The 71,749-nt window shown below is 39.6% G+C and overlaps 2 protein-coding genes across 10 annotated transcripts in view; both read left to right on the top strand.

Annotated features, from left to right (window-relative positions):
* Positions 1–6,886, top strand: part of RALA (RAS like proto-oncogene A) — a 24,816-nt gene extending 17,930 nt beyond the window's left edge. For all 3 annotated transcript variants that reach the window (XM_027675854.1, XM_027675856.1, XM_027675855.1), the window contains 2 exons: positions 1,455–1,629; positions 4,948–6,886. In XM_027675854.1, coding sequence (XP_027531655.1) covers positions 1,455–1,629; positions 4,948–5,070 — 298 coding nt within the window. In that variant the 3' untranslated portion in view covers positions 5,071–6,886. The remainder of the gene's footprint in view (positions 1–1,454; positions 1,630–4,947) is intronic.
* A 12,509-nt stretch (positions 6,887–19,395) lies between these two features.
* CDK13 (cyclin dependent kinase 13) lies at positions 19,396–67,969 on the top strand. Of its 7 annotated transcripts, none has more exons than XM_027675852.1 (14): positions 19,399–20,661; positions 30,410–31,015; positions 34,669–34,836; positions 35,106–35,245; positions 37,144–37,314; positions 47,087–47,276; positions 49,688–49,744; positions 52,391–52,492; positions 52,611–52,688; positions 54,708–54,824; positions 55,761–55,892; positions 58,271–58,422; positions 61,397–61,780; positions 62,893–67,969. In XM_027675852.1, the coding sequence occupies exons 1-14, from the start codon at positions 19,466–19,468 to the stop codon at positions 63,747–63,749; spliced, it is 4,350 nt and encodes a 1,449-aa protein (XP_027531653.1). In that variant the 5' UTR covers positions 19,399–19,465; the 3' UTR covers positions 63,750–67,969. The 7 variants fall into 7 exon arrangements, with proteins under 7 accessions (XP_027531649.1, XP_027531653.1, XP_027531652.1 ...); XM_027675851.1 differs by having other exon boundaries at positions 61,394–61,780; XM_027675847.1 differs by having other exon boundaries at positions 61,217–61,780.
* Positions 67,970–71,749: the final 3,780 nt, after the last annotated feature.

Here is a 71,749-nt window from a genome sequence, read left to right as displayed (position 1 = left end):
ACACTTATTGGTGTGCCTGTCCTGGAGCCAGCTGGCATTGGCTCTGTTGGACACCGGGGAAGCTTCCAGCAGCTTCTCAGAGAAGCCACCCTTGTAGTCCCCTGGCTACCAAAACCTTGTCACTCAAACTCCATATAGAATCACCTAGATAATTAGTGTTGAAAGCTACTAGTTTTTACAAGTAATCTGATTTACAAAGATACTGCAGTGATGCACTGAGTTTTCTTCTGGCCACCTTCCTAATCCACTGACTATTCAAACTACTTGTGGATAGCTGCACACCCTGTTAAAACATTTGCACTGGTGTTTTTGGGGAAGAGGAGAAATGTTGCTTTTTGATTATACCTCAGACATAAATGTAGTGTTACAAACTGCCTCCAATGCATAGCTGTTGATTGAAAAAAAAAAAAAAAGGGCTATCTGCAGTTTCTCAACCCTGTGAATAGACTTCCCCCACAAGACTACATGCTATTCAGAGCTTTTTGTAACAGTGGGAGAATCCCACCATATACCAAATGAAAGCCCTTTAGAATATCAATTACTTAATTGTCTTCAGCTTCTCTCCCTTCAACTTTAAATTTTGTTTCACCTCAGCCAGCAAAAGGAATTTTTTTCTCCATGCTTTTTGTCGATCTTTCAGAAATTGCTCCATGATCGGGGCTAAATTTCACTGCTAACTTTATGCTCTTTTCTTAGACAAAATACAGAGTATCCTTCCGAGAAAACTGTTCTTCCTGATACTTCTAATGCATTTCCAAGTAGAAGAAAACTTTCATTATTTTTTAAGTGTTGAAGACTTATTTACCAAACAATTTGTAGTATTGAGATTTACAACTTTATACCTTACATTCTAGCAGTTAAAACAGTAGAAGCATCTGTCCTTAAAAATCTGATGCATATACAACTTGTATCTCTACATTGGCTTATAACTGAATGAAGTTCTCTGCAGAGACTGAATATAATTGACTTGAGGAAGATTCCTGAAAGGAAAAGATTTTCTCTTAATATGCTGTAGATCATTTTATCAGCTTTAAAAATGGCACATGCATTTTGTTAGGAAAAAAATCAGCAGTAAAACTGAAGCTTGGATAGCTTAAAAATGGCAATCAAAAGTAATAATATAAAGACAATGGAAAATGCTCTCAAATAACACTGTTAAAGGGAATGAATTATTAATATAAATTCTCATCTAAACCAATCCTGTTCTATTTTTTTTTCATTTCTTACTGACTCACCTCCTTCCTTCCTGGAGGACTAGTTGTCTGTCCCTGTCTTCATTCTGTATAATGTCATAATGAAGTTTAAGACTTTCCTGTTACATAAGCTTCATAGAGGAATATGTGGCTTTTCACTGTAAAGATGGAAAAGTATTTAGTCTGAGTTCTTCTTTTTGTGTTCTAAGAATAGTACTCCATGCAAAGCTTAATTTTCTTTTCCTTTCCTTTTTTCTCCAGGGAGCAGATCTTAAGAGTAAAAGAAGATGAGAATGTTCCTTTTTTGCTAGTTGGTAATAAATCAGATTTGGAAGATAAAAGGCAAGTTTCTGTAGAGGAAGCAAAAAACAGAGCTGATCAGTGGAATGTTAATTATGTGGAAACTTCTGCAAAAACACGAGCTAATGTTGACAAGGTAATAACTGCCCTCTTAAAACAAAGGATCTGTCCATCAGTTTTTACATTATCCCTCTTTTCCATGGGTTTCTCTATATGTTCATTATTTTAGCAATTATTTTTGTGAAATTTTATTCAAATACTTTCCTCCCTTAGCTTGCAGGGAGTGAATGACTAGGTGACTTCATGTAGAATAGTGAAAATGTTGGCCTAGACTTCTTACTGCATTTTCTGTAACTAGAAGACAGTCTACTTCTGAACAGTGAGGAGTACTGTCTGATCCTCAAAGTAAAACACCTTGTAAAAGTAGGTAAGGGAGGGATTTGAGCCCTCCCTACCCTCATTTAACCGTCTGCCTATTTGTATGTTGCTTCGATGAAGAATGGGTGAACCCAAAAAGCTTTGAAAAGCCTAGAAGTACCTCATGAGTTTTCAGGGATTAAACCTGGTTCAGAAGGTTGTGAAATAAGAGAGAATATTTGTCTCCAAAAAACTAAAATATTGATTAGTTGTAAATATTTCACTATAACTGTAAAAGACAGGAGTTCTACAGCCTTGTAGACTGTAAGAGTAACAGATGTGTGGCAAAATAAATAAGTAGTTCAGTGCAATGGGCCAATCTTTCCTTTCAGAGCTGTTGACAAATTTGACCACACATTGAATCACAGTATGGTTTGGGTTGAAAGAGACCTTTAAAGATCTCTAGTTCCAACACCCCCGCCATGGTCAGGGATGCAACCCACTAGATCATGTTGTTCAGGGCTCCATCCAACCAGACCTTGAACATTACCAGGGATGGGGCATCCACAACTTCTCTGGGCAGCCTGCTCTAGTGCCTCACCACCCCCACAATAGAAATTTTTCCTAATTTAATATTTAAATCTGTCCCCTTTTAGTTCAAAACTGTTCCCCCAAGGGTCTTATCACAAGCTACCACTGTAAAAAGTTGTTCTCCCTCTTTTTTATAAGCCTCTTTAAGAACTGAAAGGCTGAAATGAGGTCTCCCTGGAGCCTTCTCTTCTCCAGGATGAACAACCCCAGCTTTCTTAGCTTGTCTTCATAAGAGAAGTGCTCCAGTCCTCAGATCATCTTTGTGGCCTCATCTGGACTTGCTCCAACAGCTCTGCATCTTTCTTGTGCTGGGGGACCCTAGAGCTGGACCAAACACTGCAGGTGGAGTGTCACCAGGGCAGAGTAGAGGGGGTCAATCACCTCCCTGATCTGCTGGCCAGTCCTGTTTCGATGCAGCCCAGGATACCATTGGCCTTCTGGTCTGGAAGCACACTGTTGGCTCACATCCAGCTTTTCATCCATGAAAACCCCCAAGTCCTTCTCCACGAGGCTGCTCTCAATGAGTTCTTCTGCCAGTCTGGACTCATGTCTGAGATTACCACGACCCAGGTGCAGGACCTTGCACTTGGTGAAAAATTTTCTAACATGAATCCTTACGTATGAGCTGTCAACTGAATATGAGAGCTGTAATGTGAGTTCTCTTTTGCAATAACTTAAACTCAGCTGTTTTCTCCTGCCAGTTATCTTCCTGAAGAAACTGATTGTTCAATACTACATTAAGAACTGTGTGCTGTTCTGTAGAGTAAATTAAGTCAATTAAACACAGCAGAACTCATTTTCATTGATGAATACAGCTCTGATTTTTTTTTATTGTTGTTGTAAAAGCTAATACATCTTTTAGTTTTGATGTATAATTGCAGTTAACAGCCATCTATTACTGTTGTAGAAATTCCCTGCTCTTCAAATCCACTTTACTATCTTTTAGTAGGTAGGAAAAAAAGTGTGTGTATATATATTTTTTCAGTAGCTCTCTGATCAATAGCATACACATGATAGGCTACCACAGAGCTCCAGGTTTCTTTTTGGAGCTGGTGGCATAATGGATCCAGATTAGCATGTGTCATATAGATTTAGGGTTTGACAGGTCATAAATGAGGCTCTGTTGGCACAAGTGAATACCACATATTCTTAGTTACTTGGAGCATACGAAGTTTTGTGGTTTGTTACACAAACCTGGGTTACTATTTTATAAGAAATCTGACCTCTCTGAATTCCAGAATAGTGGGTTTGCTCATTTGGGAAAAATACAGACAGCTGACACTTACTTTGGCAAAGGTGACCCACTAAGCATTTTCTCAGAAGGTTATGTATCCCAGACAGCTAAATATTGTAGTGTGATATCAGTGCTTAAGCAAGTTGACAGTTGCATCTTGCCATTAGCACAGATTTAACTTCAAGCAAGTAACTTAGTGCACATCTGAAAATCTAAAGGCAATCTCATTTCTTGATGGAAAGGTTTAATTCCATTGATTTTCTTCAGATTGCATGTAATGAAGATTGATGCTCTTGCTGCAGTCAATATGAGATTAGTGTCATTGCAAATAAAAACCTACTGAGCTCTGTAGAGGAGCTTTTCAGCCCCTGCACTGTCCATGTTTCACAGAAATTAATCAAGTCCCTTGACATAGATCTAGAAAATGTCTCCTGAGAAAGAAAAGTTTTAGAATTGCTCGGATGATTCCCTACAATAAAATTATGAAGATGAAATTATTATTTGCTGTAGCCTCCTGTGAGTCAGGTAAAAATCTGCTTTTCAGATTAGTAAAGTAGTTTTAAGCAGTCCAATCCTAAAGCCTTAACTGTCAGTAGGATCTCTCTTAAATAAGTCAGGAGTGTATCTCCAACTTTGTCGCATGTTTCCTACTAAACCATTTGAGGAAAACAAACTTCATATGTACTTTAAGGCTGTAATATGGTAGCTGAGATTACCTGACATAAGAAATTGTTTATGTAGTCAAATGATTGATAACTTTGCTTTAAGAGAAATGCTATTTTTTTTCCCTAGTCACTTTGTGTTTAGACTTGCATCATGGAACATAGCATGAAATGTTCAGTGTATGTCACTGCTCCATTAGTATGTTTCTAGGATTTGGATGTTCACTTTTTTAGCCTTTGCACTTCATCACTGAAAATACTCAAAACATGAACTGATTTCCTTGAGTCTCCTCAGTAGGATATTCATACAACATTTGAAAATCTTGACTGGTGATGAGACCCTTGTTTCAATCCTTGTTTAAAATTGTCTGACAGGACTCATAAGCAAATGTCAGAAGACAGGGGAACATTATGGTACCATGAAAGAAGAAGGATTGCATCATATCAACTTGGCCTTCTGAACCAATGAAAGATTTGTTGGGTTAATATTTGTTTGCTCAAACTGGTTGCATATAATTGACTGTACTCTAAGCAACTGAAGTGAATATCAGTGATAAATTAACTCATGTCTGTGACTCTTTTTGCATTTATATTCTTACATCTTTTTTAGGTGTTTTTTGATTTAATGAGAGAAATTAGAGCCAGAAAAATGGAAGACAGCAAAGAAAAGAATGGAAAGAAGAAAAGAAAAAGCCTAGCTAAGAGGATCAGAGAAAGATGTTGCATTTTATAATCAAAAACCTGGATTCCTTTCCTACCCTGACCATACTAATAAAAAACATAATTTATAAGCATGCCATTGAAGGCTGAAGTGACTGAAATTACCCTAACATGTTGGAAAATGTAATGTACCACTAAAAACATGAATTGGAGCTGCACTGAAAGTCAAATTCACTGAAAAAAAATTATGTGGCTTCAAGAGAAGCAAAGTTCAGTCCATTTCATAATTGCCTACCTTCTCACATTTCTTCTGAATGTAGTGTCTCATAGGCAGTCTTTTCTTTAATAGTGAACAGAGGGGCAAAGTATTACTTTGTGGGTTCTTATAAAGCATACTTTTTTATCACTGGTAATTGTCAATTCATCTTGTCTTTGTTGCCTTGAAAATTGCAATTGTGAACATGATACCTAACAAAGCAGCATGCAGCTGTTTTGCCATGGAGTTATGCAAATTAGAAAAGAATAATGTATATGCGAACAGTTATTTTGAGGAAAACTATATGTGGTTCTGCATTACCTGATTAATTTAGAAGAGTGATATAAACTTTTACATTGAAATATTTGAATATGCCTTAATTTTAAAACCCAAACATAGCAGGTTGCTTAATCAAGGGTGTATTTTCAACTTTGTTGCATGGAGACTGTTCCTGCACATCAGTGCGAGACTGCCCTCTCTGTGGAGTGCAGTTACATGAATGATTTTGCTAACTAGCTGTCTGCTAGCAGTGTCTGTTCTTTAAATATGTGCCATACTCTGGTATTGTGAATAATACAGAGCATATTCTGTCATCCATAATTTGGTTAACAGTATGGTATCTTAACTAAAAGGTCAGAATACATATAAGACTGATGTCATAAGCCTATGGCACATCTAAGCCTGGAATGGTTGTTTAAAATTTAACGTGCTGATACCTTGAAACTTCCCTTTTGCGCATAGATTTTTGTCTAGATGTTCCTTGGGTTATAACTCCCTGGAATTGGGTGGAGTGGGGCTAATCTAGTAGCGCTAATGTGTTTTAAGATGTTGTCTGGCAAATTTTGGTTAATTTCTTTTGTGTTCCTAATACTCAGCTGTGGGAACATGGTGTGTTATGCTGAAGCTCTTTGCAGGTTTTGTACCATTTAGTCTATGTTGATTTTCAAATGGGGAACAGTGTAGCTACTTTTTCTAGTAGATGTTGATATCAAACAATCAAACATGCTTTGCAATACAGAAACATTTAACATGTACATCCAAAATCCCCAAACAAAACATACTGCCTCAGTTGCTTCGGAACAGCAAGAATACTAGCACACGGTTAGTATGCTACATCTTAACTAAGAAAATACCAGAATGTTTGAGGGTTTTGGACTCCTTTGTGGTGAGACAGGCTAGATCAATTCCACAAACTGTTATACTTTTTATACATGTGTAAACCTATAACTGACAGTTTAAAATGTGCTCAAGCAAACTAGGTAACAAATATTTAACTTTCATGCTAACAGACGTTTTAGGGACTCAAGTCTTAGAAGTTATATATGTCATGTTAAATATTTATCAATAGGAATTTTGTATGTGCATTTAGTAGACTGCCAAGTGCACAATTAAAGTTACTCGTGTAACTGGCAAATAAGCCAGTCTTCATCTTACTGTGTACTCATTTGGGTCTATTTAGCCAGGGAGTCTAACCACTAACATTGTGACTTTGCTTTGGAACCTGTATACTGGGAACTGAGGTGTTATGAAGCCACTGGACACGTCAAAGCTGTCTTGGCTGATGCCTTATCCTGTCCTTTTATTTGCTATTTGAGCCATTCAAAGATGAATAAACTTCCATTTTTCTAAAATACTTGTGTGGTGTTAATTAATAACTGTTATTCATAAATGTTGCTATAGCTGATGCTGGTTGTCAAGCAGTTAAACCTTAATATTCCAGAAGACTGGTCTGTGTGCGTGAACAAAATTGTACATTAAATCTCATTAGAATTATAAAAAGCCAGTTTATAATAGTGAGACTATGTATGTGCTACCTTTTTATCCAGAGGTAATTTACTTAAGTTGTTATAAAAAACAATATCAGAAAACAGGCAAACAAACTGAGGTAGCCTTGATTTAAAAACAAAAAACAAGTGGACAAAAACCAACCAACCAAAAACAGACTACCCACAACCTACGTAAGTTTTAATAAAATAAAAATGAATTCTAAGTCATTTTCTTTTGGCACAGTGAAAGAGAACATAAGTGTTCTTCTCAACTTGCAGAGAATATAGCTTGCATTGTTAATTATAGGATTTGGGTATATGTTGAGAGAGTCATCCAAACTGAGTGTTATATTTGGATCATAGAGGAGTGTTTGGTTTAGCCTACTTCTGTGTCTGAAACTCCTAGGTCTACCTGCTCAGAGTGCTTCTGTGCCTGAGGGCATGTTTCATCCCCTATTTCTCCAAGAAGTTGAAGATACTTTCATCACTGGCCGGATCAAAGCCTTCCGTAGTAGTTCTCTCCAAGTTAGCCTAATGCTGGCAAAATGCATGGCTTGGTAAAACTGCAGACCAGAGAGATGCCTTACTTTGCACAAAGCTATAAAGTTCAGTTTTCTGTTACATATTCATATGAAACTAACATTGACTTTTTATGCTAACTCCATTTTTTCTGTAGCTTTTCATAGCTTTAAAAACTCGATTAACTTTTGAAAATATTGGCTAAGAAATCTGTGGTCTATTTTGTACTTTCTGTAGCCTCCTGATGAGTATACAGTAGCTTAATAGCAGTGTCTAGCAGGTTTTTTTGTTCTGCGGCAGCATCACGATGTGCAGGAGGTGCTTTCCCATTAATACTGACCTTGTTAACATCACATTAGCATGCAGAATGACCCCTTTGGCAATTCCAGTGGCAATCATAATGCAATAAAATATGCTTCGTATCTGAGCCTTATGCTCACTATATTCATCTGTAGGAGCAAAATACTTTGTCTATATATATGTATAATGGGCTTGCTGAAAATCTTGGGTTCTCTTTTGGGACACCAAGCTTCACAGTGCCTCTGTAGTTTCAGAGACAGAGGGTAGGTGTTCTCTGCTTGATTATAGTCCAATGCAAAATGTGGAGCAGCAGAGTGACGGCTGGTGTCATGTGAGTGCATATAATCCATTTAGCTGTGCCAGAACTGGATCAGAAGGTAAGACTGAGCACATGACAACTGGGAATTGAAGAGGGAATTGAAGAGCACACCTTAATTTCTAAACTTTCTCATTGCTGTCAGACGTGTTGGCTCTTCTAGCCATGTGGATGCATAATCATGTGCATTTCCAAATTCACTCCTGCCAGTTTTTGGCTGTGACTTAAATAAGTGACTGTGTTTTTAAGAGGTGACTCAAAGAAACATCTTGCATATTTTTGTGGCAGCTTCAGCTTGTTACTAAAATTGAATGGTAGGAAATGTGCCAGTGTTCCTAAAACTGGAGTGTAAGTTAATCTTTGATCTAAATACATTGACCAGACTGGAATATTTTTGGTTGAAGCTTCATTGTCAAAGAAATGCTGAAATGCATACTGCTTGAGATCTGCCCAGGATCAGACACAAATCAAGACTCTTCTCATTTACAGAAGGTCCTGAATAGATCTAACCAGCTATCTAACTGGTACAATCAATTTTAGGAAAATATTCAGAAAATATAATTTGGGTTGTGTGTGCTAGGGTATTTTATTTTTTTCACCTCTTTTCCTGATGTGCAGACTGTTGAGAAATACATATCTATTCATTTAATGAGCTTCGTAACAATCAAATTTTTTCTAGTTGTCCATTTCTATTTGGATTTGACCATATTTATGTCAGGAAAGCGAGGAGAGGGGAAGCTTATTTCTGTACCACCTGATGGCAGGCAGCCATCATCCGTGGGCAACTGTGGAAGCACATGGCCAAAAGGGAGAAATTAGGAAGTGGCCAGAACCCAGATGAAAACTCAGGGAGTCTTTGCAATGCTTTAGGAGCTAAGACGAGAAATGGGAACCAAAACTCTGCACATCAGGGATAGGCACAAAGTACTGGCATGCTTCTGCTGCCAAAAGCAAGGTGGGACAAACTGCAAACCAGATACAGGCCTTTGTTTCCTCTTCCTGGCAGCATCAGTACTGATTTTCAGGTATTTTCTCATTGTCTGAGTAACACGTGAGGTAGTACCTGCAGTAGTGTTGGACCTATGTTTTCTCTAGTCCTCTGCCTTCCTCCTCACAGAGCTCACGCTCATTCATCCCTGAAAGAGAGTAGGCAATAAATGGTTACAGACTTGTTAATGCTGTTTCCTGTGCTTGTGCTGTGTGAGCACAGAGTAAGAAGAGGCTGGAGGAAGGTTGGAAGAAGCCTCACCCACAGACCACAGCAGCAATGACAGCAGTCTTGTACTCTTTCAGTGGAAGCTCTGGAGGAGGATCTGGGATTTTGAAGTAGCGCAGTTATTCTTCTCTCTGTGCTTCTTATGGATGGAGAAGGCTAGAGTTGTCCATTTTCTACCTTCTTGTTCTTGATTAATGCTGTGAAAGCTTATTGTTTGTCGGTATCCCAGGCACAAAGGAGAGGATCTGATATGACAGAGCTGTGTGACAGAGCTGTCCTGGCTAAGAGTGAAGGCATGATGATAACCAGCAGTTTGTTATATTTTAGACACTGGATGAGGTCCTGAAAGTAATGAATTGGTGTTTGTATTCAGCTGAGCTCAGCACACTTAGTATGCTTCTGTTACAGTTATTTTTGCTTTTTACTTCTTTTGTGAAGAAAAACGTATGAGATAGAGTTGGGGTTTTTTCAGGGCAACAAATCAGACCTGTTGGCTGAAATGCTGCCAGACTAATGTGTTAAATACTAGTCATCTCTAAAGAATGAGTCTAAAACAGTAATCTTTCTGTTTTATCTGATAACTGCCAAAATGCCTACTGAAATAGCCTGTGGAAGTGTTAAAGGAGTGGTTAAAAATAATGTACTGTGCGACTCCTGGAACACTTCCATCAACACTATCTCCGTACAATCCTAAACATCCACTGGTCAGATTATGTAACGAATACATCTGTTCTAGAACGAGCAGCAGTCACAAGTATTGAGGCCATGTTGCTGAGAACACAGCTGCGTTGGGCAGGACACATCTCAAGGATGAAGGACCACCGCCTCCCTAAGATCCAGGTTTATGGTGAACTTGCCACCGGCTGCCACAAGAGAGGAGCCGCGAAGAAGAGATAAAAGGACTCCTAGAAACAACATCTCAGCCTTGGCCACATTGATCAACATAATTGGTCTACTCTGTTTCCACAACAGATGCCGCATCTGTAACAACTTTCTCTGGTGTTACCACGTCACAAGCAACTCTAGTAAAAGCTGATTTCTCAGCTTTCACAGCTCTTGTCCCGTTACCAACAAAACTATCTGCTCCTCCCGCGCTCACCCCTGCTGTTACCGCGGTAACCCTATCTACTCCGGCAAGGCTGCCAGCAGCAGCTGTAAAGTTACAGGCTGCCTGCACACTTGCCGGGACAGGCGGGGGAGACTCCGCTCCGATCGCTCTGCTGGGGCCAGGAGTTTCTCCTGATGTTACTCCTTTTTCAACCAAACTAGATGTTACCTCTGAGCTTAACCCCGCAGCATAACTTTCGCTCCGCTCTGCCACGCTAGAAGCAGTTTCCACAAAAGCTGATCTTGTCTGCACCGCCGTGCCTACTTCAGCCAAACTAACAGTTCCCATTCTTTCAGCCACACCGGCGGGACTCAGTCCCGCCAGCCCCGAGCTAACTCCTCCGGGGGCCTCAATTTGTCTAATCCCTCCCGGTGCAGCCAGACCTACACCCGGGAGTCCTCCAACGACCCGTGCCTGCCCCGCTCCTGCTCGTTCAGCAGGAGCCAGTTCAGGCACCGCCATTCTTACAGCTCTGACCCACAATTTAGGGCGTCTTAATAAAATCAAAAACAACCTTACATATGGAATTTCCTGCCACCTCTGTTCTACATGAAGAAGCTTAATTAACTGAAGCACCGTATCCAACTCAAACGAACCAAATTCCGGCCAAGCCAATCCTCTCAACTGCCCAAACATCGGCCAGATATCCACAGACAGTTTACACAGCTCCTCTTTCTCTAAATTTGTCTGAGGAGTAGTTAAAGTTCTCCAGTGTTTCAAAACCAGGCCTAAGGGGGATTCTTTAGGGATCTCAAACTTTGAATCCACACAACCCATGTTTGTAAAACGAAAATGAACCACGATCACACACCGGGATTTGAACTTGCTACCTTGGGGTTACAAGCTGTTCCAGTAACCTCTCTGCTATTGTTTTGAGTCACACCAACTCCCAGAGCCTACCGGCTCCCCCACGGCGTCAGAGCACACAGAAGGCGTCCCTTCTAACAAAACCAGTCCGAGACTGAACCCCACTCTGACCCGGGTGGGCGGACTACCCCGTCCGCCTCCTGGAAAGCGACTCTCTGAGACTATATGGGCCCAAGTCTTAAATTTAACTTTCCAGGAACCCGTGTTCCCCACCTCCCGGGAACACAAACTTTCCCGCAGCTGCCAACTTCCCGCAGCTGCTAATTAAACCAGGTACCTTTTCCCTTATTTTGCCTTTTCTTATCTCACCTCTATGCTCCGGCTTGCTTCCGTGGGTTCTTTGGAGTTGGCCTTCTCAGACCGGGGCGGGAATTATCTCAGATAAAAGCCGGCTTGATGAGAAATTCCTGCGTGATGAAAGTTTCCAGTCTGAAGAAGATCCAGTCCAGGTTTTCCCCGTACGGGCCACCAAACTGATGCCTGCTGAGCTGGTGCTACGAAAAAAAATCTAGGAGCCGTTTAGCTGGGGTGAGATAAGAAAGGGATTTAATTATGCCAAGGCAATAGATGTTACGATGCGCGCGCCGAGCTGTGCCCAAGATGTCACATTTATAGCAATATCTGCCCAATCCCAAGTGTGTCCATCCTCTAATTTTTGGCCTGGTCCACCCTCTGGCCCGCCTCTCGAAATTGGGTCTGGGGTGCTTTTTGGGACCCCCTCTTCATCATCTTCTTCATCTTCAGCGTACAGAGAGCAGGGTGACCCAGTTCTTTGACTCTGTCCTTTCTGACTTGCTACTTTGTTTTTACATTGACTGGTGCAGTAAACAATTGGTAATTAGCCGCTCTGGCGATTCAGGAGTGGTGTTAAGGGGTAATTAAGTGCCTTGGGCAAGGCTTCTTCGAAGCGTTAAAATTGCACAAGGGACAATTAACCACTTCACACTGAGGAAGCTATTTCCATCACCTGAGGTACGTGCCAAGTGTAAGTTTTGCAGGCTACCAGCAGCCTCCCCCGGAGCCCAGTGACTTAACAAAATGGTGAACACTGACTTTAGCTTTTGGCAGGGGTGTCTTCATCGACCTACAGCGATATTTTCGACTGCTTGCTGGCCCCCCTGGAGAGTCTGCAACAGAGAGTTGTTACATTTTCCTGGCTTGGCAGAGCCAGCCTGCCTGGATACCAGCAGTTTAACCAATCGACATTGTGGAAAGTTCTGCCCCGAGCCAACATGGCTAGTGAGCGCCCAGCGAGGGGTGTTTTAGGCAGTGCCCAGCGTTGTTGTGCGTCCAGTCCAGCCGGTGTTGTCCAGGGTCCCGTGCTGGCTGCTGGCCCCACTCCTCGCTCCGTCCTGCTCATGTCTCACCTGCCTGTGTCTCCTGTTTGTCTTGGATCCAATCTGCTCACCACCTCTATTCACAATGCTGCTTGTCTACACCACTGGGAGAGGCAAACACATCGTGACATTTCAGGTCAGCCTCTGCACAAAGTTCTTGCCAGGAGGAAAAGGTTAAAAAACCAACCAATCATTTATCTCCTTGGATCAGAGCCTTACTTGAGCATCCTTAGAGCCATCTCCTGTGCCTTAGAGCCAACTGGGAGTTGGCCTGCCTGACCCTGCATTTTTCTGTCCAGCCTTCTCTTGTTAATAAGCAGGATGGGATGCCTTTCTTTAAACAGATTTGTATTTCCACTGGGTCCATTAATTACAGAGCCCTGTAAGCCTTGGTTCTACTACGTGTCACTGTCAGGTTTAAGTCTCTGTAGGATGAGGCTACTCCTTTGCAACTGTGCATTTCTCTTTCCTACCTGATTCTTCACAAATTTGGAGACTCAGTATGTAGAGAGACTAGAACCATTGAATCACAGAATCAGGTTGGAATAGAATTATATTGGAAGACCTCTAAGGCTATGGAGTCCAAATGCAAACTTAGCACTGCCAAGGCCACCTCTAAGGGATGGGCCTAAGTGTGTCATCTGCAGGTCTGAAATACCTCCAGGGATGCTGACTCTACCACTACCCTGGGCAGCCTGTTCAAGTGCTTGTCAACCGTTTCAGTGAAGATACTTTCCTGCTTTTTGCTCTGGCATTTGGAGGACACTGTACCGCCAGGTGTCCAGAAAGTATCTCAGTAGGGACAGACAAGAAGTGGGAAAGAGAGGTAGAATTGTTTGTGTGGGCATTTCTGGAGTGTACTTCTCTGTTATTAACACTGTTTATTAGACAAATCTTATTAAGCAAAAGAAAATTTAAAATGGAAAAAAAAAATTTGACTTTGTAAAATTAAATAATATTCACAGCTTAATATTCTTTGAAGTATTTTGCTGTTGCCAAAACTTATCTGTTTCTCCCACTCCCCTCTTACTCGAAATACAAAGCTTGACAATTTAGACAATTTAAGTAATTTTATATGTGGTTTACATAAATTTCCCATTAATTCGGGCACCACTTAGGAGGTTACAGAGAGAAAAGAGTGTCTGTGTATGTCAGTATTGTAGCGCAATATTCTTGGGTAGACTTCCCTAAGTTTAACATGTACTTATACAGTGATATTGCAACAGATACTTTGGGAAAAAAGGGAAGAGGAAGGGAGGGAAGGGAATTATGCTGCATTTATTATTGGAAAACAGAGATAAACCAGTGAGACTTGTCAGTATCAAGCTGATAAAAATGTTAGCTTTCATTCCACAGTTTGAGCGGCGAATGGCATGAATGGTTTTAATTTATTTGTAGAATTAGGAGCTGCCCCAAGAGCAGCAGTTCAGAAGCGAGGGCTCTTGGAGGATGATAGACTTCTTGCAGCAGAAGTACTCCTGTGAATTCAGTTTCTGATTTCATGTTCTTTGCTATGCTGACCTCTAGGGAAACTTTTCTACAAAATTGTTTGCCAGAACATTTGTTTGGGGTGCTATTGTGGCTTCAAACCAGTCACAGACCTTCTTATTCTAGGGACCAGGCTTTTGGTGTCAAATTTAAAGTAGGCCCTCACATGAAGCTGCAAGCTGTTTGCTGCTCCCTCAGGTGGTTGCAACATGCTTGAGTGACTAAAGGTCTTGGTACATTTAAGCAGGGCTCAGTCAGCAGAGGAAATGCATCCTGAGTTAAGAAATGGAGTGATTGTTCTGAATATTTGTGAACTTGGTAGTTAAAAATCTGAAAAGACATCTGTGCTCGGAGTTTGTGGAGGGCAGCATATACTTTTCCAGCCATTGTTAAGACTACTTCAGCAATGGATGAAGCTGGTATCAACCACTTAAGTTCTAGCCTAACGGCTTTGGGAAGTATTAATAGTTTGCTTTCCCAAAGGAGTCAGGGTGAGTGGCAACTGTGCAAGTGTCTCCCAGCAGCAAGCAATAAGCCTGCTTCAGAAGAGAATGGGCTTTAAAGCCATGACATTTTGTTTATAACTGACTGCACTAACTCTGTCTCTTAGTGCAAATAGTTCTTTTCTCTTCTATCTTCTTTCCTAGAATCACAGAATGGTTCAGGTTGGAAGGGACCCTAAAGATCATCTAATTCCAACCCCCCCGTCATGGGCAGGGACACCTTCTCTACCCTCAAGCTAAATTTACAGAACACTGTGACTTCCTCTTCTTTGTTATGCTAGACTAACCATGCTCTGCCAGTCTCCCCTGAAATTAAGATCTTGGTTCACTGATGATCTTCATAGTGTTTTCTGCTCCTGTTGTGAATTTGCCTTTCTCTAAATAAAAATGACCAGAACAGAAACTCAGTGATGTAACAGTGACTTAAAGACAGCATTAATCTCTCTCAACCCTTCTGTGTATGGTCTGCATTTGACATTTCACTGTTAAGTCCACTTGTGTCCTGATGAACCAATACACAGGTCTTTATCCTTCTCTGTTTTTTCCAACACTTGAGTTCCCAGATCATAGCAACATTTTTCAACAGGGCCTTGGAAAACATGAATTATTGCACTTCAGGAAATAGACAATCTTAGGGCAAGATGCAAATAAATTGCATCTTGAATTAGCAAAAGTAGTAATAAAAAATACTCCCGGACTAAATAGGACAGTATATGTAGACACCAGACTATGTTTTGTAAAATAGTTGGAACACATGTGAAAGCATACAGTACTTCAGAGAGTAAAAATAAGATGCCTTCTAAGACTTCCACAATTATCTAAAAAAAGACCCCCCAAACCCAAACTCAACCAACCAAAAAAACCCTCAAGCTACAAATTTTAATTTCTAGCTCTCTCTATGTTTGGGGAAAACTGTACTTGTAGGACAAAAAGCAGGTTGATACTGGAAGACTGGAAAAAAAAATTCAAAGAACTCTAGATACGTTGCCACTCAGGAGAAAGTGAAAACTAGACAACTTTTCCCACCACCACCACCCAACCCCCCCCACCAAATAAAAATCATCCTTAAGGAAAAACGCCTTCCAAGTCAACAAACAAGCCCTGAGGAATTCTGCTGAAAAATAAAAATCCTTAAACTACTGAAAACTTTTCCCATTTCTTTTTATCTTAATGTATTGACAGTTATGCTGCACTAGAAGGATGTCGCTAAGAACTTTTTACACATGGTGGCAAAGACAGGACACAGAAACTTTAAAAGACAGAAGGAAGAAAGCACAACAAAAACCTTAACAAGAAAAAGAAGTGGTAACATTGCCCATGACATGTAGGAACAGTCTCCTCCTTAGTGTATGACCAGCTCAGCATCTATTTGTACCAACTGTATTATACTAACGATGGTGAACAGTTGCTCAGAACAGACTCCTGGGAGCCTTAATGTGCTTTTCCAGATACAAAAAGTATTTGAGTAAAGAATCAGCATATAAGTTGAGCTTTAAAAAAAAAAAAAGTTACCTAAATGTTAGCCCAAGTTTCCTCCACAGGATGGCTGTTAGGGAAGTGCTCTTCTAAGGGCCCCATTTCTAGAGCTGGCATCCAAATACTTTTGGAGCTGATAGTATTTTGGCTAAAACTTTCCAGCTGTTTTTTCTCTAGTGTTTACCACTGTTTTCATGTGCTGACCATACAACAATACCTTGCAAGATATGAGATATCTGCAACCAACATTCCTATGACACAAGATTTCAGCTTGTTGTGGAACAACCATCTCTTCAGAGTTCTGGTTCTCACACCACTGCAGGTGCCACTGCCAAAGTCTGATCTGGCTCTGCTTTCTCTACTATTTGCTCTTCCCCACTGAGCCTTGTGGAAACAAGTTGTAATGCATCTTGAATTTTCTGGCCCTTTGCGAAGCCAAAAATTGGCACTATGCCATCAAAGACTTCAATGCTTCTGAAGGATTTCATTCTCTGCAAGGGATCTGTTTCAGGTCTGCTTTGTTATGTCAGGCAGGAATCTACGGGTTTCTATAGGTTTCCACTGTCAAATCCTATGCTGCCATCGCCTGTTGGCTGACAGCTGCCAACACTGCCATGATTGTTGTTGGCAAATCCCCCTACAACCTGGTGTAGCTAATTTCCAGGCAGAGTAAACTCCCTGTCATTAGCAGCTTAGCTTCTAGTTAAGCTTCTCCGACAATTCACGGGCTTGCTCCACATAGAAAACGCCATCAGTCCACTGCTAATGACACAAGTCCTTCAAATAACATATTCCTGGTCCAGAAGTGCCAGTTCAGGAGTAAATTAGAAATTGCAGCCTGTGTTGCATTGTCCAGATCTGCTCTGTATAATTATCCACAGTCTCCACAGCTGCCTCTGTTGTTGGCTTTCTGGGTTCTGTTTTGGGGATTTTTTTTTAACATGCCAGAAGCCTGATGGTGCACTAGGTTTGCTGAGCGTGTTGTCACACACCCTGGAGAACCTCTTAGGAGTCGCTGAACATTCACGTACACAGTGAGCAGTACAGGACCCCATCAAAGCTGAGAGCAGCCTCCAGGCCACCATGGAAAGATAAGCTATTCCACAACAGCCACAGATGGAATCTGTGAGGCATGGCACATAACACAGCTCCTGGGAAGATGTGAGGCATGTTGCTACTGACCCCTACATCTTGCAGTAGTCTCACGAGGTGCAGCATATTGATAAAGAAACATGATTTGGCAAAGTATAAACATGTCACTGCCTAGGTCGGAGCAATCCTCCTTGGACAGGGACCTTCTCTCCTTCACCATCCAATGGGACACTATCAGAGAATGGAAAAAAAAAAGGCGTGGCTGTTCTGGACATGACACTTGCCTTAAGAGAAAGCCTGAAGGAAAGTGCATGTGTGTGTGTGCATAACTACAGAAATACGTAATGAATGCTTTGATGGCAACATTTGTAAGAAATGTGAATTGGAACAGAGAGGTGATGGGTGAAGTAAAGTAACAAACTTGTGAAAGGAGGTTTGCTGGAAGCAGATGATGCACAGGACCTAGATAGGAAGAGAGCTTTTCCTTGGGTTTAGAAATGGAGAGGAAATGATTAAGAGGGATTCAGGAAGCTGAAGTACAACAGTGAAAAACAGGTGGGTTTCTTTGGTTTGGTTCTTTATTTTTGCACAGTGTTTTACAAAGACAAATAACCAGTATGTATGTAAGCTAACTAACAACAATTAGATAGCAAGGTGGCTGGAAGACTTTTAACTCCCTAGGGAAAGACAGATTCTGCTTTCAGGGCACTCACAACGACATTTAAGATGGTATGGCAGATGCTACCAATGGAAGAAAGTCAGCCCCAGAAGGTGAGTGGAGGAACAGGCAGCAGAGTCTCAGATCCAGTCAGGAAATTCAGTAAAACCATGAGAAAGCAAAAGGATAAAGAGGGCAGAAAAAGGGAAAAAAAAGAGCTCGAGACTTCATTACAGTATGAAATCAGAAATCAAGAAGTTGGGAAGGAAACTTAAAATGTTCTAAGTTTGTTTCAGTACTGTAAGACAGAAAAAAAAAATCAAAAAACTTTTCAGGAAGCAATGAAGTGGCTTCACTGTTCAGAGGTACACATGTCTTCTAAATGGAGCGATTTTCTTCAACGCTGTAATTCAGTAGGAGCTCTCACTCCTCCCTTCTCCCCAAATCAATAAGCAGGGCCTACGCAAAATAAAAGCAAGGAAAACCACCTGGAAAGCGGGGGGTTTCCTACACTGCCTCCTGCAGCGCCCGCCCCGCTACAGCCCACAGGATGAGTCAGGAAAGGACCACGCAGCGGGTCATCTGGTCCAACCCCCCTGCCCAAACAGGGTCATCCTAGAGCACATTGCTCAGAGTTGTGTCCAGACAGTTCTTGAGTATCTCCAGTGAGGGAGACTCCACAACCTCTCTGGACAACCTGTTCCAGTGCGCCGTCAGCCGCACAGTAAAGAATTTCTTCCTCATGTTCAGGTGGCCCTCTCCCCCCCCGCGTCCGCCGCCATCCTCATCCCCTCCTACCGCTCGCAGGGCGGGCACGGCGCAGTTCCCGCGAGAGCCGCGGTATCGCGAGAGCCGCACGGGACGGACGGGGGAGGAGGAGTGGTGAGATCTCGCGAGAGCGGGCGGTTCTCGGGCATGCGGGCGAAGGCGGTGGCGCCGCGCGCGATTGGCGGGCCGCGCTCCCCCTCCCCCGCGCGCCGCCGGCTCCGCGCATGCGCCGCGCGGCGCCGGCCCGTGTCCGTGTTCCCCCGGTGCGGGTGTCACCGCGCGACACCGTCGAGCCCGCGTCAGCATCCCAGGCACCGCCACCGCCACCTGCGGGCCCCGTCGGGCACGATCCGCGGGAGCGGAGCCGCGCAGCGCCCCGGACGCCCTGCCCGGGGGCGGCCCGGCCCAGCCTGACCCCGCTGCCCTGCCGGGGAGTGCCTGAGGGAGGAGGCGGCGGCCCCGCGACCCGCGCCCGGTGTCCGTGTCCCCGGCCGCGGCCGAGGATGGAGTAAGGAGGAGCTGCCGCCGCCGGGAGACACTTCCGCGTTGCGGGAGAGGCCGCGCCGGCCTGCGGGGCGCTCCCGGTGCCGCTCCGCCGTTGCCGACTCGGGCAGCGCCCCCAGCCCCGGCCCGACTCCGTATGTACTGGCGCGGCCCCATGTGAGGCGGGCGGGCGGTGCGGGAGCGAGCGAGGCCCCGGCGCGGCCGCAGGGGTCGGTCCCGGTGCGGGTCCCCATGGCGCCCTGAGCGCGGCGGCGGCGGGTTCCTGGGCCGCGCCCTCGGCCGTGAGCGAGCTCGATGCCGAGCACCTCGGACGCGGCGGCCGGCGGGAGCGGGGGCAGCCGGGGCTGGGGCAGCGGCGGCAGCGCGGCGGTGGAGGCGGCGGCCGACAAGAAGCGGCTGCACCACCGGAGGCGGAAGCGCTTCGCGGCCCAGCCGCAGCCGCCGCCGCCGGCCCCGCACCCGCTGCTGTTCCCGCTGCTGCAGCCGCCGCTCCTGCAGCCCCCGCTGTTGCAGCCACCGCTGCCGCCGCAGTCCTTGCTCTTCCTGGCGGCTACCGGCGCCTCCTCCTGCTGCGGGGACGGCGGGGAGCGGAAGCGGCCGCGGGGCAAGCGGCGCTCGGGCTCCCGGCACAAGCGGCGGCGGGGCCGCGGCGGCGGCGGGGGCGGTGGGGGCACCCAGGAGGCGGAGAAGCGGCGCGGTAGCGGCGGGCTGAGCACGCTGGTGGAGGAGTACGACGACGTGAGCTCCCAGTCCGAGGGGCTGCTGGGCGGCGGTGCGGCCGGCGGGGGCAGCGGCGGGGGCAGCCCGGGCTCCTCGTCGGGCGGCGGGACCCAGCGGCAGCGGAGCGAGGCGGAGCGGAGCGGCCGGTCCCGTCGGGAGCACCGCGGTAGCAGCGGGCGCTCCAAGGAGCGGCACCGGGAGCACCGCCGGCGCGGCGAGGACAAGGCGCAGCATGAGGGGGCGGCGGCGCCGGGTCGCGGGGCACCCGAGCCCTCTTCGTCCTCCTCCAAGTCCCGCAGCCGCCACAACCACACCGGGAGCCAGGACCGGGAGGGACTCAAGAGCAGCAGCGGCGGCGGCAGCGACAGCCGCAGGAAAGGCTCCCTCGCCTCGCCCAGCAGCGGCAGGAAAGAGCGGGAGAGCAAAGCGCATCGGAGCCGGACTAAAGCGGCCAAGGAGCCGCCGTCGGCTTACAAGGACCCGCCTAAGGCTTACCGGGACGACAAGCCTGAGCCCAAAGCGTACCGGCGGCAGCGCTCGTCGCCCAGCCCCGGGCGGGATGACAGCCCCCCGCTGCACCGCTCCTCGCAGAGCCAGCGCGGCCGCAAGTCGCTCAGCCCGGTGAGCGCCCGCTCGCCGCTCAGCCCCTACAGCCGCCGCCGCTCCCCCAGCTACAGCCGGCACAGCTCCTACGAGCGCGGCGGGGATGTGTCACCCAGCCCCTACAGCAGCTGGCGCCGGTCGCGGAGCCCCTACAGCCCCGTTATCCGGTGAGTCCGGGCCGGGGTGGGGCGGGAAGGAGGAACGGGGAAGGGGGCTCGGTATGTGGGGGAGGGTAGTCATGGCTCGGGCTGGGATGCAGGGAAGATCTGAGAGGTGTACATTCAGCAACAGTCCCTCCCTCTTGCCCTCTTGCTGCCAGAAAGCTGGGGCGGGGGGAAGGGTAGAGGGACAAGTACAAAGATCTTCCTGTCTTGTCTCTTGGGGGTAAAGGGAGACGCGGTTGCCTGTGTCTGTAACACTTCTGCGTCTAGTTTCTCTCCGTGGGAGACCACCTAGCTGGAAAAAGGCTTTTAAATGTAAAAAGGGCACGAGAACATTCTCGGATTAGAGTGACTGAAGGAAGATGCTTCTTGGAGGACAGGTTTTCTGAAGGACCAATTTTGATTTTTAAATCTTTACTTACAAAGTACAGACATTCTCTGGTGCGTTTTTATGTATGCTATTACCCCGTAAAATAGGATGCATATTAAATACACGTGGGTTTGGTTTAATTCCCACTAATCTAAAGAGAGAACAAGCTGACAGCAGTTTGTGTTTACAAGTGTTTCTTGTTCTTTTTAGAGGTCTACAGAAAGACTTAGACTCTCTGTTTTGCTAGGAAAGTGAGTCAACGTTAAGATGTGTTAAATTGTCTTTTGTGCAATACACGACCAATGAAAATAAATGTAAGCTCTTTTTCTAGTAAGGTTGTGTACATGAATGTATTGGAGTGCATTTGCAAATAATTTTTTCTTCAGTTAGTGGGAACTCAGGGTGTAAAAGTCAGCATTGCATGACTTTGAATTTTATATGGAGAGGAAATGTGAGCTGTATGTTTCTAGTCAGATACAAACTGTGGTGGAACTAAAGCTCTTCAGAATATTTTAACCTGCATCAAAGTCCACTGGGAATCTAAAGTACTTGCTCAGTATGTGTTTATAACTGAAGATTTTTTTTTCCTATATTGGAATCCTACTGTTACCTCGTTGTTTATAGGTTTACTTAAATTCATGTCTGGACTTTTAATTTTAGATGCATCAGGCGATTTGTCGTTCTACTGGCAAAAATTTTGTTTACAAGGCATTACCTTACTTAAAAGGCAGTTACCACTTGTCTGGGAACTGTTCTCTGGTGTTTCTAATGAGTACTTTGTGTTGGTTTCTATTTGGGTGTCCTGCAGTGTATCCCGGGAACATGCTGAAGCTGTTCTTGTGTATCACTGGCTGTTGGTAGGGTCTGCTGTCCTGGGTGCACTGTTTAAAGAGTGAAGTGACAAAGCTGTGTCCTGTTTTGTTCAGAGAGAGGGAGAACAGAGGTGCCTTGGGATAAAAATAGTGATTGTTTTAAGGTGTGGTTGTATGAAACAGGTTTGTATACAAAGTGTTTCGAGCAAAAAACAATGTAATTGCTCTGAAAAACAGCATGTTGTTCTGTGAGAGTCTGTTAGAAGTGGTTAAGGATACACTTTCAAAATTATTTTAATAATAGCGTATTAGGAATATTATCTGCATAGCTTGATTTAAATGCTCTAGGAATCAAATTATTTTTTGTAGTTTCTTATATCCTGGAATAAGAAAGCTAATAATGATGAGCAAAATTATGTACGTGAGGTTTGCCTTTAGGAATAGCTGTATTAGTCACATTGACAACCCATTTAAGCCTAGGGTTCTGTCTTATGCCTTGACTGATCAGGTTGTAGTAGAGTTTTGTAGGAGGATTGTGTTTCTTTTTTTCTGTTGGTAGTGGGTCTGTGATTTTGAAGCGTGAGAGTTTAAATGTCCTGATTTTTCTGTTGACTCTGTGGTGAGCAAATCCTTGAGCTGCAGATCTGTTCCTAGGAGTTAGCTATGTGACTTCCCACCTTCTTTCCTCCCTCCAGTTAGACTGTAATTTGCATCCAGTTTTTAACTGCTTACAGATAAATTACTTGTTGACAAATGCAGACTGCCAGGTTTACAGGAGAGGTATTGGAATGGTTGAGTGAAAATGAGAGGTTGCTATATGTAGAAAGAAATGTTGGTCTGTCCCAATGGGGCATTCATTGCAAAAATATAATTTTCACAGATAACAAAAGAAACCAAAAGTGTGAAGATTAACTCACTTGTTCATAATGTTTACTAGTTGTGGAGAAAACAAAGCTATTGGTTTGGGTTTTTTTTGCTCCCATACAGCTATTCCACATTATGTGTATTGCAGTGGCAGTAGGGAAATAAAGATGGAAGCTTTTCATACTATTGTTTTAACCACTGAAAACTATATAATGATCACTTTTTGCTGGACTCTGTGATGCTACAACCGAAATGCTGAACATTTTTGTTGTCCTGTTTAAGATATAGTGGACTTAGACTTGATAGACTATTACAGTTTCATGAAGGCAACAGCTTCTTACAGCACCTGTCTTCTTCATCTGGATGATTTAAAGACTTAATTCTGGGCTTGTACCCAGCTGTAATGATGTCGAGACAGTAAGAACTTTGTATGTGACAGAGTATTCCAGCCTGCAAGTCTTTTTGCTCTTTTCATCCTATGTCTCATATATGTCTTCTCTGATGTCATGTAAATTATTTAGTTATTTTGGGGTGTAGAAAATAAGAACGAAGTATTTCTAGCACACTTGGAAAGGCTCGTGTTTCGAGTGCTGTTTTTTTCATCTGGGTGTCCGAGGTGCTTAGGGAGAAGCTTCTAGTAAACAGCTGAAGAGAAAAGTGAAGTCAGCTTTGCTCATTTGCAGCAGCAACAGTGCACTTGAGTGAATTGAGGTTTGAATTGCAGCAGTGAACTCTGACTACTGTCTTTAGGTGATGTTGCCTGGATGTGGGTTCTGAAGAGAAGCAAAGACAATGGATGTGCGTTCCACACTTGGTGAATTCTTTTTGAATGGCAGACTAATTGCCTTTTCCATTATAATAGCAGGAAAAAATTGTGGTTTGGACAAACTGAATGTTTGAGCTGTTTTCACTTGTCTAACAAAACTTCTTTACTTGCTGCTGATGGATTTTTCTTGTGGATAGAGTAACACAGATGTTCTAAAGCAGCACATGCATATTTTCAAAATGGAAATTCTTCTAAAAATATGAGGTATATTTTTCTCTAATGATAAGCTGGTTAAAAAAAAAATCACAACCAAACCCCATGGTTGACAAAATAAGCAGACACAGTCTCTCACTTCCTACAATTTCATCCTAAACTAGTTTTCAGAGAACTATTTTTTGTAACTTCAGTCAGGTCATATGTTATGTGATCACACGTTTAATTCAGTTAGCAGTACAGATGAATAATCACATTTTTCCAAATTTGGATACACCTACCCATTTGCTTAGATAAAAGTAAGTAGGTGGGGCACTACTAGTATAGTAGTACTATGTGTATGGATGTTACTTATAGGAAAGATACAGATTTGTTTTCTTGTTGGTACTATAGAGCCATCTCAGTCTCTCTTGGTAGCTAGTCTGTATAGTGAGGCTCTGCAAAATGTGGATGATACATATGCAAAACCACAACAAGCATAGGAAGACAGTAAAACACATATTCAGCTAGTAAATGCCTACTACATGGAGAAGACATGGTTTCACACACTGATATGAAAATAACTTTGAATCCAGTAATTCTACTACTTTTGAACTTGAAGGAGTAAGAGAGAGTTTGACTTTTTTCTCCCCCTTGACTGGCGGAAATAAGATTTATTTTTTTTTACTTAAAGCTCTAATTTTGTTTAGCAAAACTGTATTTTGTAGAATTTCAAATGGGACACTGTATGTTTTCACTGTTTGGAGTAGATAATTTTTCCAATGAATATTGAAACTCCTACTCTATTACTTATTCTGAATTTATTAATATTTGTTTTGTTAATTAACAGTGGCCTTTGCCTTTTGCCCCAGCCACACTGATGTGTTTTTCCTTTTCCTGGGTCCTCATTCGACAAATTTAACTTTAAATGTGTTTAGAACACAGCTTTTGAGTTGACTTGATGTTTTACTGGTTGATTTTTTTTTGGTAGGCCAAGTTCTCATTTGAAAATATAGAGTTATAAAGCAGGTTTAAGAAACAAATAAAAGCCAAGCTCGGAGTTTTCCTGTATTCCTTTGCTGTATGTATTGGAGACCCTTTTAAAGATTTACAGTTTGAATCAATAAGGGAAGTTATATAGTCTTCGTGTAGAAAGCAGCTGAGTTAGGTGGTTGGTTGCAGAGCTGCTTAGAATGTAACCTTGAGCTAGAAGCTAGAGAAAATAAATAAAATTAATTAATAAGGTATCAAGTGAAGGAGTACTATTACTGTAACGGCTTAAAGAAATGAATTGTACGTTTGCCAGTTAGTGCAACATGGAAAAGCTGTGCTCTGGACTAAAATTTTTTGTCAAGGTGGTTTATGTTAGTGAATGATTATAAGTGTCTTGGAAGATTTGCAGTGAAGCCAGTTGATTAATTTAGGTCTCCCTTTTCAAATACAGTATGACCTTGCCATGCAGTGGAAGTTGGCAGTGCTTAGTCAGTAGTCCAGCATTAACTGCTGCTAAATGAAAGAGCTGGACTGCAGTGGTTGTTTTAACCTCCTTTAGACTGTTCAGTTTCTTGTTTTCCCCTTCATATTCTCATTAATCCCTTTGTGTTATGCCTTGTCAAAAGGTTACTGGCAAAGTTATTTCCCTTATTCAACTTCATGGGCCCTAATGTGTTCTGAGTACAATATTGTGTGCATTTAGGTAACAGCCAGTGTAGCTGGCTACTAGCATGTTGGATTTAGCTTGCTCTTAAAGCAGTTAAGAAGAAAAGAGGTTTTCAGGTTTACAAACATGAGAAGATAACACATGACCTTTCTGATTTCTTAATAAAATGTAACTTTTTTTGGTAATAACAATCAAAGGAGTATTGGAATGGGACAGAAAGAAGCACGTAAAAAAGCAGCAAGGCAAGAAGCACCTTGTAAGCTGAGTGAAATCTCTATTCCTAGTAATCTGACATATGTAACTGTTATTTTTCTTTCCTCTGTGCTTGCAAATAGCAAGATAGTAAAATACAACACTCTAACATGCTAATTTGAATTCTTTCATTCTGTGCTTGAGAATGTGATTTTACATCAGTAGACTTTTTCTTTGTTAAATTCATTAATAAATTGACTCTTTGGTGATTGATTAGTGAGCCAGTGAAGCCTAGAATGTTGCATTTAAGGAAGGAGGAACATTGGAACAGTTTTGAATCTCGTAACTTTGACAATAATAATAGCACTTTGATCTCTTAAATTTTTTTAATAAAGTGACTAAGTAAGTTGTATTAAGCAGAGAAAAAAAATATAAAAACATATTGAAATCTGCATATGGTTCACAAGGGGTTTTATGAATGTCAAGAGGCCTGGCAGTTCTCTCTGTAGGGATCTAGACCTTTGTGAAATGAATTCAAAATGCTCATAGGAGACTGGCAGTGACTGTGTGTGGCAAAAGTAAGTAAGGCAGAACTTCTGGGTGCAAATAGGGAGAAGCATCAAAGGAAACTTACCTGAAGCAGTGGCTTGTTAGTAGTCTGTCCCCCTGTGTGTTACTGGCAGATGCTGGTGCTTTTGTTTAAGAGAGTGGGAAGTGACCTTTAGGTTTAGTGCACTTCCTGATCTCTCTGTACTTGGGGAAGAGAAGTTTCAATTGCATTGTTAGATTTATTTGCTGTTTGCAGCACAATTGTAGCCACTGTTCTTTTGTTCCATTTTACTGTGTTAAAAACAAGCTGCTGACTAAATATGAAATAGTTGGTGATGAATGTCAGATAATGTATTTTATATGTATGTGTATGCACACATGCGCATTTAACAGCAACCTGCTAGAAGATTTAGAGAGGACTGTGTATTTCAGATGTCTCTACTGGTGTTTTTTCAGGGTCTCAGTAAGTGGTCTTGTTCAATGACAGACACTGACTGTTGTGTGAGCTGATTCCTGTGCTGTTAAGACTGCATCTTTTAAGTCACATGAATCTTAGCTCTGAACAGAGTGAACTGACTGGTTTTATTATGCATAAGGCAATATTTCTCCACTCTAAGTGCTGTATAAGCATGTAAACATATCCATATTTTTGGATTTATGCCATTTTTATAGATGGAAACTTGTACATAAGTTGTCTAGCCTGGGAGGTTCTACTGGGATTTTTGAACTACATAGATAAAAGTGAGAGCTGGGCGTTTGAAAGATCATTAGGCTTCTGAAAACAGCAGATTTTATCATTGTAACTTGAATAACTAGCACTTTGACAAATCTGCTTTTTACTTAAGATTCAGCATTTGTCTATTTAGTTCATGTTTTCGCTGTAACTCTTGGGTTTAGCTCAGTGGGTTAGGTACAACAAGGGATTCTTGCTAAGGTGTTTGGGATGCCACTGGAAGTTTCAGTTTATTATTAGCACAGACATGAACTATGTAATATAACAATTCTTTTTTCCTGACAGAACTGGTGAAAAATTTTTGGGAAAATTCAACCAGTGCAGAGACTATAATCAGTCAACATATTTGATAACTAGGCTGCTATCATTTTGATACACTGTTAAGGGCTGTAATAACTATTGGGACTGAAACTTAAATATTTGTATGCATGTGTATTTGCTGTCTTCCATATTTGCTGTCTCCATACATAAAAAAGTATGCAGTTGTCATTTGGGGTGTGAAACCCAGGATGCAGAACGGTTAGTATGTTTGGGTTTTTTTCTGAGCTTGCATAAATCCACGTTCATGTCCCAGACTTTCTTGACTATTGGTAAAATACAGACATTAATCCATTGTCAATTCTTGGCTTCTTTACATGTTTGTTTTTGAAGAAAGTATAAAATTTTAAGTTATTTTTTGGCCTAGCTTTCTAAAACTGTCTCTTCCTCACCAAGTTATGGTAGCTGATCAGGTGATCAAATCAGTTTTCACTAATTTGAACAGATTTTTTCATTTTATCCTTAGTAATGAACTAAACGAACCTGTTTTATTTTGTACCAAAGTTGAACAGAAATAGTCTTAGAATCAGGCATAGTGTCTCACCAACTGTATTGTTTTAAACTGCTACATCTCTTTACAAGTGCATGTGGAAATACATCCATGTTTCTGTTTGTTACATTGATTACTTTCTTAATATTAGACACTGATCAAAACAAATAAGAAACCCAAAATTATGCTTATAAAGGAAACAGATTTTGAAACCTTTAGGGCATGTTTTAAATTTGGTACAGGTTGCAATGCAGTCCTTGGGATAGAGGTTATGTTCCAGTGATAATTGGAGCAAGTGTCAGTTTAAATAGCTGATTTATGAATAAGATATGTAAGCAAATGTTTTCCAAGACAGGTCAGTGACATCCTTGCAAATGATGTACCATTTATAAGAAGTTAGTTTAGGGAATTATTAGCTTGTGCTTCATGCTGGAGAAATATAATTATACCGATTCTACGGCGGGTACAGATCTGTAGCTGTAACACTTCTTGAAGCTGTAATTCCCCTCTGAAAGTCAGACAACAGTGTGAGGAGAGAGTTCACGCATTTGAAGTGTGTGTATTTTATGCATTCTATCAGCCCTCCCTTTTTCTTCCTGCAAGCCCATCTGAATTCTGTATAAAGAAACTTTGTACCTTTTTACTTTTACTCCTCTTTGGCCAAGCCTCTGAAAATTTTCTGTGGTATTTAGTACTTAGATTTTCAAAATAATAATGAAAAAAATACCTTTGGCAAAATGGTTCATAAAGGAGCAGAAGTGAGTTTTCAAGAGAATTTTTCTGATCAATATTATGATTTTATTTGGTGTATGTCAGACGTGGACATTAATACTTCTTTGCTGAAGTGAACCAAACGTTAAAGTTTTGTTGAAAAGTCAGAAAGGAGAATTGTAAATTTTTTTTAAAGTGTAAAAAAATTAATTATTTTTATTATTATTTTGTTATTACTATCTGTCATTGTTACCCTGCTGTGCCAGAAAATCCTATAAAACCTACCTCCTGGCATAGAATTGAACTGTGCTGGTTTCCAAGAGTTGTCTTCATCTGCGATTTGATTTTTTTTCCTTTCAAGAGTCTCTAGCAATTTGGATCAATTTCAGTTTTACCTATAGAATTTTGAAGTTTGTGCTTAGTGCATACACATTGTTTTCAGTCACTTCTTGATTGATCTCAGTGACTTTTTGTGAAGACTGATAAGAGTTCTTGTGTTATAAAAAGAAAAGAGTGTAAGTTTGGAAATTAGTAAATATTGCACACGAAATAGAATTATTATTTTACTAACTTAAATATTTGTTCAGTTGAAGCATTGAGATGTAACTTCGTGTTTTGATAATTAGAACTGAATTAATTTGTCACTAAAATTAAATTGTATATGGGGTGGATAGTCCTGATCATAAGGATTGTAGTTGGCTTCCTCTTTGTTTGTTTATTGGTGGTTTTTTGTTTGTTGGTTTGGGTTTTTGTTTATTTTTGTTTTGGCAATCTCCATACACTGGTGCTATCTTTTGAATTCTGAAATGTATCTGTCTTCAGAAAGTCTTATTTTTGCTATTGCTTGATACTTTTTTCTTTGTCCAGCTGATGAATACTGTTTTTTTTAATCCTGATTATAATTTTTTTTCCCCTACAATTGATTAGCAAAACAGATCTCCATCAAACTTTAATCAAGAAAATACTTGTAAATCTGATTATTATCCTTGCCGTTCTTGGTATGGTAAAATGGATTAAACCTCCTACATTTAATTTCATTTATTTCATAATATTTCTGTGTAGTAGCAGTGGATTAGGCTACTTTACTTGTTCCATGCCTTTCACCTCAATTAATTTTTTTCCCTTTACATTTAAATGAAGAACTGACTCAAAACTACTACTAGGCAAATTAGGATATTTTGAAATTTTTAATGAAAAAGTCATTCATATTAAATGGTATTTTTGGACATTAAAAGTTTACTTTTCTAACTGTTAAGATTACCCCCCACACACCTGCCCTCATTCTAGGTTGTTTTCTTGATATGATTTTGTAGATGATTTAAATATTTTTTCTTTCTATTAGTTTCTGCATTCAGATGCTGTTATAACATAGGCTCATTTGTGGATTATGTTTGCTTATCAGTAGGTGTAACAAGTATTAGGTACTTGTGGTTTTTTGGGGGCCTTCTGTTTTTTGTTTTTTTTTTAAAGTGTGCAATTAGATTTCAAAAAAGGAAAGCTAAGATTTATTGCTGTCTTCTAGTTGCTTATATTGTAGCCCTTAGTATTCATTTTTTTCAATTGACTTATTTTAATTACATTTATGAAAGTGAAAATTAAGAAGTTCCTACAATTACTGGTTCAGCGTTGTGTTTACATTTCTCTTTCTGTTGTAAAATTAATTTAATTTGGTTGAACTCTGTTTATGTAGTCAACTGAATTTTTCTCAAATACTGTGTATACTAAAGGTGTTTGTAAAAGTTGCATAGGATGAGATTTTCTTAAAGGAGAAAAATATCTCTTAAGTAGTGAGGAAAAAAGAACATTGCTGTCCTTATAAAGGTGTTCTTGTATTTCACAGTTTTGTAACAGGAGAAACTACATCTAAGAAAGTTGTAATGTTTTCTAACAACCTGTTTAGGTGTAGAATTTTCATTGATTAACTATAGATTTTTATTTTTTTAATGCATGGTCTTTCCTATTTAGTAGACTTCTGTTTATTCGACAGCATGGTGATAATAGTTGGTTTAAAAAATGTAGTTTGTCAAAAAAGCAGATATGCTGGGAAAGCAGCTAGACTTAATTTTAACTGGATAAATTTTTACTTTCTTGAAACAGGAGATCAGCAAAATCTCGAAGCAGAAGTCCATATTCATCAAGGCACTCGAGGTCTCGTAGCAGACACAGATTGTCCAGATCCAGAAGTCGTCATTCAAGTATTTCTCCTAGTACATTGACTCTGAAGAGTAGCCTGGCTGCTGAGCTGAACAAAAACAAAAAAGCAAGAGCTGCTGAGGCAGCCAAAGCCAGTGCAAAAGCTTCCAATACGTCAACACCTACTAAGGGAAGCACTGATGCTGCTGTAAGTGCACCTCAAGTGAACAACGTAAAGGATCTGAAGAAGATCAAAACTGAGCATACGCCTTCTCCTACCAGCAGCGCAAGTCTGAAAAACGACAAGGCAAAAGCAAAGGTCTCACTTCCTGAAACAAAAGGGGAAAATAATTTAATTGCAGACAAAGTTACTAAACAGAAGCCTGCAGCAGTAAAAGAGAATAAATTAACTGTTGTAAAACAGCCACTGGTCACTGTAAGAGAGAAAAGCAAACAGAGTGCACCAAGTGTAGTAGCCAAGGAAAAGGATCGAATTGTTGCACTACCAACCTCCACACTGCCACCCTTGCCTTTGCCTCCCACGCTGCCTGAAGACAAAGAAACTGATAGGTGAGTTGTGACAGAGATTTGCTTTTGGAGTTGTCTGTTCCTTTTTATTATTGTTGTTGTTATTATCTGTTCTTTTATTCTTGTTGATATTGTTGTTATTATTTCCTTCACAAAATAAATACAAACCTATTTGCTAGATCAGGCCGATGCATTATGTACTTTGTTTCTGCTCTTCAGTTGTTTAACTGTGTTTAAAGGTGTGGTTATTAGTTAGGAATTTGATCTTAAACATAACTTAATCACAGAGTCACAGAATATGCTAAGTAAAGGGACCCACAAGGATCGTTGAGTCCAACTCCTGGCCCTGCACAGGACCATCTCCAAGAGTCACAGTATGTGCCTGAGAGGATCATCCAAACACTTCTTAAACTCTCTCAGGCTTGATGCTGTGACCACTTCTCTGGGGAGGCTGTTACAGTACCCAATCACTCTCTGGGTGAAGAACCTCTTTCTAATATCCAACCTAAACCTCCCCTGACACAACTTCAGGCCATTCCCTTTGGTCCTGTCACTGGTCACCACAGAGAAGAGATCAGTGCCTGCCCCTTCTTTTCCCCTCATAAGGAAGTTGTAGACTGCAATGAATTGGTTCTTGAAAAGAGAAGGATTTTGTGTTGGAGGAGTCTTTCAATAAAAAGTGTACTGAAGAGGTGATTTAGAATTGCTGGTACATAATAGCTTTGGGACTAATGCAAGGATGCATTCAAGGATTCACTATTTCAAGTTTTGTGTGAACATAAACTTCTGGGGAAAAGTTGAATTCAGCAGCAATATGTGAAAATTCTTTATTTAGCTGGAGTTTGAGGTAAAGATTTGTTTTTCCTTTGAAAGGCAATTGTTTTATAGTTGTGCATTATTTTAGTGTAATTTATCTCAAAGTTCAGTAGTATTATAATAGAGTATGTGTAATGGAAATGAGGTTCATGGCTTATCCTTTTTGTTAACTTTTGAAGTGTAAAAAATGGTCTGTAGTGAAGAAATTAATTTCTGTCTTCCAAGTGTCATCTGAGTTTTAACTGTGTTAAGTCTGTTCCTAGTCCAAAGAGAGAATATGTGCTGTGATTTGTATTGGAAAATTATGCTGTGAGGCTGTAAGTTACTATTTTTCTTTCGGTTTGGTGATGAGAAAAGTTTCTTTTGGTTTTACTCATGGTGTTACATACCTCTCACATGTTTGCAAGAAATCACTTTCTCACAAGTAAACCAAACATTTTTAGCTAGAGCTGTAAATGTTTCTCTTTGGTTTGCTAGTAATTTAATGCTGTATTACACATTAAGGTGCATAGGAGACCTTGGGAAATAAATGCAACCTAACAGTATTAGATAGATACATTCCTCTTTTACTGCTAAAACCAATCTTGTTTCTTGCCCTTCAGCACTGTAGCAAATTGAATACCTGTGTGGCAAATGTATGATTGCATTTAAATGTGTGTCAAAGCCATCCTGTCTAGGTAAATGAGATTCCTGACACTGTGAGCAAGATTCACTGTTTTAACTAAAAACGAGGCTAACTAGTTTAACTAAATATAATTGGCGTTGCAGTATTAATTGCAATAATATGAAATGAGATTTCATATTGAAGCCAGCTAATTGTTTCTGATTATTATTTTTTTATGCAATGCCTGTTTAAGTTTAGCGAAACTGTACAGAGGAGTTAAGCTACAATTAAGTTGTGGTTTTTTCAGCACTGGGCTCATTCTTTCCAAAAAAAACCAAACCCTAATACTTGCAAACAGCTGCATTAGAAAGATTAATGACAAGTAATAAAATATCTTTTATGCTTTGCTTAGTTTTACCTATAGGATGTTATAAACTTCAGATCAGAATAGTTGTGATTACAAGTCATGATAAAGCTGAAGCCATCAAAGGAAAAAGATCAATTTTTTTAAAGGTGGAAGAGGACAAAGGTATTTACCTTGGGCTCATAGTTACTGTGGGGAGACTGTGCCAACAAAGAAAACTTGATGCTGTTCCACTGTGTAAGTTAGCTGAAAGGGAAAATTGCCCTGGTTGTCAATGATGTGTGATTTAACAGACCTGAAAAAAAAGACTGCTCTTGGCTGCCTCTGTTTTCATGTGCCACTTTTAAAATCTGCTTCAGAACCTTTCATATATTATCATTTCACTCATATTGAAAATTTGGGGGCAAAATTGTGAGAGAAATACAAATATATGAACTTCAAAAATAAGAGTTTTTCATTACTGGGATAACTGCATGCACTGTGCTAACGTGGTTTATTCTTTATAGTATGTTAACCATTTGTGGTAAAGGCAGTATATGCTTCCTTCTGATGCTTCTTTAAAATTGGGCAGTGACAGCTTGAGAAGTGGTAAAAGACATTAAAATGTTCTGTTTTCATGGGGAAGCATAGACACATGCAAAACACTGGAATGCTTTATTTGACTACATAAAAATTGCTAATTGCAATTTAATTAAAAAAAAATATGCATTCTCCATGATGGGAGTTGGCAATATCCTTCCATTTACAGAATTTCTGCTTTATCTATGAAACTAAGCAGGTAGGAAGTTGCAAATAAACCTTCACAGAGGAGGATGCTGACATTAGAATAGTGTGATTTGGCAAATGCAGCTGTGGTGGGAAATGTCCCCTCAAAGCATGACTCAGTTTTCTTGATATGGTGACAGTTTGAAATTTAAAAAGTGAATACTATGAGAGAGCCCTCTGGGGAGGAACAATTATGTAATTTTATAAAGTTTAGAGGTGATCCTGGCTTTAAAACTGCTGGATATGCAGTAGCTGCGCAAATCTAGCTAAAGGAAGTTCTGGTAAAATGGAACCACATGCTTAAAAAAAAATCCTACAGCAAGTATGATGTTTTCAGACTTTCCCCATTAGAATGGGAAGGGCATCTCTCTAAGATCATTGTGTTTAGTAATTTCTGAAGGAATACATTGCTGTACATGTGTTTGTGTTTGGGGATTTTTCTCAAGACAGAGATTGACAGTATCTGTTGTCTAATTATGGTTGATTAAAAATTGGTCAGATATCAGTAATAAAAACATCTAGTAATTTTTTTATCTGATTTTTTTTTTCCACTTGATTTGCATGCTCATCGCTACAAACGTGTTAAATCTGGAGTGTTTCAGCAGATGTATGAGGTTAGAATCTCTAAATGAGGTGGTGTGGACAGCCTGGTAATGCCCTGCAGTGTTACTCTAACCACAAAGTTCATTATCTGTGAAGACCAACTTCACAGAGAACTGGATTAGGATGGTCTTCTCTTTTATATGAGAAGCCAGTCAGAGTACAGATTTTACCACTACACTTGAAGTCTGGCAGCACCTGGGCTCTAAATATTCTTAATAGTCTAAGCCAAAAGCTTGGAAAGAAGCTTGTGTGGCAGAAGTCTAGCCTGGTAAGGCTTCCTGTGTCATCTAACCTCAGCTTTCACCAGAAAGATCTGATTTTACACTTCTGTAGAACTGTGGTAGTTACCTATGCATCTTCAGGAGAGCTATTTGTGAGCCTGTTATCCAAGTCCAAATTCTAAGAGCAGAGATTTCAAATGTTGGTGCATTCATAGTCTGGAATGCATTTTTTTAAAAAAATATTCTAATATGTTTTCCTTTATGTATGTTAATATTCTGCTATTGTCAACTTACTAGCAAAATTGTGGGGTTTTTTTATTAGTTTGCGAGAGAATATTTCAGTGAAGTCAGTTAAAGAAACAGAGAAGAAACTTCGCCATCTGCTCGCAGACTTGCCACTTCCACCTGAGTTGCCTGGAGGAGCTGAGGTACCCAAAAGTCCTGAAGAAAAGAAACCAGCAGTTCAGTTACACAGCAAGAGAAGACCAAAGTATGTTTATTAGACCTTTTAAGACTATCAAGCAAGTAGAAATGATAATAGTTTCTTTAAAATATATTCTTGTCAGTAGAATTCTGATTTTTAATGACCTGTTTTAATATTAGAGAGGCTTGACTCAAACTGCATAGTTTATTGCCACTTAATGGTAGTAAGACAGTTAACTAGTAGCATTTCAAATAGTTAGCATTGAGGATTCTTCAAAGTTAAGACAACCTTTAGATATATTGGCTGTATTCTTAGAAATATTTGTTGCTTTCTAGAATATGTGGACCACGACATGGTGAAACGAAAGAAAAAGAAATAGACTGGGGAAAGCGCTGTGTGGATAAATTTGATATCATTGGTATTATTGGTGAAGGCACTTATGGCCAAGTTTACAAAGCCAGGGATAAAGATACAGGTAAGTTCAAAAAAGTAAATGTAATCCTGTAATTTTAAGTGAATGGGATGGTTTTGTTGTAGTTTTCATTTTATATTGAGTAAAATTTGTGGTATTCTGCCCTCTAATGTTTGGAAAGTTTTTAGTTGTTGATGTGTTTGTTCAGTTTTTATCTAGCATTTGTCTAAATAAGAAATCATTTGCTGCATTGGAAAATCATTTATTTGTAAAGCTGCGGCTGAAGGCAAACTGAGTAGTCTTAAATTCTAATTCTTATTTCTTGAGTTTTGATGCTCTGTACAGAATTGAACTAGTAGAGAAGAGAAATTTAATATTCTGGGGAAACTAAATGGCACCCTAGACGGGTTGGCAAACAGTAATCAAGTTTGTAAAGGGATGTGAGAGTGAAAGAAGCCATGCAGGAGATTTGGTCATTGTTGTTCTTTGTACTCCAGTAGTCACTAGCTGACAGCAGGAAGAGAATCTGCTTCTGTGCAACACAGCCCTGAAGAGTTGCATATTGGATGTTTTTCTTGCAGTATAACTGACTTCACAACAGTGTCATTATTTTTAAATTTCTTGTTAAACTCTTGCTGAAATGAGCAATCAGTCACTACTATGATTCACAAGCATATTGTCACTACTTCTAAATAGATATTGCATCCAAATTCTTCATATATGCTGTATGTTGCTGGATCATTTTATGTTCAATTAGTACTTCTTTCTGTTGCTGCTTGCCCTTTTGGCTTATTTGCACATGCTTTGAATGCTGGATTATTTTCTACTTCAGCAGTAGCTGAATCACATAGGACCACACACCAGCCTCAGTTCCTTCTTTCTGATCTCCAGAAGAATAAGCAGTGTAATTATAATTCCTTCATTATTTACCTATGCTTGTCTCAGTTTGCAAATTTAAGAACTAAAGTTGAACTGTCACAGATTTTTACCTTGAGAACCATTGCAAATCATTGTTAGGATCTTCTTCCTGCTCTCCTGAGATTCTATTTGGACATTTCACTTTTTAATCCTGCCATAACCATATTGCCTCTTGGGCAAACTTCAGGTTGTTTGTGTGTGGCAGTCATTTCTTAACTTCCAGTAGAAGTTGTTGCTCTCTGCATTTAATGGGTCCATGCAGATACAACAAACTTTCCATTAGCTTTGTGTGAAGAGTAGCATTAAGGCAAGTGGATGTTGTGTCATGCTGGAATGTGATCTATTCTGAATGTATCATATAAATTGCTGTAGGATAAGTACTTGTTGGAGCTAACAAATATACTTCTGCTGTCAATAAAATTCCAAGAACAAAATGATTGAGCTAGTATGTAGTCTTTAGATATCCCCCATCATGAGTAGATCATGCTCCTGCCATTTGCAGAATCCAGTTTCATCCAGCCCACCCTGCAGTAAAATAGTAAGGGAAATTTTTCCTCACTGTAAATATGGCAGTTACACTTCTGCTTGTAGAAACTATACTGATGAATTTAGTCATCTGCCTCATATCTTGAACTGTGTAGTATTTCTGGCTAGATACATGCATTCTGACCTGTGGAGATGTAGTATTAAGAAACCCAGAGCAGTCACAGACCTGTGTCTCTGAAGCTGCTGCTGATAATCACTCTTTCTTTATTGGTAGGCATGGTGTGGGATATTGGGACAGGCGAGTGGGGTATGCAGGAGGAAGAAGATAGGCCTTACAGTGGGTACCTAAAAACTGCCATTGGTAGTTTTGCTTCACTGTGTGATGCTGATTTCTGTTCAGCATAATGTTTGGTGCAAGCATCAGAATGTTGAACATAAGGTCCATTCAAAAATAGTAACAAATGGGAAGGGTTTTACAAACAAACCAACAAACCCAATACTAAAATCTTGTTGTTTGATCACTGATCTTAATGTTTTTTATTTAAATTTTCTTGTAGGGGAAATGGTGGCACTAAAGAAAGTACGTCTGGATAATGAAAAGGAAGGGTTTCCAATTACAGCTATTCGAGAGATTAAGATTCTTCGACAGCTTAATCACCAAAGCATTATCAATATGAAGGAAATAGTGACAGATAAGGAAGATGCTTTGGACTTCAAGAAGGACAAAGGTATGTAAACTAGCAGAGGGGTAGCTCTTTCTGGTCCTGTTCTTAGTATTATAGTCTGCTATGCTGGATTTGAAGTTAAACTTCACTAAAAGGTATGTTTCCAAACTGTGATGCTTGACAAGGCATTTTAATTTTGATTATTTAATTCACCTATGTCTTTTGCTCACAAAAACATTTTCTGCAAATATTTTGTGGTATAAAAAATGTATTATACGATTCTGGTTTTGCTGGAGAGGAACAGATAGATGTTTGTCTCCTTGACACCCATGGATTAGGGAGGCCAGCAATAATAGGAAGCTCTTAATTGTGAGCTTTTCTGGCCTTTTAATTTTTTGTAGTATTTTTTCATATCATTTAGATATGAATACTCAATGCTGAAGAGGTGTTTTTTGTTCTAGGCCTTGTTTTTGTTTGAATTGTGCTTTTTTTCATGATTGGGCATGTGTCTTGAGGGTTAGAAGAAGAATAAATTGAAAGAATGAAATGAGAGCCTTGTATAGTGGTAGTGTTTTTCCCCAGATAGAAGGCATGCAGACTTCTACTCTTTTGGTTCCTTCAGTTTTAAATCTGTCTTGTTGCTGCAACCTCCTTAACTTAGAGAATCAAGCAAACAATTAAAATCATGCAGTGTTGTTGCTTGGTACTTTTTTTTTTCAGTTGGTCATTTTGCCACTGGAGGCTGTTGCCTCTCCAGTCCAAGTGTTATAAACATTTCCGGGGTATTTTAGTGTCCTGAGGGCAATTTGTTACCTAGTTTGGCTGAGGAGGGTGTTTGTAATGTAGTACCTGTGCTTTCTTCCCTTCTCTCTCTCCCTGAGTTTCTACACAGCAAGCCCATCACCAGTGCAGATAGCAGATTCTGTATATGCTGCATAGCCAGCAGAAACATCAGTGATGTTGTGATGAGTCACAAAGTTGATGCCTTAAACCCCTAAGGTTTTTTCATTTTTCTAATTTTATAAGCCTTACAAGTTTTATAGGTAATAGAAGTAGATTTTAGAAATAAACCCCTTTCTCCCTCCTCCCCGTAGTATCCCTTAGTTTATATTCCTCAATCCTTTCACCCCATTCCATACTCCCTATATCACCCTATCCCCATATCTAGTAGAAAATGTTTAGTCTTTTAGTCAAGGCAGGCCTGTCTTGTTTGGAGAACGCTTGTATCTTGGCCTAAACCGCAGGACAGAGTCAAAGAACTGGGTCACCCTGCTCTCTGTACCCTGAAGATGAAGAAGATGATGAAGAGGGGGTCCCAAAAAGCACCCCAGACCCAATTTCGAGAGGCGGGCCAGGGGGTGGACCAGGCCAAAAGTTATAGGGTGGACACACTTAGGATTGGCCAAATATTGTTATAAATGTAACATCCCGGGCACAGCCCGGCGTGCGCGTCATAACATCTATTGCCTTGGCATAATTAAACCCTTTCTTATCTCACCCCAGCTTACGGCTCCTGAATTTTTTTCGTAACACCAGCTGAGCAGGCATCAAGTGGATGTCAAAATTAAGCAGGAATTAGTTTGGATTTTTTTCCTAGTGTCTTTACAGAATATAATACCCTGAAGGGTATACAGCACTGACATGCTTTTTTTGTTGTGTTTAAAAGTAGTAAGCATCTATCATGAGAATTTTTCTGGAATTGTGTGGGTTCAGTGGTCAGCACTCACACTAAATACTGACAGTGTGCAACAGCCAGTTTAGGCTTTGTATGTGAATCTTGTACTAAGTTTTAATTGGGTCTAACCTACTTGGCTAATGAGAACACACTGAGCCTTGACTTAGTACTTAATGACTCATTAATTAATTTTCTCCCTTTCTGCTTGGTGCCATGTTTAGAATTGAACTGTAAATTTTTTTGCTGTACTTCAAACTGTGTGTCTCATTAATTTCAAATGTGGAGTTTTTTGTCCAAGTCTGTATTTTTGATAATAATTTCAATTTAATTTCTCATTCTTATTTAACAGCCTATTAAAATAATAACATTTTCTGAAAATTTGCAAGGGCAAGGGCTTCTCTAGGGATGCTAGAATAGAATTTATTTCTGAGAGTCGATTAAGTCCTGATAGTTTCTTGAAAGCATTAGCAGGATAATGAGACTGGTGTTTCAATTTGTCTGTGAAAAGATGGAAGTTGTGGGTTTTTTTCAGGCACTGTATTCTGTATTTCTCTAATGAGTAGTTCATTGTGAGATGGGGATTTATAGCTGAGTCGTGGCCAAATTGTAGTCTGTGCAGGGAACCCATGCAAGTGGGAGGAAGTTTGGTCACTTTCACAGTAAAGTGTTGCAAATGTAAAAGCAGGCTACTCAGCAAGGAACCATTAGAAAAGTGGTAATGATATCTTACACAGGCAGAGCTTACAGTAGAAGCAAAGTGTTTTGCCTGTTTGATGAATATACTTGTGCTTAATATCTGTTATATGTTACCTTAGTTTTGAAATATAACCTGGAAAACCCTGCTGATATCCCATTTGTGAGAGTAGGGAATGAGAACATGTTTGCTAACACGTTTCTCTAGTTAATATGAGTAAAGTTAATATTGTGTCTAAGGCTGTCTGTCATACACCGACATATTACTCATCTGCTTATTCACTTCAGGCAGTGTGGGGTTTTTTGTTTGGATCTCTGTAGTTTAAAATGCAGCAAATTTAGTTTTCAGACGGTAATGTAAGTGTTGGGCCCACTTTGTACAGTACTTGATTTAAGGATGGTTTTTCAGATAGTAACATTGCACTGCAAGCCATGGCTTTGTCTTGATACTTTGAGCTGTGTTATGTATTTTTAAGTGACACACTCAAAACTTTGGAAAAGAGAGGATGTAAAAGTGAATATCTGTCTCTGTTTCATTATTTTCAACACCATTTTACTTTCAGAGAAAACGGAGGAAAGTATATCTGTCTTTTGTCTTGACCAGCTCAGCTATAAATTTAAAGACAAGAATGGCTTTGATAGATAGTATTGGTTTTATTCTTTCTGGACCAACTATTAGAAGAGGAAGTGTAGCACATTGGAGTAGCATGTTACAAATGTTCTAAGTGTATTTCCATCACTGGAAATACAGCATCTCAGGCAGCACAGTTGTTTGTCTAGGTTGGGCACATACACAGCTGAGTGGATAGTACATGGGTCTGTATACTGCAGATCAGTAGTTTTTAACTTTGCAGTCTTCATCATGCATGAGATAGGCTTGATGATAAAGCTGGAGCACAGCCTTACCAATTACTGATTGGTAATGTAACATCTTGATCCTGAGGCACAATCCTGACAAATAAAATGTGTGTGTTGGTTGTGGTGACAAGGAGTATCCATTTTATATATTTTTTGTGTAGGCTTTTCTCCCGTTCCTGTCATTCAGAGGGAGATAGGTGAACACACAAGCTTAGGGATGGGAACACATGACTCATAGTTTGTATTCAGTCTTGTGTGTACAGCTGACCTAAGAGTATGTTCCACAGATTTTTTTTTTTTTGCTTTTCTCAAGGTGATAGCATTGATGAGCTGTAGTTTGCATTCAATATTTTCCTAAATTTCAGAACTGGTTATTTTTGTTGAATTTGCTTCTGCTGAGCTAGTACGGGAGTGATCGTGGGTGTCTTCAACAATAGTAGAAGCAGTCTGACGTTGTTGAACTTACAGCGAAGTCTGCTGGCACCTAAACTTTGCTTCACTTTTCCTTTTTGTTTGCTTCATGATAGTCCAAATTATTTGGAGTTCACATTTATGAACTTCAGTTCACATCCTTTTGGAGCAGAGTTTGGAGCAGGAGGATTGTACTTTGCAGAAGCTCTTCATCTTGTCTCAGTGGTTTTCTTTGTTTTGTCTGAGAAAGTCTGTATGACATTCCCTTGCAACAGTAATTGAAGAAAACAGAAGCTGAAAACAAAAAGCTAGGTGTATTTCCTAGGTGTATTCAAATCTATACACCTCATGATTTAAGTTAGTTGAGTCACTTTATTTCATATAAAGTGAATCATTGGAAAAAACGCCCTTATTCTGGGCTTTTGTCAGCTCTGGTTTGTTTCCTCAACGAGTCTGTCATTTTATCTGACTTTGATGTCTTTTTTTTTTTCTTTGGGCACCTGAGATGGTCCTTCAGTTCCCAGTTGCCTCTTTATCAGTTGGAAACTGTTTGCAAGTACACAACAGTCTAGCTATGGGATTGCCATGATCTCTTTTTACTAAACAAATGGAAAGTGCCTGACTTAGCTTTTCTTGCTCTGAATGTAAACACAGTAGGAGGTGTGCTGACTGACATCCCTTCATCCTTTTGACTGGAATAGGCATTTTTGCTAACCTGAAGAAAGATATAAAACTTTGCGTGGAGACCAATAATAACAGATCTGGTTAACACTGTGGCTTGTTTCTTTGTTGTTGTGTTGTTGTTGTTTTGGGGTTTTTTGGGTTTGGTTTTTTGTGTGTGTAAGTGTAAATTATCTGTTTGTATTTTGTGTGTGTTACTGTAGATTAAATTTTGAATTGATTTGCTATACAAATTAGCAAACTTTTTAGGCATGAAGTTGATATTTATCTTGACAGTATTGTAGTACATAGACAACGCAGAAAGAATCGTACCTTGCAGAATACACCATCTAAGGAGTTTTTCTGTTGCGCCTTTTGCCACTGGTCATGCCTATCTCATATTGGCCTTTTTAGCCACCAACGCGCTTGCAACAAATGTGGGTAGAGCCCTTCCCAAATCTTCGTTCGCGAAGCCTAGCCATGACTGTAGTACATGAGGACACAAACTCTGTAGTACATTGTCATATGACTAACAAGTTGCTTTCCCAGAGCTGTCAAGGAGTACTTAGTCTGAAAGCTTATGGTTTGGAAGGAGTCTGTGACAGCAATCCTGTAGTCATCAGAGAGTGCTTCTTTATAGGACTTCTTCTCTACTTATCTCGGCTTCCTTTGTCAGGGTTTCCTAGGAAGTTGGGTAAAACCAAACTGAGCAGAATTTCAGAAACCTCTGATGATCTACAGCTTGCCTTGCTGCTCCTGAAATACCTGATAGAAATGTCTTACCCAAATAGTTTTCATGCTATGGGCTAAGTTATCGGGAATAGTGTGATTGCTTGAGTGGTGCTTCCCATTTGTGCATGCTGTAGTGGACTCTGGTCTGGAATGAGTGCAGACCTGATTGTGTGGCTTTTCGACTTGATCTATGGCAAAATGAGAAAAATCCCTGAAGACTAATCAAAGATTTCTGTTCCTTTTTTTTGTTTGGTTTCTTATTTTCCTGTTGTATATGATGAAAAAAGGACAGTATTTAATACCAGTGCTTCTGTATGCCCTTAGCCTCTATGCCTGTATCAGGACATACATGGAGCTTGGGTTGGATTTGTTTCAAGAGGAGAATGCAATTAAACTTTCCAATGGGAGAATAACAAAAATAACATTATAATTAAATAGAAACTTAATATTGGGTGAAAATATAAAGAAAGAAAAAAAATAGTATAGCATCAAGGGTTTCTTTAGTCTTCAGGCGAATAGTTCAGTGGCCATGCCTATATTTGGTGTTTTACAAATCTTAAAAGAGATTAATAAAACATGAGTAGAAAGACAAGAGAAATGTCTATTTAAGGGAATTTAAAGAATTCAAATGTAAGGCACTTCAAAGAATTAATGGACAGTTTCTTCTTTGGTTTTCAAGCTCTGTTTGATAAAATCCTGTTTAAAACTCTTACAATATAGTGTATCATGAGTACTGAAAGAGAAATGTTAAGGGAATAGAAGAGTAACTATAATCCAACTGTATTTAATCAGTCAAGGGGAAAAATTGTGTTGTGTAGAAGAAGCTGAGGAGGCTTTATTAGCAAAATGAAAATCTGATAAAGCCCCATTCTGAATAGTGAGTACCTAACAAATGTTGAAAACCTGTGCAACAACTCAGCATTGTACATACCATGCACTGAATGAAGCAGGGAATCTAAGTTTGTTTTAAAGCATTTCTGCACTTCAAGATACAATTGTAAGCATTTATACTAGAATTAAATTAAAATTTGCGTGTAATAAGGCACTTCTGGTCTCCCAGTTCCTCTGACGTGTATCTAATCAGATATTTTGAGAAATACCAAATGCCTTCCCTATGAATTACATTTGGAAAACATTTGCTTAAAAGCTGTCATCGACAGAGGCTTTTGGATCATTCTCCCCTGCTGCACCCTCCTCCCTTGCCCTCGTCTGAAGCATTTGTGTCTTTGGGAGCAAGTGCATAACTTAATGTCCTGTTTTGTTGGATCTGTGTGATTTGATGACAGTCCAAAAAATCCAGAGCTTGTCTGTGTCACAAAAATGCAAAGTATGTTTTGTTAGGTTTTTTTGGCCTCTCAGGAAAGAATTACAGATCATTAGTGCCACATTTTATTGCTTTACCTATTTTGTGTGCATAGCTTTACACCACTTAACCCCACTAATTTTGTGTTAAGAAATTACTACTCTTGGAGCTCCATGACTTGAAATATATGACCAAGAGGAGGCAATGTGTTAATCCTTTAATCATTCTAAATTGGTATCTCACTTGATGAACCCCATCAGTCTTAACTGACAAAATGGTCAGAAAGATGAATTTTTCTAAGTGCAGACAAAAGGAGTAAGGTGAAGATTATTTCCATCCATGTGAGTCTCCTTTATTTATTGTGTACCTCCCTAAGAGATTCAGCTGCTCTCTTTTATCCCATATTCAGAAGTAGGCAGTATTGCTACTGTTCAGCTGTTCCATCAACGTGTAGTGACATTAAGGTTTCTTATTATCTCAGTAGATGAAGGTAAGAAGATGAGCTGCATGGTATTAGCAAAGGAAATGGGGCACCCAAGACACGCTGTTAATACTTCGTGTGTTAGCACTTGTGTATGGAAATGGACTCTAGGCTTCCTCCCACCCCATAGGTACTTACTTATTGGGAAGTGCAGGCCTTTAACATAACAGCAGTAAGATGAGGAACTTTAAGGTCAAATAAATAGTGCTTAGTTCATTTGAATTGCGTGCGCCTTACTGTTAAGAGAGCTTCAGGTTTTTATGACACTGCTTTCAGAAATGGGGATACTGGGCAAAGCTAGCATGAAACAAAAGGTCATTTTAAAGTGAAACTTCCAAGTTATCAAATTTGCCTTAATAAAGGAATGAACTATTGTTTTTTCTGTTATGTTTCCCTTTTTTGAGAAATGGATATTTATGTGGCATTTGTTTTGATAGAACTAAAGTATGCTGTAAACTTGAACTCCAAGTTGTAGTAAGCATGCTTCTGCCTGTGCACAATTCACTTGAGAAGTCTTCAGGGACTGTTTCTTCTTCCTGAGTAACTATAGCTTCTTTTCTTATTAAAAAGGATCAGATCCCCCAATCTGATGAAAAGCAATGGAGATTTGAAATTATCAGGTGGAATAACATAACTATTTTATTGACAGAAACTGTAGATCTCTGTCAGAAAAGGGGACCATGTTTGTCTAGGAATGAACTAACAGGAGTTTCATTTCAGTTTGCTTGATAACTTTTTTGCAGCTACAGTCACTTCCAAATATAGCTTGAGTAATACCAGTAATCAGGTTTTAATGGTTAGATTGCAGAAGTTAGTAGACTAATTTTAATAGTTTCTCATAGCGAATAGAAAAGATTCAGCTTTAAGTTTTTCTTTTTAAATCAAATCCTAACATTGTCTAGCATGTGGGTAGGAAATAGGTAGTAATGCACAAGTGTAATGGATCTGTGAATTTCCTCTTGATCTTATATGGAAAGAACATTTAGCATTTTTACTGTTGTAGTGTATGTTTCTTAATGAGAGTTGCAGAGAATATAAATAATCAGATGTTGTCTCCCAGGTACTACTCTGCTTTATTTATGAATTGTGTCCATTGTTGTCAGCTTTCCTTCTTGCATGAAGGTACCAGTTGTGATTGCTGGTTATAAATAGCAGTGAAAAAATCCTGGGAGCTAGTGACAGAGCAGGAAATTGCTCAAGGCATGGAACCTACTTTGCATATAAACAAGAGGACTCTGTTCAGCTGTTCTCACTAAACAGGTCTGCAGTCAGTCTTTCTCCTTTTCATCTACACACATGCAGCCAGCTGCCATGACAGAATTAACTTTCTGTTGTATTCCAGAGCAAGAAGATACCAAGATTCACTGGTATTCAGTTTTTTTGAGGTGACGTCCTCTGAAGGGCATATCTAGGTTATTGTGACGCTGCAGCATTAATATCAGGTGTTTATTTCAAAGCATTTTAAAATATGTCATGGTTCATACTTCAGCAGTTGTCACTGAAGTAGAGCTAACATCAGACTGCTGTCTTGTTTGAAAAGACCAAGATTAGGAGCCTCTCTGCTTTTCCATGCTGAACTGGTGAACTGCATTGGTGAACTCAGTTATGCAGTTAGTAACTCAGCAGACTTTTGGTTATTCATGGCTCTTAGTACTTCCTTCTCTCCTTTTGAAGTGATGGGGTTTTATTGTACCTGCTTGATTCACCTCCTCTGTACAGGGGTATTTTATTGTATTTTATGATGAGTATTTACTTCCTCTGTATCACATACAGGAGGACAAAAGTACCTAAATTAAAAACAATGAACTCTTGAGTATCTCACGCAGTATCCTGTGGTTTAGCTGATCTTTGCTGATCTTTGTTACAAGTTTAACACTTACTGCATGAGTAATCTTTTTCCTGCTTGTTAAATAGCAGATGGACTTAGCATTCTTTCTTCCTTTTTCAGCTACTATACAAGAAAACAAGTCAGTTCATTAGAATGAGGCTGTGTGTTCTGTCAAGCTGACTTCTTGTTATTGCTCCAAGACTTTCACTAGTTTCTGAGTTGAAACTTCTAATTTAGGAGCGAGAACCTGTAATGAGTACTTGTTGGGCAGAAGGTATTTGAGTAGTGGCTTTGAGAGGAGGTTTTTCAAAATGTAAGGTAGACGGACCCTCTTGAATGTGGTTTCTCCACTGCCACCAGTGCCCTGCAGCAGCTTCACTGTCCTGTCTGTCCCAGGGTTTAGAAGGGAAAGAACGAAGTACTAAAATGTAGATTGTACTGGGAGTGATTGTGCTGGAGATTGGTTGTTGCTGCTTCTGAAGCAGTCAGCACTTTTCCTCTTTAAGAGTACTTATATGTATCAAAGAGCCTTGGCCTTAATAGCTTTATTTGTGGAATTACATATGCTGATGTGAGATAAGACCACATTCTCTTGTGCTTAATGTATGTATGTGGCAACTTGAAATATGAACTCCGTCTTTGCACAGCTGCTGTTACTAATAGCTTAGTTCTGCTTTCTCATTTTGTCCTGTCTTATAGGTATTTTTAGTCTGAGAAGGGCAGACTTATTTCTGACCCAATTACACAGAAATCTTTTAAAAAAATCAGTCACTGAATCATGACAGATGAACTAATAATGCTTGTACATATTTTGTTTCTGTATTTCTCCCCAAACTTTATATAGGGAATATTAACACAGTTTTCTTCCAATAAAATGTATGGAGATTGAGAGCTATAGGGAGAGTACGTGTCCATCTAGATTAAAGCACCATATGGTAGCATTATATTTGTTTTCACAAACATTTGACTATTACAATTGTTTACATGGAAAAACAGTTTTATGAAAACATTTTACTGCACTATATTTAACTGCTATTATTGAGCATGAAGTACAGCTATAAATACTGAAGAAAATGTAAGCAGTTGCATGAAAAATACTTCTGATTTTAAAAAGTAGGCAACAACAATGCTTTGGACTGCTGTTAAATCAGTTTTTATCTCTTTTTCTTGTACCCTTTCCCTTTCTTTTTCTAGGTGCATTTTACCTGGTATTTGAATATATGGACCATGACTTGATGGGACTGCTAGAATCTGGTTTGGTTCATTTTAATGAAAATCATATTAAATCTTTTATGAGACAGCTGATGGAGGGCTTGGCCTATTGCCACAAGAAGAACTTTTTGCACAGAGATATCAAATGTTCAAATATTCTTCTAAATAATAGGTATGCATATTACTTAAAAGTCTGTAACAAAAATTGTCTGTTAACATCTTTAAGTCCTTCCTTTAATCTTCAGAGTTCACCTGCTTTGAGTCATTAGCAAAGCTTATTTTTTAGATTTCCTAGTTTCTTCCAAATCAATTGCAAAATACTAATATGGTAATGTTCCTGCTTAACACTGGGTCCTGCAATTATGTGTTAAATTTATATGTGTTAAAACAGCAGAATTAAAACTTGAGTCTTTTAAATCAGAGTATTGGGGAAAATTATCTGAGTTGAAATATATTAAAACAGGACTGTAAGACAGAATCTCGTTTCAAGATGGAAATGTGGCTGGTTCTTTGTGACATAATTCTGAGGTCCTCATCTTCATCAGTCAGGATAATGCTTTAAAAAGTATTCAGTTAGGCGTGTTCAAATGTACCTTGGGTTTGCAATTGTAACTACAATCAAATGGGGAGAAGGATTTGTTTCTTACTGCTTTAACACCTTGTAATTACAAATCATATTAGTAACCTTGCTGCTTTTGGTGTGCAGCAGCGGCAGCAAATAAAAGGCCGGTGTGAAGGTAGTGAATAACTTTTTTACAAACTGTTGTACATCAAACCCCGAAGTACTAAATCCAGGGAGCAACTATAAGACCAAGGTTTATAACAGCAAAAAAGAGTGTCATTACAGAGCAGGTAGTCAGCTTCTGGGATTTGTTGTCACAGGAGGTTTTCTGGGTAGTGTCAGGAGTTTCAAAAAGATGAGACACATTCAAGGGATAGGATCATTAGGACCTGGTAATAAGAATGGACAGGGACCTGTTTTACCATCCTTAGCACAATGATTGTGGGTGGTGGTTAAATATAAGGAAGATGAGCCCTAAAGGGAGTGAGTTCATGTGTTCTCCCTAAAAATCTACTGCTGCTGTTGGAGATGAAATATTGGGCAAAATGGATCTCTTTTGGTAGGATCCTAGCTTTCTCCAAATTAAATTTTCCATTTTCCCCTACTTTTCCCCTTAGAGCAAACTAACATTAGATTATTTTCAACTCTGGATCTTACCACAGTCTTGCCAGATTATGATACAGACTTTTGAACAGATGTACGTGTTCCTCCCCATCACTCACTGTGCTCGTACACCTAATCTTATTGCCTGCTAATCTCCAGGGTTTGTGCACCTTTGGGAACTCAGAAGCTGACGTGTAACCTGACAGTGGAGAAGAGTGAATTATGGTAGAGGAGGAGCTTGATATTGTACTGTGCTCCCTCCAGTACAGGATACAGAGTTTTGGTTTTTTTTTTCCCCGAGGATATTTTCTGAGCATCTTTAGATTTTTCCACTGGTAGAAACAAAATTCGATAGTTGATCTGAATAATTTTAAGCCAGTGTTTCTAAAATTCCATTACTAGTTACAACCCGAAGCCGAACACATGGATTATGTATCTTTTAGATATGCAACTTCAACAAATTTTTGAGCAAAGACATTCATCTTCCACAAATAGCCTCTCTGAGGAATAAGCATATATATTTGAGGGGAACATTTCTTTGTCTGTGGGGGTCCTTCAAGTGTTACAGCAAATCTGAGTATACATCTGAGGAAAAAAGTGGATGGAAACTGTAACGCTTATTTTATTATCACAAAATTGTCATTCTTATGCACATCAGCAAGTCTTGCCCTAATTTGATAAAATAATGTGTATTTGGAAGTAATAGGAGTTATAAAAGCTCATCAGTATTGAAAAGCAAACTCACGTATAACAGTCCAAAATTCATTTAGAATGTATTAGAGAAGGTCGCAGATAGTTTTCTGTTTAAATCATCCAGACTTTACAGGGTGTTTCTGGTCATTGAGCAGTGCCTTTTAGCTGTGGGAACTGCCAGGCAAGAGCTCTGTATCTTCTACTCTTCCCCTCATATATGGGAAAACTCAGGAATGGGTTAGGGGTTGTGTCATTCAGCAAGTTGGCTGTTAGCAAAAATAGAAGCCCTTTTCTGGTCAGTCACCCTGATTTTAAGGCTGTATTTAAACTGTACAAGAGCAGAAGAGGACTTTGATGGCTTCCTAGAAGGAAGTACAAATGCTCATGTTGTACAAATGCTCATGCTAGCAGTAAGCCATGAGAAAATAGCAGTTTCCTCCCTCTGTTTTTTTTCTGCAGATTTACTGCCTGGAATACACCTAAATTTTTACTAACATCCAGTGATGTAAATGCCATTTGATGAGCATACCTAATTTTGCTTACTTGTCTTTGCTATTCAGTATGTTAGTGTATTTGTTTACAGAAGAAATGCACAGATTGCAAGGCATTGCCTCTTTGTTAATGTGGTTTGGTGAAGATCACTTGCAGTCTTAAACTCTACCTGATTTGGGGGAGGAAATCTCAACAGGATTAACCACTAAATAATTCTTTGCTTTTTCCACCAGAGGGCAGATAAAGCTTGCGGATTTTGGGCTTGCTCGGCTGTACAACTCTGAAGAGAGGTAAGATACAATTATACTGTGAAAAAGAATTCAGAAGTTTAATCTTTCTGCATAACTCTACTATGGGAGCCAGAAGACTGTTTTTTTTTTTAGAGGAAATCTTATTGTACTGTAATAGCTTAGGAAATTTAAAGAAGTGCACATTGTCTTGCACTGCATAAAACCACAAAAGTCTCTTTGTGCAATTGTATTGCTTTTCCAGGTGTTCTGGATAAATAACTGTAGAGAGTGGCCATATATTGATTGGAAATTAAGAGTTACAGTCCTAGGTTTCTGGTCCTGTAAACCTAAAGTATATTTTTTTTGTTGATATACTGAAGACTTTATTTAGGGAAAGCAAATTTTTTTTTGCTGGCACAAAGTAGTAATACTGTTCCTATTCAATGAGCATTACTTTTGTGTAAGATCTAACCTTACATTTGAAGAGGTTCATTGTACTCCTTAGGCAGTCAGTGCTGTTGAATCTGCTGGAAACAGAGATACAAGTTTAAATAAAAGTTATCCTGAAACTTCCTGTGACTTGTGCTTCTGTTGTGCTTGGCTTCATTATACTTGTACTCCAGGAAACAGGTGCACAGTTTCTTATGATTAGGAACTTCAGTATTTACTTTGTAATGTTTTATTTCTCATGTGGAACTGAGTTTTCAAGCTGAATGTTCACTACGCTAGTATGTACGTGAGGTGGTTGGATACCTGAGCTTACTTTGATTTCTGCATGCTAATTTGGGAAATAATATCAATAATGTTAGCTTTATGGGTTTATTGTTTTCTCACAGAGTTCTTGGCTTGTTGATGAACCTGATAGCCTTAGTTTCACGGTATTCTGAGCTGTTATTTCAGGAAAATATGCTTAAGTACAGTTATGAAAACTGTTGAGTATAGTAGCAGGGTAAGATAATCTTAAACAGCTGCTGCCTATTTATTTTTTGGATTTGGATGTACTTATAATAAAATGGCTTGATGTTATCCTATCTTACTGTTTTAACGTGCACCAAACTGACCTAATGGTTTGGTTTTTTCCTCTGATTTACCATGTTTTGGGTTTTTATAATGTCCGTTTTTAAATGAATTTACATTTTGCTTGTAAAACTCACTGTTAATTAAGATTTGAAAATTCAGCATCTTTGTAGTGCAAATAACAGGTTTTACTGTGCATCAAACAACAATATTACACCATTATGCATAAATGAAACCAAGATTAAAATGTAATTAAGCTAGCTAATAGAATTGCCAGTTGAACTTGGGAGGATAACTAGAATCTCATTAGTAGATTTTTGACAATTCTTTTGTCATTCATTTCCCTCCTAAGTAGTTGCTGACCTGCAGTAACAGATGCAATTAATGTATACCAACAAGTGTATAATAGCTGCTGCTTTAAATTAATGTATTTTGCATTTGGTTTCCTGTTGTTTGGAATTTAATACTGTTTAAAAGGGTACAGAATTTAGTAGGAGCATAATGGGGAGGAAATAAAAATTTAATTTAAATAAATTCCCATTGGTTGTTGTAGTTGTGCTCCTTTAAGTGTTATTCTGGTGGAGCAGATATGACAGATTGCATGAAAAGACATCTGTTCAAATAAAGAGCACCATATACTAATATATGTGAGCAGTATATCTGTAGAGAAAGTCCATACCATGTAAACATTTCATAGAAGAATGCTTGCTTCAGAGATAAATATGATAAATGACGAGATTGTTTCCAAAAACATGCTACATTTTTAAAATGAATTGTGGAGTTTGTTAATGAAAAATGCTCAGATGATTTTGCAGAAATGATACCTGTACGACTGAGTATGTTGTAAGAGCTTGTTGGACTTTCTTCTATGGTCATTCATACTCCACAATTAATATTACTCTGCTTTCTGTTTGGAGTTACCTAGTGTTGGTAAGAGTGAATTATAAAAACTGAAAGAATTCTGGGTTCACTTTTAAAACACCCTTGCTGAAACAAAACCTAAAATTGAACATCTGTTTTCTGCTTTCCATTCTGGACTGTTGATACTGTATCTCTTCCTGTGCACATAAAAAATGTGTGTCTAAGATAGTGGAAATCCTTCCTTTAGTGGGAGGGTGGAAAGGATTATTCCCAGTGACCGGAATTTCCGGTTAGAGCTGTAGAGAATTAAAGATGTTGTGAAATATAGGAAGATATTAGAAGCATTCCAGGCTTTGGAATCAAAATTGTTGAAGGATGTAGTTCCAGAAAAAGGCTTTGTGTCTCTTTTGCTCCTACTTAAAGAAGGAAAAGTGACTTTTTTTCTTCTTTTTAAAATGCTTGTAGAGGTTTTATATTCAGTATGCTAAGAATCAATATTTGCCTGGAAATTATTGGTTTTATCCAAGCAGGTAGTCCTGGTCCTGAAAAGACTAGCAGTGTAAATATACAGTGTTGCTCTCTGAATAATAATTGAGATACAGAATTCACATAGCATCGAGATGACTGTGTGATTATTATTTATATCTTCAATCTGGCCTTTGATAGCCTTGGTCAAACAGTTGCATTTGCCTTTGTGCAGTTGCTGCTTTGCAGGACTAAAATTAAGAGTGGAAGATTGTACAGCATCACAAAGTCCTTAAGGTATCACTTTTTCAGAGGTGAGATGGTAGTAAAATGATAGTTCTCTCTTTTTCCTCCCCCCAACAGCCGACCTTATACCAACAAAGTTATTACCTTATGGTATCGGCCCCCTGAACTTCTGCTCGGAGAAGAAAGATACACACCCGCTATCGATGTTTGGAGCTGTGGGTAAGAGTTTGGACAGAAGTGTAGCAAGGACAAAAACAAGCCAAAAATAAATCCTAAATGCTTCTATCAATCTATATTGAAAGCCGTAATGATGGAATTGTGCAAAACTGTTTTACAGCTGCATCCTGGGTGAACTTTTTACAAAAAAGCCAATATTTCAAGCAAATCAAGAACTTGCACAGCTGGAACTCATAAGGTAACTTGCAAGCACTGACCCATAGTAGGTGCCTCATAAACTGACAGGTTTCTTTTGTTGGTGTTAAAATCAGAGATAATGCACTGTGAATGTTCTCAAGTACTCAAGTTATTGCCCTGAGTGAGATGTTAGAGGTTCTGAGGGGTGTGTAAAGCAAATGACTTTTGCACAGACATGGAGAAAGGTTTGGGGTTTTTTTTGTGAGTATTCTGTGCTCCTAGCAGTGTACAGTTGATTAGTAAGAGGGTTTTTTGTAGAACGGCTGGAGTTGCCTATTACTGAAGTTGTAAAGAGAGAGTAATCAAAATGCCCATTACTTTTTAAGATGATGTTGCAACTTCCTTGTAGCAAATCAAAATAAGAACATGGACAATAATAAGGACAAGTGGGATTTGAGAGGAGTAGGTACTTGGCATGCTGCTGGCCTTGAGTTCTTGTTTCAAACGTACCACATACACACCTGGGCTTTATTATTTTTGTGAAAATATTTCTGTTCCCTTACAAACCACTAGGCACTTGATGGAGGTAAAAATTCTGTTCCTTTCCCTGTTCTCAATAAATCATAGAATGATAGGTATTTAACTCAGTGGAACCAGAGCATCTTTTTTCTTTCCCTTCTTTCAGCAAGTAAAAATTGCTCGATTCTGATATCATAATTGATCTTATAAACAGGGAGAGGTCTTTTTCCTAGAAACAAGGGGAAAAGTTCTGCAGAACTTACAGAACCCGAACAGTAAATGTTCCACATTATTTTAAAAATTAACTTAATAAAAAATATTACAAAGTTATATATTGAAATGTTTTTCCATACAAATTGAACAGTAGCATGTTTCTGTGTAAAGTGTAATTAGCCAGCCTGGAAAAATTAAGTTTTTTAGGATGTACAGAGCATATCAGTGGTCATTTTCGGTGTAAGGAGAGTTAAACTCCTAAGTTGGGGAAATTTTGCTTTTGAGCACTAGATGGCATTGAAGAATGTTACAATGAGTCATTTGAAGGTTTTTTTCTTTGTGTTGTACCTCTGGTACAGAAAACTAAAACTTTGTGGTTCCCTTCTGCTGGAAGCATCTGCATTTTTCCTCTTTATTGCTGCTAGGCATTTACTTTAATGTTCAAAGGTAGACCTGAAATAAATTCTCATAGGAAGAGATAGATGTGTTATTTTTCTTTTCCCCCCTAAAAGTTACATACCCTGAACAGTGTAAAGTCAGGTTGGTTTGCATAGCATTTGAGGTGTGACTAATAGATCATTAGTTCTCTTACACTAACAGTTTAAATCTGGTAAATAGGAGGGCTGAACTGGGGAAGTGTATTTGCAAAATGTCCTTTTACGGTTGCCTGCATCAGAGTTTGAAGCCTTGAGTGTATGAAAATGCCTTCTTAGTTCTTCTGCCCAGAAGTGTGATGTTGATCAATCTGTGCTTAGCCATCCTTTGTTGGATAAAATGGGTGGGGATGGAGCGGTAGGAGTAAGACTGTGGGCAACTCTCTTTGTGGAGATAAATGAGGCTTGACACGTAAAACTCATAACTGAAGTAAAACATACAGACGTTTTCTAGTGGTCAAATCTTGCTTCTGCCTTGAGGCCTTACTGAGATTTTTTTTTTTTCCCTTTGTGTGTTCAGTGTTGAATAAATTCTCAGTGAAAAGTGGGTTTTCAGTCATTTGGTGTATCGTCAGTGGCATTGGGAGCTAAGGACATAAAAGTTATTCTAACCACGGGTTATCCAGTTCAAGTCAAATACCCAGAGTCCTGTTCAGGCATAGTGAAGGATGTGTGGGCTGGGCTGAGGCAGAAACAGTAAGTTTAGTTTGGGCAGGGTGATTACCCTTTGTAGACAATTCCCCATTATTTAATGTGTTGAGCATTTGACAGTAGAGAAATTTTAGCTAAAAATAACCTGAGCATTAAAATTGGAAATTATTTTGGTTTTCACTGTACATGCAAGAATAAAATGACAGCTGTGCTCACTTGTAGGTTTGGATCTCATACCCTTTTTTCCCTTCTTTTTGGTACAGCCGAATTTGCGGGAGTCCTTGTCCAGCAGTGTGGCCTGATGTTATAAAATTAGCTTATTTCAACACAATGAAACCAAAGAAGCAGTATCGTCGAAAACTGAGAGAAGAGTTTGCTTTGTAAGGATGAAGAATTAATTTAGTCAACTGTAATATCATTAAGTTTTCCTGGAGACTTTATGAACTTCAGTATTTTCCGGAGAATGAGCATAGATCAAGTGCAAAGCAAAAATGGCTTTAGGTTCTTGTCCTTCCCGTGATACCCACAGAGCTTGTATTAACCCTTATTTAATAGGAACTTGAAGAAGAGGAAAGAAGGCCGTAAAATTTCAGCCACCTGTCAGCTTTCACCTAAGGAAACATTTGTTTTCCATGATTGGTACACCTGCTTGTTGCCCCGTCCAAAAAACTTGATTGTTTTTTATTAGTATAACTGGCTACAGCTGAATATGTGATCTGGTTATAATTACAGTCTTTTGGGTCATAAATCATTCAACACAGAGGAGTTATCTGAACTGTGTGTTCTAAAGTACTGCCACTGGACTAGTTTTGTGCAAATATCACAAGTGAAAGTTATGGAAAACAGCTGTAAGCTTGTTTTAAAGGGTTTGTTCCCCTCCTTCAGGTACTGTGGCTTTCTGAAGAAATGCATCATCTGTTCATACTAATGAGACTAATATCTTTAAAGCAATAAAATTATTATCCATGCACCAATCAGAAGTGCAACTCCCTGAGTGCTAAATTCCAAAGTGGAAAGTAACACAGTCTTGGCTTAAAAACTTTGGGGTGTAAGGACAATGTTTAAACAATTAAACAACACAAAGCAAAGAAAGCTTATGTTATATGGTTATAAGGTTGCACAGGTAGTAAAAGGTGAAGTTTATTTCTGCTTCTTGCTACCATGCTCAGGTTGTGAGTGAATTTTGTTAATATGTAAGTTATTTGAGGAGTTAATGATCAGTTATCTTGGAAGGGATGTGTTTATTAAAATTTTGCACGGAAGTGTATGATACAAAGTAAAAATACAATGCTTTTCTCCATTTTGCACTTTTGTAGCATCCCACCAGCTGCATTAGATTTATTCGATTATATGCTTGCTCTGGATCCCAGCAAACGCTGCACAGCTGAACAGGCTCTTCAGTGCGAGTTTCTGCGAGATGTGGAACCATCTAAAATGCCTCCTCCAGAGTAAGTCATTTCCACTGGTAATGGTCCTCACCTCTATGGAATGGGAATGTGCACTGATTTCATTAAGCTTATTATGTTTCAGTTAAATTAGATGGTGGCAGAACAAAAACATTGGTATATACAGTTGTGGAATGGTGATTCTGCAGTAGAATGGTTGTGCTGCTGAGTGACTCTTACACCGTGATAGCCGTGCTTGTGAGCATCTGAGAATTGTTTCATTTGTCATTCCTAGAACTAGTTACTGAGTTACTTCCTTTAAAGAAAATACTCTACTGTGAATGTTTCTAATGTTTACAAAACATCATTCCCCTTTTATCTCTGTTTATGGGGTCTACTTTTTCCAAGGGTTTTAAAGTCCTCCATGAATCTGAATTGCCTTCTTTGATGGTAGAATGACACTGGGTATAGAATTCTACAAAGGTACCTGAGAGGTAAATTGTTTCCTGAGCCAGATGAAATTCTTGGTTTTACAGGCAGGAAAAGTGATCCTTTGTGCAGGATTTTTCCTGTCAGTGTCTCTGAGGGCAATGTACTGCAGTGTCCAGTAGGATTTTGGCAGTGACCTAATCATCATTTTAATCAGCACAAATATTATTGAAAGAGGCCCTGAGGAAAACAATGAGAAGGTATTACAGAATCTGCAGGTCTCAATTCTTTCCTCAAGATAGCTGTCAGAACATAGAACATTCAATATTGTTTGAGTAAATTGAACCTTCAAGGCAGCCTGTACTGATTTCTTTTTAATTAGTTACCAACTGGAAAAAATGTTTGCCTTTTATCTAAGGATTTTATTAAAACTCTTTCAAGACTTACCTGTTACATACACATAGTTGTTACACAGAATCATAGAATGGGTAAGGTTGGAAGGGATCATAGTGGGTCATCTGGTCCTCCCTGCTCAAGCAGAGTCATCCTAGAACACAGGATTATGTCCAGGAGGTTCTTGAATATCTCCAGTGAGACTTCACAGCCTCTCTGGGCAAATGTTACTAATGCTCCTGAAACATAAGGCTAAGAGGTTTCATTGCCTGAATGTGACTATATCACTGTGTGAAAATCAGAAATCAGCAATCTTAGGCTGTTTGCTGAGTCTCAGAACTACTTGTACAGAATGTTGCTTTATGTGCATTTTAAAGTAAGTGAATGGGAAGAATTTTTATTCTTCAGGGATGTGGTAATGCATCCATTCTAGAAGCTGATATATGGTAATTCAAGACAAACCAGTCATTGGTGTCCTTTTATAAATTAAGAACTACACTCACTTCTGACAGCGTGCACAGGAAAGTGTTGACTGTTCTCTTGAAAGACTGAAGTTCTCTTTTGGGAAGAAGCAGCTGTTCATTCAAAGAAAGTGACAGTGCTGATTGCAGGGATGGTAGGATACTTCGCACAGTGAGTTCTTGCTTGCTTCCATTTGTTTTTCAGAAAATACTTGGCAGGTCTTTGACCTGCTGTGTGGAGAGAGAGAGTAAAACAGTTGTCATAATTGCCTTTCCAGTGTCTCTTGTCATCTGTCACCTAATTTTGCTATGTTCCTGGGTGACAAAACAGCTAAGACAGTTACTAATATGTAATAGGAAAACATAAAACACTGTTCTTACCGCCTGTCTCAGTATTTCTGTTATCTATGGATGGGTCTTCGTGTTCCATAGGAAATCAAAATTGAGCTGCCTGCAGGAAACTGTAATGGAAGGACAGAATTAGTGGCTGATGAGTTCCTTAGGAGACTTTTGTCTCTGCATCTGTCTCTCTTAAAGGATCGAGACATCCCTTGTTCTTCCTAGTATCTCAGCTTTGCTAGCGTTAAGTGCTATTTGTTCATGCAACTTATTTCTGCAACGTTTTTCTTTTTTTTCCCCTACTTTTTTGGCTGGCTGTGCCAATGTAAATACAATGTAAATACTACATTGCCATGTCTACTATTGTGGACAAATATTTGACCTAATGAGGCAGCGGTACTTTTACAGGACCTTGAAAAAACCACTTTCATATTGATAACTTTGTCATCTGTTACTATGCAAATTGTATTTCATAGCAAGTGTGCAGCATTGATTTTGAAGTCTTGAATTATACAAATAATTAGGGTTTTCTTAAGTATGAGTTCAAGAAAATAACATTCTCATTTTAAGATACATGTTCCCCTTTTCTGCTAGAAGGACTTGTGCTTCTGAAATAGGCAATCGATGAAGAGATTTCATCCAGAAAAAGCAGGTCTGAGATTTTGCTGGCTTTTGAGTGTTTTCTGATGTATATCTGAGTTCCAATATGTTCATCTTTCAGTAGTTACATTATGTATAACTTAAATATTTATTTTACCAGTATGGTTAAATAAAAAGAGTTCTGGGATAAAACTGATTATCTCTAATCATTCTTTGCAGCCTTCCTTTGTGGCAAGATTGCCATGAGCTGTGGAGTAAGAAACGCAGAAGACAGAAGCAGATGGGCATGACTGATGACTCAACAGCAGCTAAAGTCCCTAGGAAGGATCTGTCCCTAGGCATGGATGAGAGCAGAACCAACACCCCACAAGGCATGCAAACTTCTTCCCAACTCAAAACTCAGGGCAACTCTAGTGTAGCACTTGGTCAGTAATATTTTCAGTTCTTATAATTACCTTCTACTTGGATTGCACCTCTAAAAATTTTGGGTGTTATTTGCAGAGTATTGACGTCTCCTGGATTCTTGAGGGAGTAACAGTATTGTAAGTTAAATCTTTGTTACAAGAGATTTACCTTTGCTTTTGGAAACTTTTCAGTTTTACCTAATTTTTCAATCTGGTCAGAGCAACTACCTTGCTTGCTCTGTATTTTGAGGGGATTTTAGCTCTTGCTCATCCGTAATTCTTTTGTGATCCTACAAGCCAGTAGCCGTTCAAAGTTCCTCACAATCTCCATAGATTGGAGAAGCGTTATTGGTATTGATAAATGGATCAGAAGGCAGAGTTTAGAACAGTCATCATTTCAAATGGAACGGAATCCATCTGCATGTTATGATAGTCTTCAGCTTTCCAGGTTGTTGGGGCTGAACCAAGTTGTAAAAAAAAAAACCACTGAAAAACACCTCCAGAACCTCATATGCCATGAAGTATCTACCTCCGTAGATTGCACAGCCTTAATTCTGAAACTTAACCAGAGTATCTTGCTTGAGACTAGTTTTATGAATATAATAAGAAGAGAAAAGTAATGGACTATATGGACTCCATTTGAGGTAGTCAGCAGTTTAGTGATAGTTCTCTTACACTATGTAGAAATACACAGAATAACAACACCAGATGGATACCTGATAAGATTAATTTAGACCATTTTTGATTGTGCAAAGTGACCGTAAATCCTATGGCATTGATACAGGAGTTCAGCTGAAAACCAAACAGATAATGCATTTGTAGTACCTTAAAATTCTTTAATACTAACCATCTTGAATCAACTGTTAATTTAACAGTAGAGCAGAGCTCCAAATAATCTGTGCAAAGATATATATAGGAAATGGTCATTTTGATAATATTTTATTGCAGTTTATTGCCTCTTGCTCCTGTTCATCTGGTTTCTCACTGTAAACCAACTGTGAGCTTCTGCTACTCCGTATGTTTAGGTTAAAGTTTTGGCAGCATTTTCAAGAATGACTTTCTGTAGCCCTTTTCCCCCCACAAATGAAAACTGTTAGAAGTTTAAAGAGTCCAAAGGAGAGTTGTTATTTTCTTTGTACTTTTATAACAGGTAGCCTGATAAGAGACAAGTCTATTAGTCATTACTACTAACCATGCAAAATAATTATTCAGACCTATGTTGCTCTTTACCCATACATACGTAGAAGTATATATCTAGGTAGAAGACATTTTAATTTGCAGAGGAGCATAGAGGTGTCTTCTGTATTAAACAAAACACCTCTGGACATCATAATGCACTGTAGATAATATTATCAATAAGACATATTATATAATCTGCATCTTGCAATTTAACAGGAGCTGTGTAGAGCTCAGTAATTCCGTTCTGGGAGACACTGACAGATTTCCCAGAGTACAGTTTGCTGTTGGAATGAACTCGAAACTAATGAAAGGGTACAGATTAGTTTCCCTGTTTGGCATTTTTCTGATGAATTTTCACTGAGAGTCTGAGAGAAGTTTAAGTGTTGAGTATACCATATTCAGATATGACAAAATCGACTGTTAATCACAACATCTGAATGAGACAGCAGTACAAGGCATTATAAATCACAATTTTTTTCTATATTGCCAAATGAAAGTGGGTTTAGTTTTATATCTATGTAAAGAGATAAAAATTTTGAAGTGCCTGGATCCCGCCTGAGTAGTTCCAAGTGCTTGTATCCTGGTGCACATCTACAAGTAGTGGGTTTTGCAGCACTTTCCAGCTGTGCTGTTCTTAAATCTTGCAAGGCAAATACTTAATATTTTTATGTGTGTGACCTTTTTTCTTGTGCGTGGCTTTTAATCTGCTGTGAATTAACATATTGGTAAACAAGCAAAAGGACAGAATGTGTTCATGCTGATCTGGGTTAAAAAAAATTCAGGGCTCTGCCAGCACGGTCACAGACACACTCATTTTCTAATTTTTAACTACTTTCTTCTCTAAGCCATCTACTCCTAGGGCATGTTTAAATCCATGCTGCTTCACTTCTTTCAAAATAAACCACCACAACAGGTGTTTGAAGCTAAGAAACTAAGGTTGATATCCCAACCTCCTTATTCATGTTCCCCTGCATCATCATACTCTCCTCTTATTTGTGGCAAACTCCATTTAAATGAAGAAACTGTATATCATTACATATTTCCTGCTACTAAGTGATGGACTTCTCATCCTTCAAGCTCAGCACTTGCTTTTGCATTTATACCCTGAGCTCCTGGGCCATGTAGATCCTGGTCGCTTGTGCAGGTGTTAGAACCCAGATGCTGAATTAGAATGGGCCAGAATATGACTGGAAATGCGTTTTGCAGATGGCTACTTTTTGAAGGGACGTGATATGTCAAAGATAGGAAGTTTTGCGGGGATTATATATCTTACAGCTGCCTAAAGCAACTGGCCTTAAGCCTCAGCTTAGTTGTATTGTAGAAAATTGAGCTCCAGCTTGACGTTTTTCCATCTGTCCAAGTGCATGTGTGGACCTCATGGAAGTCAATTTCTTTATATTGGATCTTACTATTTCCTCTAGATACTCCCCCAAAGGCAGTTAATATGTAAAAGCATTCCATTTCTGTGTTGTCCAAACCCATGCTTTGCCTGTTCTGTCAGCTATGCTAGATTAGTCTTCTTTTGAGTTTCTGAATTATGCAAGTTCTAAATAATACTTAAAAACACCTTTTTTGTCTTTAGCGAAAACAAGCACTGGACAGCAGTTAAACCAGAATGAAGTGGCAATCCTGCTAAACCTGCTACAGTCTAAAACAAGTGTTAGTTTGGCACAGTTTGCCCAAGTATTGAATATTAAAGTAAACCCAGAGACTCAGCAGCAACTAAATAAAATAAGTCTTCCTGCTGGAATTTTGTCAGCAGGTGAAAAACAGTCAGAACAGCAGCAGCAGCAGCCGCCGCCGCCTCCGCCACCCCCACCAGAGCAGGAGCCTTTAAAACAGCAGATCGTCACCCAGCCTGCTGTGCCACCTGCACAGCTGGGCCAGCCTAAAGTTGAGACTGATGCTGCCCAGGCAGCTGTGCAGAGTGCATTTGCTGTTCTGTTGTCTCAGTTAATAAAGGCTCAGCAAACAAAACAAAAAGATTTTGTGTTGGAGGAGAAGGAAAACGGATCAGGAAATGAAATGTCATTACAACTCAGGCAGCCTCCAGAGCCCTCCACTCCTGCATCTGTCAGCCGGGACGACGTGGAATCTCCAGCACCTGGCTACCCACATCTGATCAAGTCATTATATATGTCTGGAGGTACTGAAGGCCTTTATTGCTAACCAGCAAATACCTTAAGCACTGGAAGTGTAATAGTTTGGGGTAGAGAATTAACGTGTTTGCCATATGAATCTGTGTGAGTATTGGAGATTAAATTGATTTTGTCACATTTTATGTCTGGATCATAGAATTTCTGTCTTAGTGTAACAGGTGCCATGGAGACAGAGCAAACAATGTTCCCCACACTAAGAGGTACACAAGTATTAGCGATGAAGCACTGATCATTATTCTGGGGGGCTGGGGTTTTCTTAGTGCTGTGTGTGGTGGAGAAGACAGTCTTCTCTAGCAGATGCATGAATGGAATTTGCCAGTTTTGACTGTGTGTTTAGGTAAATCATATTTTGGTGAGAGGATATTTTATTTTGGGGTTTCAATGCTGACTAGAGCAATTGCTTAGTGTCAAATTCTATAAGTGACTATTTGTAACTGTCGCACACATGGCTAAAGGTTTCTATTGTAGTACAGTCGAGGTTTCCATACTCTTCTCACTGTTTAGAGCTCTGTTCATCTTTTTGGATTGCTATTTCAGTTTCTGTTATATGGTGGTGTATGTATTGCTTTGTGGTTTGCAGCTGTTGAAAGAAATATTCTGAAGTGCTTTGGGGCTATTTTCTGAGGGTTTTTGGTTTTGGGGGGTTTTTTTGAGTGGTATACTTTTTTGTTCATGATTTTTTTTAAACCTAGAGCTTTGCTGTTCCTTGGTAGGGTGGCCTTTTGTCCCTCGAGACTTTTATCCTATTCGTGAATGTTTCCTGATCCCTCTTTGAATTTTCTAGTGCTTACATGTTGCTTGAGTTTTGTTTCGGTTATTTGGTTTTGGTGGGGTGTTTTTAGGGAACTCTTACTGTTTTTCTTTAAACTGCTTGCCTGGTAATCTTACTTGAAGGAGAAATCTGCATCATGCTCCTGAGGGAAATGAGCTGTTGCCAAATTTTGTTCTCCAAAATAATTTGTATAACTACTGATAAATTTAACTAATAAGTTAATGAGAATTGAAGTAACAAACCTCTGTTTTTCCAGGAAAGTCCTTTCTTTTCTGGTACTGTTACTGTATGTTTTTATTCCATAGCTTTTCTTTTTCATCTTCTTAGGTCAAGAGGATTTGGTTAGGCAGTCTGAGATGAGGCTTGTAAACCGAACGCCCGAACAGGAGCGCCCTCGGATCCTGCCTCCAGATCAGCGTCCCCCCGAGCCACCGGAGCCTCCGCCTCTCACTGATGAAGACCTTGATTATCGGACAGAGAATCAGCATTTGCCTATAACTAACTCTTCAGGAACAGATCCTCATGCAGGAGTGAAAGCAGCTCTTCTGCAGCTGCTTGCTCAGCATCAAGCTCAGGCGACAACGGAGGAGCCAGTACAAACGACTGTGGATTATCAGGCTAGAGACTCCTATGTAACAGGCCCAGACTACAAGGATAACTTTGGATCATCGTCCTTTTCATCTGCCTGTTACAGCAGTAGCGATGGAATAGGAAGTGGATCATCAGGAGTATTAGAAAGGAGGAGTTTCCTTGGAAACTCGGATATTCAGTCTTTGGATAACTACAGTACTGCTTCATCTCACTCTGGTGCTGCCCCTCCTCCATCAGCCTTTTCAGAATCCTTTCCCAGCTCAGTAACTGGTTATGGAGACATTTACCTCAACACTGGCCCCATGCTATTTAGTGGAGATAAAGACCATAGGTTTGAATACAGCCACGGCCCAATCCCGGTTTTGGGGAGCAGCAGTGATGCCTCCACAGGGCCAGAGAGTACGCACTCTTTGCCCTCAAAGGTGCACAACTATAGCTATGGAAGTAATTTGCAGGAAAACCCCAGTGGCATCAGCCACATGCATGGACAGACTTGGACTTCTCCTGCCCAAGGACCTGGCTATTCTCAAGGATACAGGGGACACATTAGCACATCTGCAGTGAGAGGGCGAGGCAGAGGATTACCATATTGAGTATCTGTTTTTCCTCAGGCACATCATTTTTATCTGGAAAAACTTCCCCCCCCCCTTAGCTGCAGTTTAAAGCAGCAATTCAACAGACTTGAATAATGTTAATTCAACAGCTTTATTTTTATGTGGAAAAGGGTCTTGCATACAGTAGGAAAAATTAAAAAATGCTTACAACTCATGCCGTCTGAAAACTAGATAAATTGATTGTACATGTTCACAGACTCTAGTTCTGAATTTTATTTTGTATTTTGGCAGTTTTAAGTGGATGCTAAATTTAGGGACATCAGCTTTTTATGGCACTCTTTCAGATCTTCTGAACTATGCACATTTGTGCTTTTTTTGTAAGTTTGGACCAAGTTTTATGTAAAAAAAAAAAAGGAAATTTTACAACAATCAAAGCAGGGCACTGATTTATTTGGTATTTTTCTTTTTACAGAACTACCTTTAGTCAAAGGTCACTGTCAGTCTTTGCACTGCTTTCAGTGTTATTGTGGAAGGTGTACTTTGTGCTCATTTCAGATAATAAAACACAACCTTTCTCTTGATGCAAAATTTTATAAATATTTGGTCAATGTTTTTTCTTTCAAGAAAAAAAAAAGAATGGATGTTCTGGTTAAATGTCCATCTCCCAGGCTTGTTTATATAAAAACTGTTTTACTTGAATGGTAAGTGCCTTAACATGTAAGCTTAAGGTCTGCAAAAATTTGGAAGTACTTTATAGATTGGTATGAACATAATACCTAAACCTAGGTAGTTAACAAGAGAATTCAGATAATAATAAGAAACTCAAATAGGTCATAACCTTGTGCTGTTTACTTTACATGGGCCAGTTACTTAGAGACCTGATCTTACCTTGGTGAAATCGTAATTTCCAAATTGAACTTCATGAGAAACATAAAAAGTGAGGAGCAGAATGAAGAGTGTAGCTTTTCCTCAGCTCCCTCTTGGAGTTGTTGTAAGTGTTTTAGTTCCTCTGCCAAATAAACTATACTTCATATGTCCTTACCGAGTGATAAAATAGTTTTTTCTCTTAAATGTCAACAGCAGTAATTACTTTACTTTGTGTGAAAAGCTGACATTCTTGTCTTTTTACCACAAGTACTGCATTGGAGAAAGTAACCAAAGGAAAAATGACCAGTATTTAAGGCAACAGCAAAACGTTTGACATTAGTTCTAATTCTCTGTAAACTTGTAATTGTGCCAATTAATTGATTTTATATCTGCTATTCCACGGAACATTTTAATATTGGAATTGAGTCTCTGAACAACTGATAAAATTATTATAGTTAAAACTCTTATCAAGAGCCACTCCTCATACTAAATACAACTTCCAGCATGTTTTTTTCCTTCCTTTGACAAGTGGTCTCTCTCCTGCAGAGAGGAGGTATGGTTATATTTTGCCTGTACGTAAAAGAATGTTTTGAAGCCCATATTGGAAACAATTTTCCAACTGATTATCCAGTTGACAAATCGGTACCTTATGTAACTGAGTGTTTAAATATTACTTTTTAAAAAGTAAAATTTCTACTTACACTATTACAAACGTAGTCTTGTCAGTGACTTTTTGGATTTTCAGAGTAGAAGCCAAAGCTGTTGGTGTTTTGTCTTGATTGAAAATCCTGGTTCCTATATGGCTAAATCCCACCCTGTGGAGCGTGGAGAAACTCACTTCACTAACCACGTAGATTTTGAGGATCTGGCAAATGGGGAGCAGAGAGAGAGTCCTGCTGCCTACGGTGTCCCTACAAGTCTGGCAGTTGCCTTCACTAGACACAGTAAAAAAAATCCTGAGATCTGAAAATAAAAGTGGCCAGGTCAGAAACAAAGACTTATGACCTGAATAGCCTGTGCTTAAGAAAAGCAAAAGCTTCACGTGAATGACAGTGCATTGGATAGTTTTCCTTGAGTAAGGACACCCTTGTAGTATTTTTCTGCTAGTAAAATTATAAAGACAAAAATCATTAGTGTTGTTTAGATATGGACAGTGTCAGCTTTGTTTACTAATCTTTAAAAAACCCAGTCCCACAGAGATACACAGATTGCTGCCTTTTTTTTTTCAGAATCAAACAAAGGCCTTTCAAAGCTTTTAGGCAGTTACTTACACTGAAAGTGTGCAGTCTGGGGTTACTCACCTGCAGTGTAACTGCGGGTGATAGTTGGCCTAAAGTGCAGGTAAGTTCAAATGGAAAACAGATCTCAGAAGACTAAATGAATTGCCTTCCAATAAAAAAATGCAAGGAAGATGTTGTGTCTCCTACTGCTTCCCTTTTGGAGGTAAATTTTCAACTCGTTTAGTTCACCTCATTTAGTGCAGAGAAGTGAGTCCCCTCTGCCTGTGTAAAATGACAGTGCAGTTTCCTTATGGGCTGGCAGTACTCTGATACATTGTTCCACCAAAATGGATTTCAGTCTTTGGCCATGAGAAACATGGCCCGAGCACAAGTAATCCTGACTATGAGGAGAGAGAAGGGGATACAATAGACTTGACTGCCAGATGAATCAGAAACAAAACTCTGGCACGCTGTGGCAGATGAGTACTGTACAATGACTTTTCTCCAGTTTAACAATGTGACTTTGCATTTGCCTGGGACAACAGTGTTGGGATAATTTGGAGGGAAAGTTAATGTGTTTCCACATGTGATAATTCTGAAGAGATTACAGTCTCTGTGACCTAGGGGATCTTCCTGGCTCTTTTGCTGGCAGCCTTTCCTCCTGGGCCAGTGGAGGCTACGCACGGGCTGCGTGTGGGTGAGGAGCTCTGCCCTGCTTCTCCAGGGCAGCCCTCTGGAGGTGTGGCAGGAGGATTGTTCCTGCAGCTGTGCTCCCCTGGCCCCAGAGTTGTCTAGGCAGGTTAGCAGCCAGTGAACTGGCGGGATTTTATGACTGTAGGTCCACATTCATTTGCACCCAACCTGTCTATTACCTGTCAACATTTCTTTTGAATTAAAACACATGATGAGGAGCTTTTGACAGAATTTTACCTTTTGAGCAAACTCCACTCAGCAGAGAGTCTGTACTAGTTTGGCAATTTACATCATGTGGCCCTGGCATTTTTGATGCAATAGTAGACATTCTGAAAACTGCGTTATTTTTCTGTGGAGCTGTGGCTTTTTTTACTTCCCCCCTCATTCCTTTGGGGTTATATTTTCTGTGCTGCAATTCTGTGCTACAGAGACCTGGACACTACATCGAAAAGTAAGTGTTGTGTGTTTGTATTTCTAAATAAAAATAGTGAAATACTGTAATAATGGACTATCAAGTAGGAAGTACTTCATTATTTATATTAAGTGGTCTTTAGCCATACCAAGAGGAAGAAAGCAAGCACAACTGGACTGCTATGACCATGACTTAAAACACTTAGACTATTATAATTCTTAAACTCAGCCAAAGGAAAAGGAAACAGCTTTTATGGATTGCTAGTTGTTATGCTGAACAGAAGGAGCAGTGTTAGGGAAAAGGTGTAAAATACATGTATCCTTTAATATAATTCCTTGGAAAAATAATTTTTAAACGGCAAACCTTTATATTTTCTTATGTTTCCATAAAATGTGGTATATGTTAAATTTTCTCCATCCCACAGTAGTGTAAGGTGCTTTCTAGAAGCAAAGGCAATAAGTGCTGTGTTGTAAGTTCTTACGGTTCTGAGTGCTCTTCTCCTTTTGCTTGTTGCAGGAGGCAGTTTCGGTTTTGGTGAAGTTTACAACTGGAAGAGTTTAATAGATAATTGTGTGGTAAAAACTAAAGTACTGAAGTAACACAGGATACCTCTTGTCTGCAGGCAGATTAGATCTTGGACCATGTTTCCAAGAGAGGAAAATCTCACATGTACTTCCTGATTTCTTCTTTTCATTAATAAAACACGCAAGTGTTTTACATACAACATTTCTCCCCAGTCTATTCTGTTACTGTGTTTTTTACATGAGGAAATTTTAGCTATTTCTTGATAGTTTTGGGATGTTCTACATTTGCAGAAGTGTGTCATGAAATTAAGGAATTGCCAGAAAATTGTTTTGAATTTGTATTTAAAAATGAAATGACCTTGGGTTGACTTAAAATTGAATTAACGTGCTTATCAGGGTGAAGAATACTTTATTGCAGGAGTTATTTCAAGACAACCTAATTTAAAATAAATTGTTATGCTTCAGCTTGCTTACTCTTTGTTATTTTAAGCCATTTGTATATAAAATGTATTGTGTGGCCTGTAAATAAAATACACGGAAACTCGAAGTCTTTGTTTTCCCTCTCTAGTTGTCAAAAAGCATTTCAAAAGAACACTGAGAAAGTTTTTTTAGTATCCAGATGAAAATAATTTTCAGTGTGTTGAAATTCTTTAAGTTATTAAAAAAAAAAATCTTTGCTGCTCCAGTACTGTTTCCAAGGTCTGAAAGTACAATGCAGGTTTGCAAAAATTTATTTTAAATTACCCAAACCGGGATTAGGTTGCTTCTCTTTTTAAGGAATGCCTACAAACCCTGACAGGCCATCTGGATGAACGGGATTACAGCTACCAAACTCCCCAGTGTGGGAGAAAATGAGTCAGAACACTTTACAGTGACAGAAAGAAGGGGAGAGAGAACTTATTTGACAAATAAGGGGAACTGTTTCTTTTGCCAGTCAACTGTTCACATTGATGGAGCTTGAGGGTTTTGCTTTCAGAATCGTGTGCTCATTATGGCTGCTTATTTTGGTGTGGGTTTTTTTTATTGCCCCCGAAGAGAACTCACAGTCAGAGGAACCTTGAGTCTGAGCCTATGGTAGTGTTTTTCTTCATGTATAGCAGCCCTTGCTTAATAGGCAATGCTCAGATCATTTTATGCAGCATGGCTTCAATTCCGCTACAGCAGTTCCTCCTGTGGGCACTTTGGACGTACTACTGATATGGCTAATTTTCATAATATGGTGAATGTATCTTTAATGGGACTTCTTGCAAAGAGGCTTTGTGAAGATTTTTTTCAGTATTAGAAAATACAGGGTAGAAGAGATATAGCTGGTTAGAAAAGGGAATACTTGAGGGTAAGCATTACATAAACCAGGCTGGGAGCTCCTGGTACGCACAAGCACATCGGACAGCTGTGTGCTGCCCTTAAGGTAACTTGGGGGGATTAACTGGTTTCTGTAGTTAGTATTTAGCTTGTGCAGATGTGTGTCTGTGCTGTACTACCTCCTGTGTGCTAGGGTACTGTGTTAGCTGCTATAATATAATAATATATAATAATGGCCCATCTTCGCGAACGAAGATTCGGGGAAAGGTCTTTTACCTTTCCAGCCTGCGCAATGGATTTTTTTAGGTGAGACACAGCCTGCGCTGAACTGAGCCCACCCTTTAATCCTAAGGTTCATCTGCCGGGGCCAAGCAAGCTTGGACAATGGCAGTGAGGTCCTCAGGACGTAGGTTTGTTTAGAGTGTCCTTCTCATAGATGGATGGCCACACAGGGCTAACGACCTCCATCAGGCCAGGAGACCGGGATTTGAACCCGTGGTCGCAGCAGTGAAAGTCCTGCACGCTAACCACTAGGCCACCAGGGGTCTCGTTAGCTGCTATAGGACATAGTTATAAGCAAGTGTTTAATGTGCGGCAATGTCTAATACAGGTGCCTTTTTTCTTTCATGCAAGTTCTTTTCAGACCTGTTTTACAAATGCACACAGCATGTCAGCAGGTACTGTCATGGGGGAAAAGCACACTTTCTCCTGCTCTTCAAATGTCTTCTGAGGATCTTAGTTTTGCCCAGGTGGCAGTGGTAGGGAAGTACTGATGCCCTGCTGCTGGAAGCACCAAGAGTTGCCAGTGCTCTCATAGCTCTGTCTCTAGGTCACCCTGAGCAAGGAACGGGCTGTACAGAGAACTAGACAGAAGCCTGACTTCAGGAGGTGATTTTCCCTGAGCAAGGAAGAGATCATTACTTAGGTGTCCAGCAAGGGTATTTTTACTTTCATTCTTCATCCTGACCAATTGGAAAAAGGATCTATGGGAATGGTTTCGAAGCAGGACCTGGTCTGGCAGTGGTTTTTATTTTTTTTTTTCTCTGCTTTTTCTTACCACCATTATCCTTCAGAGAGCTTTTGGATGTTAGAAACCACCTGCAAATCAATGTAGGGTTGAGAGATCGGGACTTCTGCTTTGCAGCTGCTCCACTGGCAAAATATACATGGAAGTTACAGAAGAGGAGCATCCTCTGCCTTTCTGTGCTAGTTAAAACGAAAACACATCCCCACACCGGAAAACAAACGATGCTGTGCCCAGTCGACAAAACCAGCAGCCAAAATTATCCATGTGCAGGTCCTGTAACCTTCCCTGTCCCACAAATACTGTTGAAAAGTCATGTGATCCCCAGGCTGGAATCCTTGCCCTCAAGACAAGGCAGGCAGTGGACCCTCCGGCAGCGGCAGCACAGGTACGTTCCTGCTTTTTTGCAGAACAAAGATCAATTGGAACCATTTTTTAAATCTCTGTTTTTGTGAAAATCATTCACTGGGGGGAGGTGTTGGGCAGTGGACTAAGAACTACAGATGACATGGGAAATGAACAGAAATCTATTAATGCTGTATATGAGGAGTAGTAAATAATAGTAAAAAAAATTTCTGCAGATGGTCTGGCAATTCCACATTGGGAGAGTATTACTCTGAACCTGACAGACTTTAGAAGCTATGTACATTTTTCTCCGCAGATTGCTTCTTGTTATGGATTGCAGATCCTGCTCTGAGACATCCAAGCAAGTACATACAGTTACACAAAACAGTGAAAGAAGACATGCAGGTGGTAGTAGTAGTAGTAATTTTTATTTGCAAACTGTACTTGCAATTACAATGTTGCCTTCTCAGAAAAATGACAAAACACCCAACAAATTCCACAGAATTTCACAAACCTGTTCTATCAGAAATTCAACTCTATTTCAGCTTCTAGCATCAGGTAAATCGTACATGGCCTTCCCTTTCAACTGATCTCCTGCGAAGCTCCAATTTGGTTTGGGTATTTGTTCTTAGTCTCAACTGTTAGAATGCAAATTGCTTCCTGACATCCAGGGAAATATTCTGCACGCACCCGTCATTTGTTGCTACCTTGCAGCCTCTTCCACTCTTCTTTTTCATTCCTCAAGTCCTGTATTAAAGTTTCAGCATTACAGAGCTTTTGTATTGTATAAACTATTACCGGATGCCCTTCATTATGGGAAGCAGTATATCAAAGCATTGAATAAGTATTTCCATCAAGTTCTAAACGTATCTAATTGTTTGAGATACAGTCCCAATATCCTCCTGTCTTGGTTAAAATATACTTCTGTCTAAATATTTCATCAGTATGACATGTTTGTGCTGGCAAGAGCAGAAGAGGAGTAAACAGCATCCAGGAGAACTAAATATGGTCACTGTGGTCAATAACAACATGTGGAAGCTGGTAGTTTAAATTTAGGTGAGATCATCAATTGCCTCTATAGAATTGGGAAGATAAATGCAATGAGAATGAGAGGGATCAGTTTTATTGACTAATTAAAAATTAAAATGTGTGAAACCTTCTTCTGTAAACAAAAGACACTGCAGTTAACAGTAAAAAGTCAGTATTTCATTTGCAGAATAGAAAGAATATCGAATGCAGGTGCTTCACTGACAATTTCTGGGAATCTATTTCTAGTTGTGTTTTAAGTGTGATCAGTATTTAAAACAGGTTCTGCTGTAAGAAATGGTGGTAACTGACCAAGTTTCTACACAATGCGGAGACAACAATTTGACAAGACTAAATCAACATTAAAAACATACAAGCGCATACTTTGCTGTGCAAAGACTTCAATAGGACACTGGCTTGACCCCAACTGGGCACCATTTGGTTGTGTAATGCTTTCACAAGTCATGTAACGTTGGAGGATTTCATGGGACAGGAGAGAGAACACATCAACAGCAGCATTATTAAATTCATAAGCACACAGACCCAACAAATGGGAATTAGATTTCTTATTGGTAGAATATTTGTAAAGCAGGTGCCCCAAAGTGTACTGGGGAAGCTGGCAGCTC

This window comes from Neopelma chrysocephalum, unplaced genomic scaffold (assembly GCF_003984885.1).
Source record: "Neopelma chrysocephalum unplaced genomic scaffold, ASM398488v2 Primary Assembly neopelma1_26, whole genome shotgun sequence".
Taxonomy (NCBI): Eukaryota; Metazoa; Chordata; class Aves; order Passeriformes; family Pipridae; genus Neopelma; species Neopelma chrysocephalum.
This window is presented reverse-complemented; position numbering and strand designations above follow the sequence as displayed.

Excerpts from the sequence above, each read along its gene's own strand:
- CDK13 (XM_027675846.1), top strand. The coding sequence starts at position 19,466 with ATGCCGAGCACCTCGGACGCGGCGGCCGGCGGGAGCGGGGGCAGCCGG. Across the intron at positions 37,315-47,086 it reads GGACTTCAAGAAGGACAAAG|GTGCATTTTACCTGGTATTT; the intron begins GTATGTAAACTA and ends TTCTTTTTCTAG. Across the intron at positions 54,825-55,760 it reads CTGAGAGAAGAGTTTGCTTT|CATCCCACCAGCTGCATTAG; the intron begins GTAAGGATGAAG and ends GCACTTTTGTAG.